The sequence below is a fragment of the Arvicola amphibius genome, chromosome 3 (assembly GCF_903992535.2).
Source record: "Arvicola amphibius chromosome 3, mArvAmp1.2, whole genome shotgun sequence".
Classification (NCBI taxonomy): Eukaryota; Metazoa; Chordata; class Mammalia; order Rodentia; family Cricetidae; genus Arvicola; species Arvicola amphibius.
Genome location: NC_052049.1, coordinates 99,999,548 through 100,071,636, shown reverse-complemented (window position 1 = coordinate 100,071,636; position 72,089 = coordinate 99,999,548). Strand labels below are relative to the sequence as shown.

At 42.6% G+C, this 72,089-nt stretch overlaps 1 protein-coding gene and 1 pseudogene across 1 annotated transcript; one reads left to right on the top strand and one right to left on the bottom strand.

The window, feature by feature from the left end:
• The first annotated feature begins 854 nt into the window (after nucleotides 1–854).
• Nucleotides 855–1,347, top strand: LOC119810515 (60S ribosomal protein L29). Its single transcript, XM_038324034.1, has one exon. It carries the CDS (start codon nucleotides 868–870, stop codon nucleotides 1,312–1,314), a length of 447 nt encoding a protein of 148 aa, XP_038179962.1. The 5' UTR covers nucleotides 855–867; the 3' UTR covers nucleotides 1,315–1,347.
• Nucleotides 1,348–36,801: 35,454 nt separating this feature from the next.
• Nucleotides 36,802–61,198, bottom strand: LOC119809306 (annotated as a pseudogene).
• Between the last annotated feature and the right edge of the window lie 10,891 nt (nucleotides 61,199–72,089).

Below are 72,089 nucleotides of genomic sequence, written 5' to 3'. Positions count from 1 at the left end.
ATAGAAATATAATAGAAAGCATTGGCTGCAACCATCCAATCAGTATGTGGGAAAATGAAATGACTGGACAGTTCTTGAAAGAAGAAATACAAATAGTGAATAGGTACATGAAAAAATGTATAATGTCTTTAGATGTTGGACAAATATGAACTAAAGCTATTGCAGCTCATTTACATTCAGAATGATTGCCAACAAGAAAACAAATGGAAGAAAATGATAAAAAGATTATTGGGAGAAAAGAGCTCTTATATACCTCTAACAGGAATGCAAATTAGTTCAGACACTGCAGAAATTAAAAACTGAAAATTGAATTACCATGCCTTCCAGCTATACCACTTCTGGAATATACCTGAAGGAATCAGAGTTTAGCATACCACAAAGTTTCTTGCATACCCATGGTTTGATATGGGATGCCCTTCTGTATGTTGAGAATATGTTTTATTGCCATTTGTTAAGAAAGAAACTCATTTGGCCAATAGCCAGGCTTGGAGGGAAATTCAAGCGGGGGATGGGAGGGAAGAAAGCCTAGTAAGAGAGACACTAGCAGCCACTGGGGAAGCAAGATGTGAGGTAACAAGCCATTAGCCTTGTGGGGAAATATAGAATAATAGAAATGGATTTATTTCAGTTGTAAGAGCTAGTTAATAATAAGCCTGAGCTAATAGGCCAAACAGTTTGTAATTAATATTTAAGCCTTAGAATGGTTACTTGGAAACTGGGGGTGGGAGAGAAACCTTCAGTTACAAATGGCTACCAATATGAGGCTCTCAAATTTTCATAGCGCCTGAGAAAGCTTTTAAAAATAGTTCTAAATGTCTTTCTCTTCCGGTCGCAGGCGCTTCGAGAGCCGCCGGTTACTGTCCAGCCATGGCCAAGTCCAAGAACCACACCACACACAACCAGTCCCGGAAATGGCACAGAAATGGCATCAAGAAACCCCGGTCACAAAGATACGAATCTCTCAAGGGGGTCGACCCCAAGTTCCTGAGGAACATGCGTTTTGCCAAGAAGCACAACAAGAAAGGCCTGAAGAAGATGCAGGCAAATAATGCAAAGGCCGCGAGTGCACGTGCGGAGGCCATCAAGGCCCTGGTGAAGCCCCAGGTGGTGAAGCCCAAGGTGCCAAAGGGCCCCAGCCGCAAACTCACCCGTCTCGCTTTCATCGCTCACCCCAAGCTTGGGAAGCGGATTAGAAGCTACATGGCCAGGGGGCGTAGGCTCCAAAAAACAAAGCCCAAGGTTCAAGCCAAGGCAGAGGCCTCAGCTGCAGCTCAGGCTCCCAAAGGTGCCCAGGCCCCTGTGAAGGCCCCATAAGAAAGGTCTCAGTCTGCCAGTGTGAAGAGATGGACTGGTATGGATATCTACACAGTGTCTGCAGATGGTCAGGACCTTGTGCTGTTTTTACAAATAAACTTCAGGCAAGTTCTGTTAAAAAAAAAAAAAAAAAGTTCTAAATATATAGAAACAGAGCTGCACCAGGCTTTCTAGTCTCATAGTCTCATGCCAGCAGCAGCGCAGAATGCATCTCCCAACAACTGCCTACAAGATGTAGCTGGCCACCAGCTGCCATGAGCTAAACAGTCTCACACAGGCCTCAATACAGAGAGGCCAATCAGTTATGTGCTGTGTAGAGGATTTAGCTTTTACTCATACAGACAAAAAAGATTTGTGGGCTCAATGTTGATGGCAGCATTGAGGGGCAAGGGTAAGTGTGATGCTCATTGCCACCTCCCCATGGTGAAAAGCTGAATGGAATGGAGCCACCAGCCAAAGCAATCACTTTGGTCCTAGCCACACCCACTTACCAGTTTAAAACAGTGGTCAAAAAAGATTACAGAGGGCTGGAGGGATGGCTCAGTGATTAAGAGCATTGCCTGCTCTTCCAAAGGTCTTGAGTTCAATTCCTGGCAACCACATGGTGGCTCACAACCATCTGTAATGAGGTCTGGTGCCCTCTTCTGGCCTGCAGGCATACGTGCAGACAGAATATTGTGTCCATAATAAGTAAATAAATAAATATTTTAAAAAAGATTACAGATACACAATAAAGACAGATTCATATAAAAATAAACCTTAATGGGTCACAGTGTGTTTAGTAAATGTGTGTAGGCTTAGGAGAGAGAAGAAAAAGAGTATAGGTAGTTATAAAAAATAGTTTTAAGTGAACATTGGGAGCATAGGTACCATTAGTCTATACGGCTTCAGTGGGGAGTATTTTGTTCATTTTTACTGCTCAATATGTTTTTTTACCTGACTTTTAAACTTTAACTAAAATATCACCAATTAGACAGCTATATGGACTCAAGAATGCCAGTTATATATGTGAGTGGCTTTGAAAGTTAAGATATAATTAATAATTTGTTTAGATTACTGTGTCCCTAAATTTATTTGGAAACATGTACAATGAATAGGGTGGCCTGAGAAAATCCTGTTTAGGAACCTAGCCAGAGCACAAAGCAGGCTGGTGGAACTCCATATTTCAGTTACAGAAATTTCTCCATCAAATATAAAGGACCTGCAAAAGTAAACAATAGGGATTTTTATTTTACTTTTAAATTCTTTATGAACTTATCCTTAGCCCAATATTATTTTGTTTGTTTTAATGCTCCTATAATAAAAGATGTTCCTATAATAAAGTATACAAGGCAAAGCAATTTATACAAACATGATTCAACTGAGTTTGGAGTCCAAGACCATGAACCCTACATTAAGAGAGTCTCAGTGCTGCATTATGACACTTCAAGGGTGTGAAATGCTGAAATAAATCCAACACACCAAAGACTCATCTTTATCTAGAAGTCATTGCCTCATAACAGCCTCATCTACTCATCGACTAGGGTTTGTATTCACTTGTCCATTCTTCAATTCAGTAGAAATGGCTCTTGTAATGAACTGTCTTTATTTATCCCCAGTAGTCTCTTTTCTTATCCATTGTCTATTAATTTTATTTCAAGGAATGATTTATTAGTATTTTTAATTATGTGTACATGAGTCTTTCCCTATGTTGGTATATACACATGAATGTAGGTGTCTGCTGATCTGGCAGGGAATTGTATGCCCTGTAACTGGAATAACTATCTGACCAACAAAGGTGCTGAGAACCAAACTGCAGTGTCTTCAAGAACAGCAAATGTTTTACTCCTCATCTTTCTCTTATTTTCTTTTTTAAAATAATTTTTTAGCTTCTTTTTTGAATGCTGTTGTTGAATGCACACGTTTTCTAATATACATACAGCCTGCTGAGTCCTGTATTATTGGGTTTGTATATGAAATTCTATATGTGTTTATATAGCTATTTCCCATATCTGTCATATACATGTGACATATATTACACATATGTTAGTCAATTATATATTATTTATATATATTATATAAATTATTTATATAATAGTATATAAATTATATATATATCTATAATTATATATATGTTAGTCTAATATATATTAGAGGCTCATTATTAGGAGAGGATAATTCTCCCTCTCAGTAGTCATTAGATGTCCATAGTTATTTCTGTATTGTTGAGAATTTGTAAGATATCTCTCTTCTTTAATGTATATATTAATATTATTTTGTGCACACAAATATACATTGCTTTAAATATCAAAAAAAGTTTTAAAAAATAAAAATAGAGTCTTTAAAGAGGCAGTAAAATAATATAAAATTATAATAAGCCACATAAAAATGGAAAATATAGAGAGTCTGGATTTTGTATGCTATTGTGTTTTCTTTGAATTTTTTGATTGTTAATGAGCTAACTGCAGAGAGGCATTTTATTGTGAGGGCTGCTAAGCTAAACCAACATAAAAGTATCTTAACTTCAACATTTGGTTCTCAGGATATGTTGCTTTGGAAAAGAGGTTCTGCTTTTGTTTACACAGAAGATGAAAAGCTGTAGATTCCTTCTAGGCTAATACAGTTTGATGGAGCAAGATCCCCTTGAGAGGTCTCCCATGGGAGCAATGGCCCAGGCAATCCAACATCTAGAACAACTTCAAGACTACGGGCTGAAATGGACCAATCACACAAAATACCCTAGTCAGAATGTAATCATAATTCTAAATTTTCTCAGGATCCCCATAAGATTACCAGTGCCCCCAATCAGCAGGAAGTGGTCTAAAAAATATACCCAAATTCCCAAAATATTTTTATAAATGTTTATTTTCATTTAAAGGGGGTTTGTTATAAATGGTTAATGGTCATAGTAGTCAATTTTGTGGTCAATCTTTTTCTAAAGATAAAGGGGAGATATGATACAGAAATGATAAAAAGGTAAATTATTAAATCTACTTTAATCCAAAAAACCAACTGTTAATCTCAAAATGCTTCACATTGGTGTGGATTTTGTTTTACTGATATAAATTTAAGGTCAATTTTGTTATACTATGTGTGTGCTTATACTCTTGTTATTATATTTATGTAGTTCATTTAAAAATATAATGGACAGTTAAGAAATATAAATTAATAGTCATCTATAATAGTCAAACTTATAGGCATATTAGTTAGATTTTCTAAAATATGCAGAGATATATTTCATTTGGATTGGTATTCTTCAAACACTTCAAAGACCTACAGAATATGACATTCCAAATGTTTTAATAACTTAGACTTTTCTAAACAGTGAGACACATCTGCTCCTGGCAGCACTAATTACTTCAAGAGGATAATAGGCCTCCAGGAAGCTCCTTTTGGAGTTTGCTTTCAATATGGAAAGACTAGCCATTTGGGAAAGAAACTGCTCTTGCCTGGATTGCCTGACTGCATGCTGTATAAATTAGACATGCAGGACCCACAGGAAAATGACTGCTAAACATTGTCAAAACAAGGTGGGATAGTCCTTCAGGGCTCCTGTTTCACAGAAGAAACTGCCAGACATTCTGCAGGACATAGAGGAAAATGACTGACAAACTGCCAATATAAATGGGATAGTCCTTCAATTTCCTGCTTCACTGAGAAGTCTGCCAGACACTCTGGTGTGCCGGCTGCCAGCGGTGGGAGGGGTTACGAAATAACCACGATAGTCCTTTTATAATTACTCAATTTTAATACAAGGGGAGAAAAGGGAACTTACAGAACCAAGGGTCCAGCGGAGCAGAAGATGAGCGCGGGGAAGCTCAAAGAACGGGGCGCCTTCCGGCGCCCCAATCCTATTTAAGGGGAATGCTACCCCGCTGGAGCAGCCACGCCCCTGAACGCAGGGATTGGGCCAGCTGCCCCAACATCTCCCCCTTTTGTCTAAATAAGACAGATTCAGAAACCAAATACAACTATATACAATGGGAACAGATCATATAAAATTACAAAAAGTAAACAATATCAGGCGAGAAGTATATAACGAAGAATTTTTCTAATCACTCTACTTTGGGAAGTCTAAATAATCTAGAAGGTAGCTACCATTATCTAATCTTCAACCCCATCAAAGATCTGAGAAGGAGAGTAAAATTACCAAAGCAACCAGGAAGCACAAACGAGAAACTTCCAAAATGTGCAACAGAAGACAGAGACAACTGACTACCTGGGCAACCACACGAAGTCTTGATAGCAATGTTGAGGCAACCAACTTTGGCTGAGGCCTGAAAAAAACCTGACATACCATTATACAATGGCAAGGAACCTTTAGTAGAACTATCCTATCCTGTCTTGGCAAGATAAGACAATTCTGTTTTATCCACTTATGGATATTTCGTACTTTAGTCAGTAATGGAGGTATGGGCTTTTCTTTGCCCCAAGGCCAGTTCTGCCAAGTAGAAGACAAACTCCCAGTGGAGCGTCTTTGGTGCTCAACGTTCTCTCGGGAGTAGAGCATTGTTGCCAGGAGTGATTGTGTCTCATAAATACAAAACTGTAGGTTAGATTAAAGGCCATGTTCTACAGCTCTTCAAAGAGGTTGAAGATTATGCTATCTATACTAAATACAACCTCTATGTGTCTAAAAAACCTGATTGTCCTAAATATAAATATGACCAACATATAATTCTCAACACTTATGTAACTGTATGACTAATAGAATAGACAACTGTGCAAAAAAATGAAGACAATGATTTCCAAATGTAAACAGGGTCCTTACATAAATAATATCTGAGGTAGAAATGTACAGTGCAATATGGTAAACAATGTCATTACATAAATAATATCAGAGGTAGAGATGTACATTGCAATATAGTAAACAATGTCAATATAACAATTGTTTCAAACAGAGGTAGTATCATACTCTCATACAATGTTCAATATATCAATATACAAGAATCAACACTCATATAGTTTTTTTTTAAAAAAAAAAAGAAAAACAATAACTCACAAAAATCAATTATTCCTTCAGATCACCAGTTAATCCCTCCTTCCCCTTTTTTTTATATAAATACATATAGATATACACATAATTTATACCCCTGAGTCCATATAAAGCCTTCCACAACCCGACCACCCTATACCAGCCACCAATTAGTGTCCCTAAATCTGAGGGTAAACTTTGTTGGGAGGGGGGGCGTCGTCATCCAAGATTGCTTCCAGCTGACATAGGGGCGACTTTTCTTCCCAGGGGTTCCTGTGAAAGCAAATGATGGTAGAATACCCAGGGTAACATTTCATCTAGGAAAAATGTGTCCAGCCTCTGAATTTTTTTTTAAAGATTTATTTATTTATTATGTATATGACATTCTGCCTTGATGTATGCCCGCGCGCCAGAGGAGGGCGCCAGATCTCAGTACAGATGGTTGTGAGCCACCATGTGGTTGCTGGGAATTGAACTCAGGACCTCTGGAAGAACAGCCAGTGCTCTTAACCTCTGAGCCATCTGTGCCGGCTGCCAGCGGTCGGAGGGGTTACGAAATAACCACGATAGTCCTTTTATAATTACTCAATTGTAATACAAGGGGAGAAAAGGGAACTTACAGAACCAAGGGTCCAGCGGAGCAGAAGGTGAGCGCGGGGAAGCGCAAAAAATGGGGCGCCTTCCGGCGCCCCAATCCTATTTAAGGGGAATGCTACCCCGCTGGAGCAGCCACGCCCCTGAACGCAGGGATTGGGCCAGCTGCCCCAACACTCTGGGCCTGTAGGCTAAGATGGATGCCCCAGCATTACAGAGTTGTTTAGAGTGACTGTCCAGGCAGCCAGATGTCTCTGTCATTTCTAGAGTTTTAGAAGTTGCTTACAAAGCACTTCCTGTTTACTTAGGTAATATTATAACCTTCTGGGTCTTTGTGATGGAGTTTAAGACTAGATAGTTATAAATTTAGTTTTCCTTAGTTGTGACAAAAGATAAATTAGATATGAAACTTTAGACTCACAATGATAGAATAGATGATAGAGTATTTTCTTTAGTTTTGTCAAATACAAATAAACTAAATATTATAGCTGTACTTCTTGCTTGGTAACTATTTTGTTATATGTAATTTACAATGTTAAAGTTAAATTCTCCCTTTTCAATTAGACAGGAAAGGGGAGATGATGTGAGATGTCCTTCTGTATTCTGTGAATATGTCTTATTACCATTGGTTAAATCAGAAGCTGATTTGGCTAGTAACCAAGCAGACTATAGCTAGGCAGGAAATCCAAGCCAGAGCATGGGTAGAGTTGGAGAGACTCCAGCAGCCACCAAGAAAGCAAGATATGAGGTAACAAACCACTAGCCTTGTGGTAAAATATAGAATAATAGAAATGGGTTAAGTTCTAAGAGCCAGTAAGCCTGAGCTAATAGGCCAAACAGTTTATAATTAATAATAAGCTTCAGAGTGGTTATTTAGGAACTGGCAGGTGGGAGTTACAATGGTTATTTCTGCACAAATCAAAATAATCCAGCTATGGGACCAGTCTAGATGCCTATCAATAGAGGAATGGAAAAAGAAAAGCATACTGCAAAATGGAATTATATTCAGGAAGAAAGAAGAATTAACTCATATAATGTAAATGAAAACAGGTAGAATTAGAAACCACCATGCTAAGTAAATATCCCAAGTCCAGGAAGGCAACTATTACACATTTCCTCTCGGATGAGGGATCTAGGTGTAAATGTTTATGTGTAGGCATGAAAGTAGAAGGGGAACTGCAAGGGGAGAGGTAGAAAAAAGATGGGAGAAGAAAGAAAGAAGATAAAGAGAAAAGATTAACTCTGATTAACTCAGAGATGATCCAGTCCCTCTCGCAGATCCACGTTTTTTGTCAACAAAACATGTTATTTAAAGTAAGATGTCATAGGAATCACCACCCTACCCCCGTGCCTTTAAAAGTTCATAATAAAAAAAATAAATCTAAAATGTTCTTATGAGAAGTCAAGTCTAAGGACTTCATTTTGGCCCACCCTAATCTAATAAGCTCATATCCCTTGGATTAGAGATGCAACATCCATGTAATGAAGCCTGCCTAAGTTCCACTACACAGTCTTGAGTGGGACAGTAGGACAGGTTAGCTTCTGTAACTCACCAGCCTTGAGGTAAGGTGGGTTTGCATCATGAGTCCATCCATTGCCCAACGCTGGTTTTCTTCTGCTCAAAACATTGGGTTCTGGAGCATTTTAGAGCTATAAGAATAGACATCAGCTCAATATAGTGCCTAAGAACATTCAACCATCAGTTCTCAGTTGTCCAGATAAGTCTGGGTTCCTGATGTTTGAGAAAATATTTATCGTGTGTGTGTGTGTGTGTGTGTGTGTGTGTGTGTGTGTGTGTGTGTGTGTGTGTGTGGAGAGAGAGAGAGAGGAGAGGGGGAGAGAGGGGAGAGAGAGAGAAGGGGGGAGAGAGGAGGGAGAGAGAGAGAGAGTTGGAGGATCCTCTCCTCAACCTCCAAGTTTCCTATCTTTGGGACTGCCGTGTCTGAGATTTGGCATGAGGCTGTGATGCCCCCACTATAGTGACTGTCATCATATTTCTGCCCTCCAGACCTAGATTTCTTCTAGTTGCTCATTTCATCGGTACTTCTGTAGGCTGACTGGTCGTTGTGTTCCTTGGGGACTCTGATCACTTTGTATTCATATGGATTCATATGATTGAAAACATAGATTACAGGTCTGCCTTGGACTGTCTGGAACCATCAACTGGGTGAACTGACAAGCACCAGCAGCCTATCTCTCATAGGTGTACAGGCTGTGTAGCCTGACCAAGGTCCTAGCAGACTGTCTGATGAAGGTTGGATTCCCCATGACACCTTCACTATGTCTTCACATGTGGAAGGAAAGACCTGCTTCTTACTTACATTTCAAAGCATAATTTTTATTTACTCTTTGGTAATTTCACACACATATATAATGTATTTTGATCTTATCCACACTCAACTCCTCCCTGCTGCTCCCAGAAATCCCTCAGTATATTCTCCAGTTACATTCAAGTCCTCCTCTTTTGTAATTCCCAGCGTCTAACTAGTGCTGCCTGCGTGTGCATGGGTGTGGAGCCATCGTTTGAGCCTGAGCAACCTCCCCACACTCATATCCTTTAAGAAAAAAAGGCTCCTTCTTCCCCAGCAGCCATCAGTTGCCAATAACTGCTCAGCTAAGGATGGACCTCGTGAGCCCCTCCCCCATCCATGCCGGAATGATTGCCTGGCTTGATTTTATGTAGCTCTTATGCACAGAAGCTCACGAATACAACATCCATGCCATGATCAGAAGACAGCTCTTCATGGCAGAACACCTCCTGGAGCCTCATGAGGATAACCATGCTCCTGAGCCTGCACCTTCATGATCTAGCCAGAGGACAAAGTCCCCAACCCTCCCTCCCTCCCCTCCCCCGCCCTCTCTGGTTGGTCAGGACAGGGTTTCTCTGTGTAATAGAGCCCTGGCTGTCCTGGAACTCACTATGTAGAACTAGTCTAGCCTCACACTCACAGAGATCTGCCTGCCCCTGCCTCTCAATGCTGGGGTTAAAGGCGTGCGCCACCACACCTGGTAAGTCCCTATCATCACTTCGGAGAATTCAACATATGGACTTCGAGACGACACAAGTTTTTACAGCACAGTACCACTCTTCCAGCAACCTATGATGACCATTTTGTGCACCCCGTCTTTGATAGCTAAGCAGTGCCACCCACAATCCTCCACCATGATTTCTGCTAAAATCAGAAAAACTCATTCCATCAAAACCAGACACCACAGTCCCCAGCCCCTGGCCTGCAGCTCCAACCCACTCTCAATAGTTCTTGCACCTTCCCGAGCAATGCTGTTTTTATATCTTACTATTCTGCGGGACTACCTTGGGACCACTGAGTTGCTCATGTAAGTTCAGTCGCACATCTTGTCTCCAGGCCTTAGGATGCTTTCTCTCTGTGATTGAGTGCAGGCTTCTGATACTGGAGTAGGATCTATCCTTTAGAATCTGTCTGAAATGCATAACATCGGGCACATGCCAGACCTACAAAACCAGAATCTGTTATAACAAGATCAACAGGTGGTTCTTCTACATTGTAAACTTTGAGAAACTCTATTATAGATTATTGTTGAGACCAGCCTTCTGTCAAATACATTTCTGGTGTCCTAGTCAATATATATTTAATCTAGGATGCCAGGTGACTGCTATAATGACAATAAATTCAGCCCAATTCCATCTCCTATCTTCCTGTATATCGCAGCTTCAAAATCTGTTATTTCAGCTATATATTCTGCTTAGAAAAAAAAAACACACAGAATAAAACTGGCAGAAAGAAGCCAGGGCACAGCCACCATAAGGTGTACAGGGTCCTGAGAAGACTTTTTTATCTGCAAAACTTCTTTTTTTATTGAGTATTTCATATATGCAAATAATGTGTTTTGATCAAATCCACCCTCTATTCCAGTTTGTTTTATGTTCTCAAACCTTCCCCTTCCTCTGCTCTATTTGTTGTTGCTGTTGTTGTTTTGTTTGTTTGATTTTAAACAACTCACGGAGGTCCAATTATGTTCCCAAGTACATGCATGCTATAAGGTTATCTACTGGAGCCACATCCCTGAATAAACCCAACACTCCCTCTCACAGCAACCCTAAATTGCCATAGCTGCTCAGCTAAGGGTGGCATTTCATAAGCCCCTCCCCCATCCGTGCTGGGATTTGGTGGCTTGATGTTCTGCAGGCCTCGTGCATGCAGTCACAGAAGCTGGAGTTCACGTAAACATGAAGCCCTGTGGAGCACAGCGGCCCAACTTTGTCCAGAAAACACTGCTTCACTGCAGGCATCTACTGACTCTATTTCCTATACTCTTTCCACCTCCTCTTCTGAGATGAGCCCTGAGCCTTGGGAGGAGAGAGTGCAAAACAGATGTCCTGTTTAAGACCAAGCACTCCACGATCTCTTCTACTCTTCATTTTGACCAGTTATGGATCACCGTGGTACTTTCCATCTCTTATAGAAAGAGGCTGCTACAGTCAGGATGGCTAAGATCCAGAGCAGCAAATGCTGGCATGCATGTGGAGAAAGGAAAATAGTTACATTCACGGCAAACTGCAGCAGGCACTGTGGAAGTCAGTGGGCTGGTTCCTTAGGAAGACAGAAACCTGATCCAGCTATACAATTCATATAAACAAAGAACTCTCTATCTTAAGATATATTTGCTTGCCCATGTTCATTGCTGCTCTGTTCACAATAACCAGGAAATGGAAGTAGCCTAGATGCCCATCAACTGATGAATGGATAATGAAAATGTGGCACTCACTATACACCATAGATTTTATTCTTTTAATTTATATTGTTAAAATAATTTGATAAGATTTTGTCTGCATAAACAATTCCACTTAAAATGCATTGCAAAATTCATAGTTGCATATGATTTGGTATAATTTCTAATACATGTAACTCTGACACCTGTTCACATGGAAACAAAACAGATTTCCTTAGCTCTGCAGATTCCATTGTCTAATGCAGTTACATCATTGCTGATGGCTTTGCTTCATCAACACGCTGCCAGTGAGTACTAGCTGCCAACGGCCCTCTCAATAGTCATTACTGCGCATCATTCATGGTGACCTAAGTACCAGGGTAAACACGGTATGGGTATTCTTATCCTGTTGAATTTACCATTCAGAATTTGATAGCTTAACCGTAAGATAGCGTTTCTTTCAGTCATGCATGGAGCTTGTTGGACCTTAAAAACTGCAGCCCTAACCGGTGCTTCTTTAGTGTTAAGTTCAACCCTGTCCTTCACACAGCATCAGCAAAAAGAGAAAGAAGTAAAAGCTTCTTGGAAGAGATGATGTCCCATTTGTACCTGGGAATGTGGCCCTAGGTGAGCCTGTCTTAAGACTGACCCACTGAGCTGAGCACACGACACATCTTTGTTGACCCCTTTCTGTCTGCCTGGTCATAGAGAGCTCCGCTTAACTCCTGGTCCCTAGCTGTACCAGCTTCTCCCCTGCATCCCCATCCTGCTGTTGCACTGTCAGTCTCAGGACCATAACGGTGATCTTTCAGGGATTTTGTTCTTTTGCGTTGTCTTAACATTTCCTTGTTTATCTTCTGAGCTCAGCTTGGTTTTTAAAATTTCACACCCATATGCTATCTAGAACCTCTAGGACTTTTCACTGGGAGAAGTGCCGTGCTCTTTCAGTGGGCCGTGTTTCCAGAAGCAGAAGGAAGGCCTCCTTGGCTTTCTGTTTTAGGTAAACCCAAAAACTGAATTCATTCCCATTTACTGAGACTCTTCAGTGTGTCCATTCATCAGTTCCTACTTGTAAGAAACACAGTGAAGTTGGAGAGATGGTCACAGTTTATTCAATTTTTCAGAGACTAGGAAAGTAATCATTGGAACATGGGCCAGGGGGTGGGGATAGAGGTGGAGAGGTGGGAGGTTTGAGGGATGGGGTAGAGATTTATAGTGCTCCGGGGGCGGGGGGATTCCTAACATTTACAGTGAAGTATGTATGTTTTTCTAAGCTTACCTTAAAATACAATTGAATTGTTTTAATAAGACAAGAATTAGCTTAAAAATGAACCCAGGGATACTGCTGAGCCAAGGAAATTCACAAGACAAAAGTAAAGGCAGGGATTCTGAACTGCAGAGGCAAATATTAAGATGGGAAACTGACCGAACTGCCTAAGAAAGAGGCAACTGTGAGCTAACCATTCATTGCTTAGGGCCATTTCCGTGTTGTGAGTGGATTCTGTGCTCCTGTCTGCTGGTAATAAGTCATTCTTGCAAAAAATTAATTAAACAAATACCAATGATTCTGTATGAAGTATACATCATACAAGCTCTAAGAACACTTGCCAAGAAAGAACAAGTTAGGAGCACAGTGAATATCCAAATGGGTGATCTTGTCATCCACACCCAGAAGGTGCCAAGGACAGGGTTAGAAGACCTGAACATCGTGTTACGTGAGCATTACCCAAGGATCGCTGGCATCTTCTAGTGTTTAAATCTGTATTAGACACTTGGGTAACTTACAAATATCTTGATGGAAGGCTACAACATTTTAGTAAAAAAGCAGAAAGCTATCTAAAATTTGAATTAATTAAAGTGACATCTATTTTAATAGCCGTATGAACACAAAGGCGAACAGACAAAATAGTTTCCTTGATTTAAAAAAGAAGAAATGAACTTAATTGAAGCAGTGTGTTCCCTAAAGGCCAACTCAGAGATGACTCTGAACACATCTTCAACCAACCAATTCAACTAATATCAAAACAACATGAAAGACACTTTTCTATATCTATAACATGGTTCCCTCCCAAAGATTAAAACCCTTCAACAATGACATTCATACTTAGTTTTATTTCGAATGGTCTTTAAATATTAGAAACTTGGAAGATGATTTTTCTTTTTAAGAAAAGTCTTAAGAAAAAGTCTGACAATGCTTCCCAAACTGGTCTCTAAACTTGTGGTCTCAAGCAGTACTCTTGCCTCTACTATCTAGAATGACAGATAACACAGGTGCCACACATCCAGTTTATGTCTGTATTTTAAAATTTTCTTTCTGTGTAATGTCCTGTGTGTTAATGTTCCATTCTAATGCTTCCTTTTACCAAATCATATTTATTGAAATATATTGTAATGGAAATATATAATTAAAATGTATAAATTTATCACAGTATTTTGGTCTACCTTTAATAGTAGTAGCAAATTGTTTATTATATCTTCTTCTTGCTCTGTGAGAAAACTCAAATTTTTAGTAGAGCCTTATTAAAGAAAAATTATTTGTTCTTTATTATTACCACCACCAATTATGATAAAGATGCACGTAAGTTAAGAGTCATGAAAATATTGAGTACCTATGAGTTTGGGAGTTTAGAGTCTGCTTTTCCACCAAGAAAGTCGGTGTCTGTCAGGAGTTTGGAATCACTACTGTGTGCTGTGATGCCAGACACAGTGATAACGGTGAAGAGAGACAAGACTAGAGAGACTTTAAAAAAGTGGTATCATCAGGATCAAATGGTTGATTAGATGGAAAGTCGAGGAAAGAAAGGGGAATCTGAAGACTCTGTACATCTGGATCTGTGGGGTTGAATAGTAAAGGCTGTGATAGGTGTGAGGTGGCGGGGAGCCTCACTGAGCGGAACTGGTTAGAACACATGCAGGGAGCTGAGTTCTTCCGGTGTCTGGGCTGGCAGAGGGGTTCGCTCTGGGGAAAGAGGGCTGAGACACACTAGCAAGCATGAGAGTTTCAATCGTGGACAAGTCAGCATTTGTTTCCAACCATCTGGGACTTGTTTAATCTCAAATGTAACAGAAGAGGTAAGTTGGAAGGAATATGGGATAATTATTTTACGGCTTTCTCGTCTTACCTTAGTCATTCTGGCAAACACGATGTGACAGCTGCCTGTGGCTTTTAGCCTCTGGAGGTACCAGAGTGACAGATTTATATTCTATAAAAGTAAAAGAGAAATGTCATTTTTAAAGAATTTTTTTAAGTGGGTATGGATGTTTTGGGCTGCGTATCTGTACACCACAGGTGTGCTTCGTGCCTGCGGACACCAGAAGAGGGCATTGGAGTCCCTGGAACTGGAGTAACAGCCGGTTGTGGGCTGCCGTGTGGGTGTCAGGAACTGCACAGGGACTTCTGCAAGAGCAGGAAGCACCCTTAACACTGAGCCATCTCTCCAACTCGGCCATTTGGTTTTACTTTAAATTTAAACCAAAATTTTCATGAGGAACAGATATTAGTTTCTATCTCTCTTCCGTTGTCTTCAACCACAGCATTTCTGTACACACAGAAGGACGTTTGTGGAAATAAATATAATCAATCAGGGAAATAATACAGCATGGGTGAGACAATTGCCAACTTTTTCATATCAATACAAAGCAGGGAAGCTCTGCAGCACAGTACCCCGTCTAACTTAATTTTTAAGAGTTGGAGATCAGAGGCCATATTCCGATGTGTGTATTACAGAGCTCAGAGTTACGAGCAAAAGCTCTAGAGTCGACTACATGAACGTTTGCATCTTGATTCTCTTGCTTCCAAGCTCTGTGACCTTAGGTGAGCTGTGTAATCCTTCTAAGCTTCAGTTTCTGCATGCAAAGAATGAATCATCCTTGATTTCTCCCATCCTCTAACCTCCTCCGGCCACACACTCAACATTCCTTGTGCTCTTAAGTCCTCTCCATCCCACTGCCAGTAGACAAAGGTATGGGCATCTCTTGCGTGTACCATTTTGACAGCCTCCCCGTATCAATCCCTTGAAATTCTGTCTTGGATCTTAGCCAGTGGAGTGGCTTCAAATTGTGAGCCAAATTATGTCATTCTGCTTCTCCAAAGGCTGTAGGATCCTCTGCAAAGCCATCAGAGCTCACTGTGGCCACTACCACCCCACAGAGGAGGGACTGGCAAGAGTCTCTAGACCTCCTCTGTCTTCTGATCTTTGTACAAGGTGAAGATATTTCCCATCTCCTCTACTCCATGCACTTTGACCATCTCTTTTCAGCTTTCGTCTCTCAGCCCGAAGGTCACTTTCTCAACAAGCAGCCCCCTCCCTGGGTGTTCTTTGTCGGTGCTCCTATGACACAGCCATCACACTTCTGTCATCAATGCACACCTCTGTCTTGGTCAAATCTGGCTGCTCCCTTGTCTGGGACTACAACTGGATACTAAGCATCTTAAGGACAGTCACCATGTTCATTCTGTTCACTGTCGCACCCTGCACGTTAACATAGCACTTAGGAGCGAGCAAGTGCTCACAAATGTGTTGCATGGACAAGGACTCGAATCAAACTTCCGCGAGCCTATGCTTTCAAACCTGGTGTGGTGTCTCAAGCAGGCTTTGCTTTCTGCTTACCATGCCTGATTCCTGCCAGGTGCTGATCATATGTAACTGAATGCTGACTTAAGGCAGATAGTGCTAAAAGATAGAATCTGCATATTTCCTATCCATGGTCCCTAGACAAAGCAATATCTCAAGCCAAATTATGCAAAAACATTGTGGTTCTGTTTATCTAAATAAGTATTTACTATAAACTCATTTATTTAATAATTATTTTATACCCATCTAGAACATATATGTGTATTTGACAGCTTTGCATGTTTAATATATTATTACATAAACATAATTATTTTATAGTTAATTAAATACTTGATGCACTTTTTCAAGGGGATAAGAGATGTTTATTGATTATGGCCTGGGAATGTAGATTCCTTATCCCACATTCCATAGTCCAACACAGTCACAGTTTCATAACCTTTTTAGTAACAGAGCAAAGGAAATCATAAATCATTACACTTTTCAGATACATTGGTGAAAACATCAGGTAGGCGGGTTACAGCAGAATGGAGAAATCTCTGCTCTGGGCCACAGATGTTATCAGAAGGCATTCTTAGCCTTTTGGTTGGTGGAAACTCATGATGTGTTTATACGTTCCAAAGAATATACCCAACCAACAGTCATGAAGATATTAGGTCACATACACATGTGGGTAATAAATGGTTATTAAAGGGTCAAGATAATTGTCAAGTAGGTTCTAGACCTGCAGCATTCCAGCCCCTCTGTAATCAAAGTTCTAATCGGTCTCTGGCCAAGCAGATGGGTCTTCTCTCCAGGAGTGTTTAGCCATAGTTCATCCTGTTAACTGAGCATCACATTTCATTTGCTGGGGGAACTGATGTGTTTCATTCTTCCACTGGGATATCTTGTTTTTTTAATGTCAGTGGCATTGGCAGCTGATTTTAATCAGTTGCTTATATGTTGTTTCTGATTTTACACTGATGCTATAATAATAATAATAATAATAATAATAATAATAATAATAATAATAATAATAATTTAATATCAGGTAGGATTTTAACAGGAAAATTAGAATCACTGTCCTCCAAGCAGAAAACCCTGCATTAATTGGAAGATATTTGAAGTCATTATTGACTCTGTTAGCCTGGGGGAATGAAGCATATAACTAGGGACCTCACCACAGAAAAGTTCACGACTCTCGAAGCTGCTGCCGCCCTCAGTTTGTAACACTGGTATAGAAAAAAACTCTCTGAATGTGGCAGACGGTGGAGGAGGACTGAGAAACCAAGGACAACAGCGATGGGCTTGGACTCTTCAGCATGGACGGGCTCACTGTGAGCCTTGTCAGCTTGGTTGCTCACCTTCCTGGACTTAGGAGGAGTTGGGAGGACCTTGGTCTTAACATAGTGAAGGGAACCCTGATGGCTCTTTGACCTGGAGAGGGAGGGAGTGGGGGTATGGGTGGAAGGGAGGGGATGGAAGGGGGAGGAGGAGGGGAGGAGATGGAAATCTTTAATAAAAAAATGAGAAAAAAATCTCAGAGAGTTCTCCTGAACCTCATTCACATCTGAGGCCTTCTGCCTGCAGCTGCCTCTGGAGAACCCTGGTCCCCACTCTTCTCCTTCCATACCAGCATGTCTGTGTGGATGGCCTCTTCTGGACACTCCCAGAGAAGGGAATTCTGTGAAATACAACCGCTGGCTTCTCCCCTGCAAACAGTGATGCCTGTCAAGTGGCGCAAGTGATGGCCATTGTGATTAAGCAGTTCAGCACACCGGCCCTGCGCTCACCAGAAAGTGGTTGCACCGATAAGAGTGGTGGACGAAATAGACTCCTTAGGCGCCCATTTCTACACAGAACTGCAGAAGCTGGCTCGGGGAGGCACCTATGGCGCAGCCTATGGGATGAGCGCTCCAGTCACGGCTGAGCTGACCTCATTACTTACTGTGACTCTTCACTGGGTGCATGAGTCACATGCTTATGTCCTGTGCACACACACATTGAAAGCAACAGGCCTCTACAGACCTGGGAAAATGAGGCAGTCTCACACTGTTAGATTCCACACCTGCCAAACATGCCATAAATCTAAACGATGTCAATGGAATCAGATTCTTCCAGGAACAACTAAACCCCATTCAAACAGTCCAAAGACCAACATCCTATTCAAAATGACCAACACACCACAATCAGCTAACAGAAAACTGTTTTCTCTCTCCACAAGATAATGTCATCAAGTTTCAGAAAGCATGGAGCTACCACTGCATTATATATATATATATATATATATATATATATATATATATATATATATATATATATGTGTGTGTGTGTGTGTGTGTGTGTGTGTGTGTATGTATACATATATATACATATATATATTTTATGTGTGAATGTTTGCCTTCATGGATGTATGTGCACTACGTATGTACCTGGTACGCAAGGGGTCGGGCTTCCTTGAACTGCTGTGTAGGTGTTGGGAGCTGAGCCTGAATCTCTGCAAGAGCAGTAAGTGCTCTTAACCGCTGGACTACCTCTTTATCCACCAAGCACAAATATCTTTCATGTTCCTCTCTTTTCAGTTTACCACAGTGAGAATACAGTGATGTTGTATTTGTCCAGGAAATCTTAGGTGGATGCATTCTGACAAGATGGCGAAAACTCAGGAAATTATAATACTGTTTTGAGAAACAAACACAGGGACACATGTTTGTTAGTGTAAGACTGCTTACAGCCAGCCTGTGTGGAAAGCGTGAAAAACGTGGCTCCTTGAGTTCTTGATTTTACTTTCTGAACTACTGTCCCACATATTACAGCCACTACCTCATACACAGACCACAATTCCCCCTTGCAAATTGCCTTTTGAGTCGGTGTGATTCAGGTGGTGGATGCTGTTTGCTTTGTGGTCCAAATGTTCATCTGTCTGCTGTCTTCTATTCTTCCGCTGTCTCTCTCTCCTCCTTCCACCTTAGTGGCTGATGCAAGTTGCCTTCTGAGCTGTCTTCATTCTGGAACCAAGTGGGAACGTCACCATACGTACTGGGGAGTCCCAGGGGGCTGTGCAATAGCAGACTGAGGCTGCCAGAGAAGAAGGGAGCAGAAAGAGCACGCCAGGGAGGAATCTATTGCCAAGGAGGCAATAGACTCCAGGTCTTGTAGGGACTTAGCACTATGCTGAGAAGCATGGCCTCGGTATCCCGGGAGTCACCAATGAGGCAGGTTTTACCAAGTATCTGGGAACTTTGGTGTTACCATCTGTGAACTGGATGTGCGGGGTAAAGTACCATGTCTGTTCCACTCACACTCTACATAGGAAATTAGGCATTGTCTGCTTGCATAAGGGAGACAGTTTAGTTTGTGTCACTCACCTGCAAAAATGGAGCTAGGTAGGGGAGGGTACTGAAAGTTTAGGCAGGAAGGAACCAAACTGTACACACTTACTTGAATTTTGATAGCTCCAGAAAAAGTGGGGGGGTGGGGGAGACACTTAGGTCTGATTAGATGTAAAGAAATACTCATGAAGAAGGCTGACTCTCAAGTGGTGTTTGAAAAATACGAGCAAGCGGCATAACTTGGCAGTTGCTCAATACAATTGTCTAAATACTTTAAGGCCCTGAAAAAATGCTGATTCTGGTTACAGGAGCTCCTCCACCCTGCCTGGGACCTCCTCCCTCCGTTGCCCATGTCTCCCTGTTGGCCTCTGGGACTTCTCTGGAACCTTTCCGACCAACTGGTAAGAATAAGCGTTCCTCCTGCCGAGAGCCTTGTCTGGGTCTGCACCTATAGCCAGGATGGAAAATTCAACCCTTTTGAAACTACCTGGGATTTGTTTCCCTCTGTTGAGTTTGTGCTAGTTAACTTCAATTACAGACATTTAAAAGCCGTGATTCTCAACCCGTGGCATACCAGATACCCTGCGTGTCAGATATTTACATTACAATTCATAACAGTAGAAAAATTAGTTATGAAGTAGCAACGAAATAATTTTATGGTTGGGGGGGGTCACACAACATAAGGATCTGTATTAAGGGTCTTGGCATTAGGAAAGTTAGAACCACTGTTTAAAAGGAAGAACCTATGTGTATATTTTATACCATTTTGCTCCCAACTGGTGCATTTAACAGTGGATTAACTGCTGAGAGAACCAGATGGCCTTGGGTATATTAAAAGTTGACCGCATTTCACATGATTTCCAGCATTATGGTTGCCTAGGCGATCTCTATAAACGTTCTACATTTAACACTGTAAATGTAAGAGTGACCAGGGAGAATGTGTTGAAGGATCTCATTGACCCATACTGAGCTCAACACTAACCTGGCTTCTCCCAACCTGAGCCAATCTCCTGCTCATCTTCATTTTCCTCCTCCTGGGATAAGGAGTATCTTCTGGGAGAGAAGATTTCCTTCCTGGACTTGGCTACACTCGGAGACCCTTCAAGAAAGAAGGATTGATCCACCTCTCCCACCCCAGGGGCTGAGTCAGACTCCTCCACTGGCTTGCAGCTAGAAGAGGAGCCAACGTGAGAGCCCCTCCCTGCACCTGGAAGATACAAACCCAGGATGCACTAAATAATTCACTCTTAGGCTGCAGGAACAAGCTGGGAGAGCTGAAAAGTAGGTAAAGCACTAGGCCCTGAGCCCCAGGCTGCAGGGGATGAATACAACAAGTCAGCAGGAAAGGACCACAGCCCTGTAGGCCAAACTCTCAGTTTACAGAAACCTAGAATTTCCAGAAAAACAGTAACTAGTTCCCTTATTCTAGAGGAAGCCTCACTGTTCGGGTTCATTTTGCTTCCTTATGTTTTTTTCTAAACACATAGGTTAATTCTCAACAATGGTGTGGAGCCTAATTCTCAACCGTGGTAATTGTTCAAGAATTCTAAAAGCCGAGAGACAACTGGCAACACTACTCAACTGCTCCATACTCAACTGTGTCGATGCCACCTCCAAAGTCCCAACAAATGGTAGAAGCAAAAAGCACATTTCGGCTAAATAAACACCACGAAGTATGTATTTTAAAGTCAAAGGCTGGCTAGCTCATAGAATAATCTAGAAGAAGGAAACTAAGCAAAAGAAAATGCTATAAAATGCAAGTAGAATAATAGATTAATTACATGAAAGGAAAGAATAAAACCCTGAATTCTGAAATCTTTGTCTTCAAAGCCCAGATATGTGTGTCATTAATAACAAATTTATTGCCTTTTCACTAGCTTGTTTGTGCTTACTTCCTTTCTAGTCAGCTGATGACACATTTCATTGATGCCCAGACTTAAAACAAGACCCCCAGCTTCTGCTTCTCACATTGGTGCCCCAAGGGCCTCTTCCATAGGAAACGTTGAGGCTCACTGTTAGAAGCACGTGACATGCTCCAAGGAAATACCCACTGGGCAGGGACCATCCAGGAGACATCCATAGCAACTTAAGAGCTGGGCGGTCTCTCCCTCCTTACACCATCAAGCAGGATAGCCCCTGGTGCTCATGGGAGCCCCTCTGAAGCTGGGTGACAGGACAGGAACCACTGTGCAGTCCTTCCAGGGATTGCAAGATGCCCAGCTAGAAGCAGACACTGCTGTGTGCTTCCTATGACTCACCTTGTGCTGTGTGTACAGAACCTTTTTCCCCCTCTTCCCTCTGAGAAGGACACCCTGCCTGCTGGAAAGTTACTCCAGGTGGGGAGTGTGGCAAGGCCGGCTCCCACCGTTTATAAGCACTCTGGAGCCTAGGCCATTCCCCGGTGATTTACAATGTTTGATTTCTCACTGGGACAGAGGAGTGCTCTGTAAATCAAACCTGTCTTGGTTTGTCAACCTGTGTCAGTGTTCACTGAGTCCTCCAGTCAAAGGCAAGTCGGAACAGCGTGGAGACCTTGGCATAGGACTCGTCCCCCCCTCTCCAGCTTCCCATTTTGATGAAACGATTCTAGGGTGAGGTTGGCCCTAGGAGTTATTTCTCTGACTCATATTCCTCTTTGCTCTTTTCACACACTCCGAATGCAGCTACTTTGAGTCCCTCATAGCCCTGGGCAGAGAAAGAGGCCAGAGCTGGGACAAAGCCCTGCTAGGGTCCACTCCCAAGGCTGAGAAGACAAACAGGAAGGTGTCTCTCCCAAGCTGATTTCTTTCATCACCTCAAGCCATTTGGGGACACCATTGCCACACACTTCGTGAAGAGGCCTCAAACTGGTTCTAGCACTCAAAGATGTGAACAAGCCTACATACAAAGCCGACAGAGAATTAAGTCAAGCAAAGAGGGAAGCAGCTGGTTTGGGATCTGTTCTTTTGGGTGAGATGAGGGATTCAGGGGACCCAACATCTTCAGAGACTTGGGTTAATGTGAGAAACAGATCTTACCTCAGGAAAACATTTATACGGCCACCTCATTTCATACTTTGTTTTTGGTTGAAAGTGCTTGGAGACATAGGACTCACCTTCCAGAATCTCACAACTTGGAAGGGAACAAACACCAATAGCTTCAATACATCTGCAGGTGCAAACACAGAGCTCTGCATAAGTCACCATCTTCCCTTTTCTTAGGATGCAGACAACTGGCATACACACGTGCTTACTTGGAAGACAGGCTCTGTATCATTAGCTCTCTCTGTGCATGGCTGGGATCACAGCAGTATTTGAAGTGGAGAAAGGAGAACTCAACTAACTGAGAGTAGAGACGTTTGTGCAAGGGCTCCCGTGCCCTGGCACTCTTGAGGGGGGCTTTCATACTTCAAATTTTGCAAGTCCTGATTCATTCAACATGTAACAAAAAAATAAGTGAGTATTGAAAAGTTTTAGAAAGACACAGCACCTGACCTCCATAAGAGCTGGTCTGGGTCACACTTTCTGAGAACAGAGAAAACGTCAATTATCCACATCTCAGGATTCCCAAGTTCTCCATCCGGTCCTATAATTTTGAACAAGCCTCTGACTTTGCATGCCTCAGAAATTAATTGAATAAGATAAAGAAATTGGACTGACTGAAAAGTGAATTTAGGTATCATTAGGATGCTTCATCTGAGCAGCATCCATTCACTAATATATTCATTCATTCTGAATACATTTCATCACTATATTTGGATGTTGCTTTCTTTGGTTTGGATCTGGAATGTCCCCAAAAGGCTCATGAGTTAAAGACTTGGTCCCTGGCCTGTGACACTATTGGGAAGTGGTAGGAACTTTAAGAGGTGAGACCTGCTGGTGAGCCTAAGGTGACGGAATCCCTTTAAGTGGAGCTGTGGGAGCCTGACTTCTTACTCTTTCTCCTTAGTGTCGCAGCCAAGAGGAAAAAGCTGTGTTCTGACTTAGAACGCCATCATTATGTGCTATCTAGCCACAGGAACAAAGGCACTGAGGCCCATAACCTCCAAAGCCAGCAAGTTATAGCTGCCAGGTGTTTGCTACAGTAGCAGAAAGCTGGTCAACCCAGTGCCCACTTTAATAAGCGGATGCAAAAATTGTATATATGCAAAAGACAAAGATGAAATGCACCCAACCTGAGGAATCTGCCTTACGTATAAGAGACCCAAGTTACCCCGTTAACAAAAGTTTATGGAAGATTGATGCTAATATTCCAGTAAAGTATATCAGGATTTTAAATTTTGATTCTCCACCTGGAGGACTTGGAAGTGGTCCCCCTATCTTAGCAACAAGCAGAAAGAAAAACAAAGAAGGAAGGAAGGAGAAAAGATTGACTCTTTTAAAATATGTAAGAGAAGTGAGTTACTACACCAAACAAACAAACAATGTCCCCCAGTGCAGAGAATCACAAATCACCAGAGCAAAAGCCACACTGGCAGCCAGCATCTGTCCACCAATCACATAAGCCGTAACTGTGAGTAGCTGGAGGCTCAGCAGAGAGTACCGAGCCTCAGTCATGTAGAGTCAGGAAGGATGGGAAAGAATCATTCTGAACACTCGGTACTCAACAAGAAACAAATTAGTAAGCCTGCAGAGATGTCACCAGAGTCCGCCTGGCCAGTGAGGAAACAAAGCACACAATCCCAGTATGTTCTGACCCCCTCTACTACCTAAGCAGAAAGCAATGGACAGACATTGTGAAATCCCAGCACAGGGCACAGAACCATTAAACTAATGCGTGAGAGAAAGAAAACAGCTCAGGGGAAACTAAAAACCTTTTCAACTATGTGAAAATGAAAATACAACTTAGCAGAGCTTCTGGGGTGGGTGAAACTGATACTTAGAAGGAAGCTGACAGCAATTAGAAAATGAGAAGGCTCTAAGGGCTTTTCTATTTTGTTTTCTAAATATCAAATTCTACCCTTAGGAACTAGAAAAAACAGGAATAGATTAAATCCTCAACAAGTAGATGACAAGACCCCCCCCCCAAAAAAATATAGCATTTTAAATTAAAATGGTAGAAAATTACAAAACAATAAGGAAAATGTGATTCTTAGAAAAGACCAATAGAGCCAGGAGGAGGTAGAGCATGCTTTTGAGTCCAGCACTAGGGAAACAGGCAGGAGGATCTCTATGAGTTTGAGGCCAGCATGAGCTACAGAGCAAGTTTCAGGACAGACACAGCTACACAGAGAAACTCTGTCTTGGGGAAAAAAAAGAAAAGAAAAGGAAAAGGAAGGAAGGAAGGAAGGAAGGAAGAAAGGAAGGAAGGAAAGAAGGATTAATAGAACCTTGGAGTATCTGAGGAAAAAGAGAGGACATAAATTATTTATTTGTAAATAAAAGGAGTGAGATAACAAAGGATTTTTACAAACTACTATGCCTGCGAACTTGATTACCTAAATGAAATGAACGAATCCATAAAAAGACACAAACTGTCCAAACTCAGAGTAAGAAACCACCAGAGCAGGCCCAGCTGGTAGGACAAGTGCAGTGGATAACATATAGCCTCTAAAACAGAGAGCACCACTCCAGGTGAACTCACTGCTGAATTCTACAGAACACATACAGAACAGGTATACCACATTCTGTAACCACTTTCAGAACATGGAAGTGAAGGAATCCTCCCTAATCCATACTATGAGGCCAGCATCATCCTCATGCCCATATCAGATAAAGATTATGATAAGAACAATACAGGCTAATCCCTCTTGTTAACAAAGACACAAAATTCTCAACAAAGTTTTAGCAAGTTGAATTGAGCAATATATAACAATATGCATATCTAATGTAGAAGAGGGCTTTACCTGAAGCATAAAGGTCTGGTTCAACAGAAATTACATGACCACAGCAATGGAATCCAGAAAAATGTTGAAAAGAATTCTATACTCATTCATAATAACAGATCTCTGTAAACTAGGAACAGAAAAGAATGCTTCAACTTAAGGACTATATATACACACATACACACATATACAAAATTCCACAGCTAATCCATGTGACATTAAGAAACCAGAAGGTTTCATAAGAAGACAAGGAGCAAAGCAAAGAGGTCTCATTTCACTGTTCTTTTTCAACACTGCACTGAATGTCCTAACTAATGCAATAAGAAAAGTAAATTTTGAACATATTATTAAGAAAGAAATAAAACTATCTTTTCTCAAAACCAATGATTTATTACATAGAAATCCCAAGGAACTTATATATATATAATCCACACATATAACATATAATGTGTTATATATGGATGGATGTGTGCAATGGTCTGTCCTGTCCCTTTAAGAGACAAGCCCTGCCCACTCCCTCCCTGTCCACTGAGGCAAGCAGATCTTCCTTCTTCTTCCCTGAATTCCTTCCTTTCTGTCTCTCTTCCTTCTCCCCACTTATCCCCTTCCCACCCCGTTTCTCTCTCTCTCTCTCTCTCTCTCTCTCTCTCTCTCTCTGCCTCTCTCTCTGCTCTTCTCCCTTTTTCCCTTCCCTACTTTCCCTTCCCCTCCATAACCCACTAAATAAATACCCACTTTCCCTGCATGACATGCCTAATAGATCTCTGTCTCTCACCTGCAGCACTGCTCCCTGCCTGAGACATGCTGCCTTCGTGGTGGCCTGCCTGCCTTCATGGCCCACCATAGTCTCATACCTGCTTCCCACTGTCACCACTGGGGGACCTGCTGCATCTTATCATAACAATGTGTATAATATATTTACAAATTATATGCAAATTAAAACACACTGCTCACATTACCATACATGATAGTGAAGCACTTTGGCATATGTTTGACAAACTTGTGCTACATGAAGAAAACTATAAAATCTGGATCAAATAAATAAAAAGAATTAACTAAATGGACATACAATCATATTCACAGATGATAGGGCTCCATGTTGTCAAGACATCATTTCTTTCCAAGTTGACCCACTGAGTCAATGTAATCAAGATAAAAATCCCATCAAGTTCTGGTGGGTATCAACAAATGAACTCTAAAGTTTATATTGATCAAGAGAAGACCTATAAAAATCAACAATTTTTGAGTAAAAACCATAAAGGCGAAGGACTGACACTATCTGGTTTAAAGATCATAAAGCTATTATAATCAAGATAGTGGTATGAGCAGAAGTTGAGACAAAGAAACCAGAGGAACGAAATACAGAGTTCAGAAACAGACCAACATAAAGGCCATCAACTGATCTTCAACAAGGGAAGAAACACAACACAGTGGAGAAAAGATAAACTTCAATAAATGATATTGGAATAATTGGACATCCATGTATAAAAACAATCTGAACATAAAATTAATACTCCACAAAATCAATGCAAAAATATCAAAGATAAAGTATGAAATATTAAACTTTAAGATTCTTAGAAGATAGGACAAAAACCTAGGTGACCTTGAGTTTGGATAAAATGTGTTAGTTATAAGCCAATGACACACTCACTGGGGATTCATTAAAGTTAATTTTTTATACACTATAAAACAACTATTAAAAATGAAAAAAACAGTGGGATCAAATAGAGGAACAATTCGATTTATATATCTAATAAAGGACTACTACTGAAAATGTCACCTTAAAACTCAACAATGAGGAAACCAACAAGCCAATTTAAAAGTGGAACAGTGGTGACAGGCACATCACCAAAGAAAATATACAACGGTAAATAGCATATGAAAAGATGTCCCTAATCATATGTCATTAGGGAACTGAAAACTAAAACAACAATGAGGTAAAACTACACCCTTTAGGACAGCCCAAATCCAGAACTAACAACAGCAAACGCTGACAAAGGGGTAAACAATGGGGTTCTCATCCGCTTCTGGTGAGACACAGCCACTCAGCCCTTTGGAAGACAGTTTTGTTGTTTCCCACTAAACTAAACACACTCAGACTGTACAATTCAGCAATTATGCTCTCTAAGAAGGACTGAAAAACTTATGTCCACACAGATCCTTTAGGCACAGATATCGGTAGTGCCTTTGTTATAATTGCCACAACTTGAAAGAAGTCAAGATGTTCTTCAGTGAGTGAACAGTTAAATAAATTTATGTCAAGATATTTAGAACCCTCAGATGGAAAAAGGGCTGAAGTCAAACTCATACACCACCTGAAGAAGCACATCTGAGAGCCAAACAAAGGCAAGAAGTAGACATAGGACCTTGAATACTGGTGTTGATGGTAAGAATTGTGATCTATGGATATTCAAACAGATTAAAAAAATAAGCAAGGGGATGAGAGACACAGTTGCAACAGGAGTCATTTGGGTAACAGTAAAAGAAATTTAATATGAACCCAAGATTTAAAATTCCAGGAGCTGATTCACTAGGCATAACAAAAACAGCCGTGATTGCTTAAGAAGCTGACCAATCATGCAGCCTGTGTCCTAACATTTGCATTTCTTGTCACAGAACCAAAAGAAACAAAGTGGCATTGATAATGTTTACAGTCACAGAGCAAACACTTGGAGCAGGGACTCGGAAGCAAGCCAAGTGCCCATTGGCAGGAGGGCGGAGAAATGAGATAAACTGTGGTAGAGTCACAGAGTGACACAAAAGAACGCCATAGTGCAGGCAAGACAAGCCTGTTACAGTGCCAGACAGCAGCTTCAATCGTGACATCTCTGTGACTAGAACACAGAAGTACACCCAAGAGGCTAATTTCACCATTTTCACACTGAGACCAAGTGTCACAAAGTTTAAAAATTACAGCTAAACAAGGTACCTTCTAGGAATTTTAGGAACATCAGCATTCTTTAAAGTGATAAAAAAAACCAAATTCAAAGTATCTATCATGGAATAGAAGGATAGAAGGATATGACTTGATAGGAGATATGTTACTAGTGAGAGGACAAGCACAAGAGGACTATGTATAAATAAATGACAAAAGCATATTTATGTAATTAGTCTTCTGTTATTTATTATGACAAAATGTGTAAAAAGTAATTAACTTATAAAAAAAAGTTTTCTCTTGGCTTACAACTTCAGAGACTCTTTTCCCCGCTGAAATTCCTTTTACACAAGCAGGTTGCTTCTGAACAGACAGCTGAGCTTCAGCAGTATGTCTTACGACTACTGCACAAGCCGTGCAACAACAACCACAGCCTGCTTATGATACCTATGCCTGTGTTATTGTTACAGATTGCAATATATCACCAGCAGCCATTTTAAAGACATCACTGTCTCAAGAGGCAGACCCCATTCATCAAGGAGACATGCCACTCTGTAGCATGTTGAGAAAAATGACCAGCCTGAGTGTCATCCCTCCACCAAGGATGCTCCCAACTCAGTTTAACCCTTATTGTACATCCTATTATCCATTGCAAAGAGTATGTATCCACTATACAGCAAGGGTGCATAAGGAGGGCAGGGTTATGTCCTCTAGCTCCCCATAGATTGTCACTACCGCAAACTGCTAACTAACTCCATGCTGAGAAACAGCCTATCCAATGGGGGATACCCCAGGCAGGACCAGTCAGGCATGAGAGAAAATCCAAAGGGCTATAAAAAGTCAGACTCAGAGCCCCACCACACCCCCATGGGCACCCACCTCTAGGGGGCCTCCCCGATCCCTTGGAAGGAGCCATTTGTCTGTCCTGATGAAGTCTGTAGTTTTGGGTTTTGCTCTCTCTGCGGCTAGTGCTTCTCAGTTCCCTGTCAATCTGTGACTTACTTTACCCCAGCTGTGACTGTCACTTTCTTTCCAAGACCTTCACCATCTTAATTCTCCTCTCAGGCAGCCTGTAACTTATTTTCTGTCAGTGACCCTGACTATCCCTTCTTACACTCTGAGGCAGTGATGCTACCCTTGATGATGGTGCCTCACCCAAGACCGTGAGACAGATGCACACCATCCCATACCACATATGGAAAGGTAAACATATCAGGATTGCCCCTTGAACTCTCCACCCCCAGACACATCATCTTCAATTGCATGTCTCATCTCCTTTTTCAAGGACAGTGAACTGTCTCCTCCCCAGCTCAGTTTTGAGCCTCTTTGTCCCTGGTATCTTTCTCTGCTTTCTGGGTAAAACCATGCTGGGTTTATATTATTTTCTTCCTGGTAGTTATAAGGACTCATATCAAAGACTACTTGAGCCTGGGGTCATGTTTTGACATTCTGGATTTCACAGTCCTCAGCTATGAAAACAGGGAGGTTGCATCAAAGACCCTGTAAAGCCATTCTCCATCAACTTCATGTGTGTTAAAAAAAACAAACACACAAACCACCTTAAGAGTGTACTCAGTTCTGCTAGTATGTGCGCGGGTATAGGAAAATGTGCTGGATCACGGGCACTTTATCAGAGGCCCTAAAGAACCTGATCCTCCCTCCTCCAGCAGCCATCAATTGCCAATAGCTCATGTGCTAGGGGTGGAACTGCACAAGCCCCTCCCACCCAAGCTGGAATTTTGCCTGACTTGATCTTGTGCAAGTCTTGTACATGCTGTGGTCATGGAAGAAGAATTTGAAAGATCCAAAGAGCTAGAGGTGGTGCCTGTTTACGAAGAGTACTGACTACACAAGACAAGGCTGTCACGGAGCTCACAGCAACAGAGCCTGCACACACAAGGACTGCAGTTCTTTATAAGACAGCTTTCAACTATAAATTCAATTTTTCAAACAGTTATGGAATCATTCAGATTTTCTATTTCTCCTTGCATCCATTCTGGCAATCAGTTTCTTTTGAGGAATTTGTTTATTTCATCCAAGTTAGGAAACTAACTCTGGTAAACTATTCATATTTACCTCTTTATTACCTCTGATAATAAAATATTTTTCATGATAGTGTTTAACTGACATCTTTTCTTGATCAGTCTAGGTAGAAGTTTTCAATCTTATTAATCTTTTTAAAAACCACTTTCAATTTTTTTATTTTTATTTTTTATTAACTTCCATTTTGATATTTTCTACTTACTTTAATTTCCTTTTTTAAGTTTTATAAAAGTAATGTAGATAACTCTCACCTTTCTCATCTGAAAGCATCATCTGAAGCTTCATGTACTGCTTTACAGGTCTTCACAAACTTTTTTTTCCATTTTGTTTTCATCTCAGAATTTTCCTAATTTCCTTGAGATGTTTCTGTTTGATATGTAGTTATTTGGAAGTATAGTAACACATCACTATATGTAATGGTCTGTCTTGTCCCTTTAAGAGATAAGCCCCACCTGCTCCCTCCCCTGTCCACCGTTGAGGCAGGGAGATCTTCCTTCTTATTTGTAGCCCTAGCCCTTCCCTTTCCATTTCTCTCCCAAAGAGGTAGCTGCTGTTGTGGCTCCTCTCCTCTCTCCCTCTCTCCCTTTCTCCCTCTCTCCCTCCCTCCCTCCCTCCCTCCCTCCCTCCCTCCCTCCCTTCCTCCCTCCCTCTCTCTGTCTCTCTCTCTCTCTCTCTCTGTCTCTCTGTCACTCTCTCCTCTTCCCCCATCTCCCCTTCTCCCCTTTTTCCTTACCCCTCCATAACCCACTAAATAAATGCCCACTTCCTCTGCATGGCATGCCTACCCATCTTGCTCTCTCACCAAATATGTGGCTCCTGCCTAAGACCTGCTGGGCCTCATGGTCCGTGGGCAGCTCTGGGGCTTCCAGCCTGGGACCCGCTGCCCACAGCCTGCCATAACCCAGGGATCTGCAGCATTGTACTTAAACCATACCACTATGGGTAAGGATGTGCTCTAAGATTTCATCATTATGGAGACATCATACAGTATGCCAAAAAAAAGATAGCCATGACCTTACTAGGCAAGGTAGTTTTAGTATCATCATGGTATATATGCTCCAACACTGACAGAAACATGTGGTATATAATTACATGCTGTTTAGTCTTCACCACTGGAGAAAGTTCCCCAACCCCCATATATATGTGAATATTCACAAATTGAGTGTGAGCTCATGCATATGCCATGACACATATTTGGAGGTCAGACAGCCTTGTTTGACACAGTTTCTGTGTTCTCTGCTGCATAGGCAGGCTCTCCTCTCTCCATCTCCCTTCTCACTAGAAGAGAACTGGAATTACAGATGTGTGTTCTCATGTCTGACTTTACATTGGTTCTGGAGATCTGAATTCAGCACCTCACATTAACAAGATTTTACCCACTAAACCATTTACTAAGTCCCAAAATATTATTATTGAATTATAAATTTAATTACCCAAAAGTTGGAGAACACAATTTCCGTTTAAAAAACATATTAGCAGTTGTTTAATTGTTGAATATATCATCTATCTTGATTACTATTGTTATTCCTTAACATAATAAAAGGTATATATGATAAACTGATATCCAACAATGGAGAAAAACATGATACAATCACCCTGAAATCAGGTCTAAGTTAGGGCTGTCCAATATTCCCACTCCTTTTCACTATTGTACTTAAAGCACAAGTTGGAACAAGGAAGAGGAAATCAATAAGACCTGGAAATCAAAAGAATACAAAGTAGAGAGGAAGAAGCCAGTTCTCCCTATGTTGTAGCCACACATTTGATGTGACATCAGTAGAAGGGTTCCTATGCTCCAGGGTAGAGGTGTGATTTAGAAATTTTAGGCAGAATAAATGGAGATACAAAAGAAATACAGAGGCGTAGGATAGTACCTGGAGGGCAACTCAGTGAATCCTGAATCTGCCCCAAATTTATTTCTTTTAATCTTTAAATATCCCAATCCAAAAAAGGGGAAGAAGGCAAAAGACTTTTTTATCTTGATACAAGGAACAAACAAAGTGATTACCATCTTAAAACCCAAACACCAAGTAACCACACCCTAGGTCAAGATAGCTTTGTTAGTAGCCACACCTTAAGTCAAATCTCCTGTCAATAATCTGAAGAAGCAAGAATAGGCTTAAACTCTCTAGTCTTCAGTCAAGGTGAAATGGATCCACTTCTGTGGGCCCCTATAACCCTGTTTACAGATGATATTTTGCATAAAAAAATCACAGAGATTCTACTAGGAAACTTATAAAAACAATAAATATTCATCAAAGTGACAGAAGAAAAAATCAAATTACAAAAACCAACAGCTTCTCTGTAAACCAACAGTAAACACCAGAAAAGGAGATTATAGGCAAGCTCTTATTCACAGTAGGCTCAAAGAAAAAAAACTGTCTAAGAATAAACCAACCAAGGAAGCAAATGACCTTTATAATGAAGACTTTAAACTTCTGAAGAAAAAAAAAAGACATTAGAAGATAGAAAGGCATCTGATGCTCATGGGTTGATAGAATATTGCAAAAATCACCATTGTACCCAAAATCATTTACAAATGCCATACAATCCCAACCAAAGCTCACATATCCCATTCTTCACAAAAATAGAAAATAAAACTAACCTAAAATTTATATGTAATCACAAGAAACTTTTAAGAGCCAAAAAAATCATGAATAGAACTAGCAATGCTGCAGAATTGTCATTCCTAACCTTAAGATACATTATAAAGTCATAGTAATAGAAACGGTATGACATTGTCACAAAAACAGGCATGTAGACCAATGGAACAAAATAGAAGACCCAAACATGAGTATGTGTAGCTATATCCATCTAATATTTGACAGAGATGTCAAAAACATAGACAGCAGAAAATACAGGCAAGGGTGTGAGGAAATTTGAATATCTATATGCAGAAGAATGAAAGCAGATCCATACCTATCACTCTATAAAGATAAACAAACTCCAGATGAACCAAAGACCTAAATGTGAAACCTGAAACACTGAAATTGCTAGAAGAAAACATGTGCAGTACCCTACAGGATACAGATGTAGGAAAGGACTCTCTGAATAAGATCCCATTGCCCAAGGATTAAGGTCAACAATTGACAAGTGGGACTTAAAAAACCAAAATGCTTCTTCAGAACTTTAGAAATAATCAAGTGAGGACTAAGCCCACAATGGGAAAGACTCTTTGCCAGCTATATAACTAAACTAGAAAGAGAATTGTTGTAAGAGAAGGTCCCTTTGTTTCATCCCAGCACCTGGCTAGCTTACACCTGAAATAATCACACAGAAATTGTATTAATTGAATTTCTCCTTGGCCCATAAGCTCTAGCCTCTTATTGGCTAACTTTCACATCTTGATTCAACTCATTTCTAATAATCTGTATGTCACCACGAGGTCGTGGTTTACCGGGAAAAATTCAGCATGTCTGACCTGGCAGCTTCATGGCAGCTCTCTCTGACCCTTCTTCCCAGCATCCAGTTCTGTCTACTCTGCCTACCTAATTGCTGCCCTATCAAAAGGCCAAGGCAGTTTCTTTATTCAACCAATGAAAGCAACACACAGACGGACCTCCTACACCAAAGAATTCTCAAAAGAAGGAAAAAATGGCTAAGGAATGTCTCAAAAATGCTCATCATCAGTCAGGCAGTGGTGGCACACATCTTTAATCCCAGCACTAGAAGGAAGACAGAAGCTGATCTCTGTGAGTTCGAGGCCAGCCTGGTCTATAAGAGCTAGTTCCAGGACAGGCTCCAAAGCTACAGGGAAACTCTGTCTTGAAAAACCATAAATAGATAGATAGATAGATAGATAGATAGATAGATAGATAGATAGATAGATAGATAAATAGATGATAAATAAAAAATCTTCATCCCTAGCAATTAGGGAAATATAAATCAAACAGTGTTGAGATTTTATCTTACCCCAATCAGAATGGCAAACATCAACAAAGCAACCAACAACAAAGGCTGGATAGGTTGTGAGGCAAAGGGAACTCTCATTCACTGCTGGTAGGATTGCAAACCAATCAAGTCACTTCGGAAAACAGTATAGAGATTCCTCAATAGGCTACAAATAAATACCATATGACCCAGCTATACTGCTTCTTTGATGTATGTCCAACAGAATTGACATCCTATTCCACAGATACTTGCTCAGCCACATCCATTGCCCTATTTACAATAACTAGAAAATAGAAAGAATATAAATGTCCTTCAACTGACAAATGGGTAATAGAAACATGGTCTATGTACACAATGGAATACTATTCAGCTGTAAAGAAAAATGAAATTTTCAAGCAAATGGATGGAACTGGAAAAGATCATACTGAGTGAGGTGATCCAGGCCCAGAAAAACACCACATGTTCTTTCTCATCTGTGACTCTGAACTCCAAACCTTCATGTTACCCGGAGTAACTGCAGAATCCAGGAAAGTCTAAAGGGACCAAGTAGAGGGGGAAATAGAGAGAACAGCAAAGTGAATGTAGTTTGTTGGGAAAATTGGGCACAAATTAGGAAAGGGAAGGGAGGTCAATTTAAGAAAGGGGGAGGAGAAAATACAATAATAAGATTCTTTGAAAAAATCATAATGATCTATTATTTATCTAAAATTACATAAATATATATGTTTATGTAAATAAACTAGAAAAAAACCAAAACCAGGCATGAGAAAGTCCCCTATGAGGTGCTGGTCAGGGGAATCCAAGAGACTTCCTGAACTTCATAGGCCATTACTATTGACCTTGGTTGCCTCTCAGAGGTTGGAGGTAAGTCTCTTTTTATGAAGACACCATGCATTTCTGACAGGACTCAAAGGAGCTAAACTGAGTCTGACTGAAAGCTTCCTCTCTGAGGACTAGTTTTCTTGGTTCCAGAAGGTGCTATGAAAGCTCCCAAGGGAGGGAAGCAAGCAACAGTCCTATCTAGCTATGAAGCCTATGGACTACAACAATGACCAGCACAGCATGAACCCTACAGGCACAATAGTAGCACACATACCATGGTAGGTAACCAACAGCTCTCCAATTGGACTTAGGGCCCACTCATCAAAAAAGAAATAATGTCTGGTACAGGAAACCTAGCCAAACACCTGGAGCTAATGAAGCCATGAATCTTGGAGGGAAACCTCTAATTATTACTTTACTAAGCATAGTTTCTAACTGCATTTTAAATATTTAGTCTTATAGCCACAGGTAAGTGTACTTTTCACTCCTCAGCAAAGAAACTTCCCTTTGCAAAGGATAGGGACCATTACATTAAAAGGCAGAGAACAAGTGATCATATGGTGCGTAGCCCCAACTCACTGATTTATAGCACATTCCTGTATCATGGAAGAAGGGTCAGACAAACTGTAAGAACCAGAGGTGTGAGGTTGTGTCTCCTAGAAATGTTAGGGAAGCTATTTCCATAAAGTGTTAACAACATAGCTGCCTACACAGGACCTAAACAAGGATGACACCAACAGGCATGTTAACATGGAAGAAAGAAATTTCATGGGACATCAACCCTAGACAAAGAACTACAGGCAACTAAGAAATGCTGAAAGCAAGAGAAATAGTCTTCCCCAGGAAAGAGTCCCCCATGATTGTGCAATGCCAAGTGACCAGGCTTGAAATCATACACATGCAGTATATTGACTGATGTGTGTGTTTGTGTGTGTGTGTGTTTGTGTGTGTGTGTGTGTTTAACAGTTAAAGAAAGAGAGGTTAGAGGCTATGAATCTGAAAGATAGCAGGGTGAGAGGGACATGGGATGGGTTGGAAGGAGGAAAGGGAATGGGAAATGATGTAATTATATTTTAGTTTTAAAAATAAAAAATTATTCATTCAAAATAACTCTCTTTATACCAGCTTATGATACAAGGTTTTGTTGGTGTATGTTTGCTGTTTCTAGCCACCTCATAGGATAGTCCTCTTAATTAATATATTCAAGACTTATTTTTAGAGAGTACAGGTTTGACTTACCAGTTTAGTAGCATCTCCGGCCCTTAAAAGGGTAGGAGAGGCCAGTAGTTGAGAGTTGAAGGCCAGTAGAGTCTGGACAGCCTGGACAACATGAGACCCTGTCTCAAGCCCCATCTCTCCCAAATGAAAAGGAAATAAGAAAAAATCAGTAACCTTTCATCCTAGACACACATGGACTGCATGGACATAAATAATAAAAACATTATTGTGACTTTGGCTCATGTTAAGCAAGCACTCAACAACAACTTTCAGCTCATGTTATTATTTTAACCAACAAGCATGGCTGGCACTTCCAGGTTCCAGGGCCATGCATGCGCGGATAAGCCCTCAGGCAAGCCACCCCGGGGACTTAAAAGGCCCTGTGTGACCCACATGTGGCACGGTTACATCACCTAAGTAAGACGCAGGTATGTAAGCCCTTGTGGGCAGTGTTTCTGCTGACCTGTCAAATACTAAACAGCTCAGACTTCCTAAGGTAGCCCAGCTTTGTGAGTTCTTTGTCATCATCTGCCACTTTTGGAGTGAAGTTTGTGTTTTTCCATCATCCTAGGAAACATTGATCTAAAAATAATAGCTAAGCATTTGAAAAGTTCTATTTACACAGATATAAATCTTTCTTCTTAATTAAAACTTAATTAAGGTCATACTACATGAATGTTAAGCATAATGTGTTCCACGGCAACTTCATTGGCCTGTCAGGTCCACGTTTGGGTGATTACCCAGCCCACGATCTGAGGAAGCCCTTTCCACAGTGGGTATTTATCCTGAATTGAGTATTTAGGATGATGGCCCATATGAACAGTTTCACAAAGAGGACATTTTTATGAAAGGCTTCTAATCTTTGAGAGAGAAAAAAAGATCTAAATGTTTTCTTTAATCCTTTCAGGATTAAACTTTTGGAAATTACAGACATCCCAACTTGAGCTGCCATCTCCCTGTACTTTCTCCCAAGTGGGTTTAGAAGTATATCCTTTAGCAAAGATGGAGAAGATACATTCACCCGTGTTTGGTTCTTACAGGTCCCCAGAGGGCTGTCTGCAAAAACAAGTGTCATGCTGTTGGCAAGATTTCAAGTGACACTCAATTTGGTTAGTAATTGGTTTTCACTGGAGCTCTGATTTATTCAAGATAAGGTCCAGGTGCCTGTAGTTAAACTTGGACACTCCAAGTGATTTCACCAAGCTAGCATCTTTGCAACCTTCTAGTGCCTCGTAAGTAGTGCACAGATGTGACTTGTGATATAATCATTTGTCACTTTCATCTCTAAGATAAAATTCCTCCTGGCTTAAAGGCCATGGGCAGCTCAGTAATGGAAAGAGCTCATATCTAACCTAGTTTGAGGGCCCCCAACATCCTCTGCCGGGATGGGCAGACCATCTCTGTCATATGATTTGTAGCTCACATTTTTCTACAGTAGAAAATCTTTCCTCTTCACCTTTCCTTCTGCTGTCTTCTCTCATGTCCTCACTGATTTCACGCTCATTGTGGTAAAGGTCATCATCCCATCAATGTGTCAATATCCTGTATCAATGACTATTTTATTGATACAAGGTCTCCATAGGAATAGGTTTAAGATCTGAGTAGACGCCAAGCCCAATGACTAAAATGCTGTTTCTGTCACTTAGAAGTATGTGGGGGGTTCTCATCACTGAGCTTCATCTTGGAGAAGGAATCTGAAGCTTCTACTTTCTAGAAGTGATTCTGGCAAAGTCCTTCTGATGCCGCTGAAGGCAAGTCATCCTTAGTGTTTCTCTTCCAGAAGACAAAGCCACCAGGTTTCAGGCAATTGAAACATTGCCTACAAGGCTACTTTATATTTTTGGTTGTATGCCTAGCCTTTAACAGTTGAACCATCTCTCCAGCCCAACACGGCTACTTTAAAAGGATATGATGTTTCAGCGAGTATGGTCCTGCATTCCGCCAGCAAGCTCAGACGGGCATTACAGTTGAAGAAGGGGCATTTCACTCGGGCTTTCTAGTGTCCGTATCTCACAAGGAGCAAAATGTCTCTGGGTCTCACGTAGCACCCAGTGGTCTCCAGGATCTCCAAGATCAGTGAGACGAATCTCAGATGATGCCAGACATTCATTGTTTTTATCCTGAGGCTTTTTCTTCGAGTTTTCAAGGGTGTCGACCTGATATGCGCCGATACCTGGATCTTCTTTTCTGGCATCCCCTGAACCTTGGTAGTCCTGGAGAACATCAGTGGTTGTACAAGTGACTAGATGTTAGCCTAGTATTCTCAAGGTTTAGAAAGATGTGGCCTCTATTTGCCTCTGGGCACCCAAACGGTTTTTGACGTTCCAGCTCTTGTGGTCCTCAGCTATGAAAATTGGAAGGTTATGCAAAGGCTTTCCAAGGCCTCTTCCAGCATTGATGTCTTCTGTAATGTCCATTCTTCTTATCGTTATGAGAAACACTGGGGGACATTATCTATACAGGTCCTGAGAGCCAACTATGGAAGGTGCTAGAGAGCCACTCTAGGGGACCATCTGCTGCATTGTAACCCCATCCCCTCTCCCATGACGCTGGCTCAATGGCATTCGTGACAGCAGACCCTCAGTAGGTCAGTCTGAAGTAGATGCTAGTGCATCACTAGGGATTGGATGGGCTGGGCTTTGAACCTCTTCATCTTTCCTTTACATTTTGCCCTTGCCTTACGACAACAGTGGGCACCATTGTTGAAAGCAGCCATAGAAAAGCAAATTCTGACTCTTGGAGGATACGACTAAGGCCCTCATGAAGATGGCACATTACCCAAGAAATTCTAGAGCTGAATTCTCCAGTATGGCAGCCACTTGTCACTCGACCCTGAATTGTGGCTAGCTTTAACTGATATATGATATAAGCTATAAGGCATAGTGTGAAACATAAATAAAAATGCATTAATAATGGAATAATTGTTGATATGATCATTTTAATGCACTGGGTTAAAGTACAGATTTAAATTCACTTTTGACTCTTGTAGTTCTTCAGTTAGGCTATTAGACAATGTAAATTCTGGATACGGTTCACTTTGTGCTTCTGTTCTCTAGAGTCATATAATTTTATAGGTTTTGGTGATGGCGGTAAACCCACTCATGGAGGAATTCGCCGTGGTTACATATTCATCACCCTTCATGTAGCATTAGACAGCGATAGAGTTTTTAGACAGCTTAAGGCAAAGCTAGTATTTTATGGGGTTTGGGGGCTTTTCTTCTTCTTTCTTTTTCTCTTCTCTTTGCAAATCACCGGGAATCTTTAGGGAAAGTGATGACAGGATACAGTAGGTTAGAGAGTCATCTTCAGGTGCTAACTTGGCTTGTTTGTTTTCCCTGAAAAGGAAACTCGGCCATGAGTCAGTTGTTTGTCAGGACAATGAATTGCAAAACACCTGTTCACAGTTATACGTTCCCACCTTTGTTGAAATTAAACACACACACACACACACACACACACACACACACACACAGGGAGGGAGGGAGGGAGGGAGGGAGGGAGGGAGGGAGGGAGGGAGGGAGGGAGGGAAGGAGGGAAGGAGAGAGAGAGGGAGGGAGGGAGGGAGGGAGGGAGGGAGGGAGGGAGGGAGGGAGGTCTAACTGTCTGGTATGTCTCGGTGTTGGGCCATCTTCCTTCTGGCTGTATTTCTGTATTCTTTATTATCATCATCAGCATCACAGTTACTGCTCCCCCTTCACTTTCTGTCTCTTGCAAGCTCTGTGAACCAGACTCTTGCTTCCCTCACCCAGCAACTGTCTCATAAATAACAGGAAAAGAACGTGTAAGCTGGATTGGCCTCGTGACGTCTTAAAACGCTAAGTGTGCAGGTGATGGGGTGAGGGGGATTACTGAGGGCTTTTGAGTAGGAAGAACAACTTCTAATTCTCTGGAGGGAAGGATGGTGCTTGTGTTTAGAAAAGAATTGCTGCAATCAGAAATGTCATCTCTTTCTCATTTTGTCCAGGCACTGATTTGGGGGTTTTGTTTCATCCCAGTAGCCAGGAATGGCAATCGTGCATACTTAGCTTACCTCATTCCCTCCTCAGTACCCTGTGAGATCCCACCCACTTCTCCACCACACTCCATAGATAGCAAGTGTGGGCTCCTAAGTCTGGAAGGAGGAAAAGAACAGGTTTCTACCTAATACCACTGAGAATCCTTTCAGGGATTTCCACAGAAACTATGCTGGGGGTGGAAGAAATGGCTGCTCATTGGTATGAATCCAGTTTTAACACTTATTTCCTGAGAACCACATCCAGGGACTCCTGTTGCCTCCCTGCCTCTGGGTTGACTGCCTTTTACAGTACACACAGAATGATCTTCCAAAATGTCAATATGGGCCGGGCGATGGTGGCGCACACCTTTAATCCCAGCACTCGGGAGGCAGAGGCAGGCGGATCTCTGTAAGTTCGAGACCAGCCTGGTCTACAAGAGCTAGTTCCAGGACAGGCTCCAAAGCCACAGAGAAACCCTGTATCGAAAAACAAAAAATTAATAAAAAACCCCAAAATGTCAATATGACCACAGATTTGAAACTGTTCAGGAGACCTCCCATGATTAAAAACCCTTGGCATGTCCTGCAAAGCCTTCCACACCCAATTCTTTTCTATTTTTCTATCATCATCTTTTACCCTAACACTTGCGACCCCCATAAGACACCTGGATCTTTTGCTTTGGCTTTTACTGGTGTGGTGTCTCTAATATGTTCACTGTAGTGTCCCACAGACGCTCATGTGTCACAGTTCTGTGACTACCGTATGAAGAAGACAGACACTCTGAGCTCAAAGACTCAACTCCCAGAATGTTTGTTCCTGCTCACTATGCCTGATTAACAACTTAGTGTGCATACACACACACATGCATGAGCACACACATGCATGCACTCATTCATGCATGCACTTGTGTGGAGGCCAGAGAACAAGATGTGTAAATTGGTTTTCCGCTTCCACCATGTGGGTTGCAAGAACTGAACTTAAGTAGTCAGGCTTGGCAGCAAGCACCTTGCCCACTAAACCATCTTGTCAGCCCTATATGGGTGATTTTAAAATATGTAATTTCTTTATTGGTTTCCTACACATAACTTCTCGTTAAGTTTTAAAAATGCCCAATTTACAGCACTATACATTCAAAATTCTTCATCTCCTTCACTTCTCTTTATTTCTTCCTTGGGCCTGAGGAGCAGTGCCAATCTGCAAACTCTTTTGGGCTAGCATCATCAAGTACACTGGCTACCCCAAATGGCATTTAAAAAAAAAACAAAAGTCCTGTTTTGAAAGAGACAGTATTGCCTGAATTGGGGTCAAGTTCCTTGTTCTGTACTGTAGTCATGGTATAGGGAATCGTTTTATCTTAGCAAGCCCAGAAAAGCCTTTCAGCTGCTGGGACAATTTGACTGAGGCTTCAAAGATGACTAGCTGTTCGCCAGACACAGGGAGAGGAACAAACACTCCAAGAACCATGAGTTCTTAAGTTCAGGAGCTTTTGTCTTCATCTTGGCAGCCACAGAACAGCATGTAGCACGTCGTAAGTGTCTGGAGGACTGACGTGAATGTGTTGAAGACGTCTCATCAGAATCTGGTTGAGCTGCAGGTGTCAGGGTGAAAAGACAACATTGGAAGAACAGAAAAAGAACCAAGTGAGGAAGGCTTTGCAGGACACACCAAGGGTTTCTGAGTTCCATCCTAAAATTACGGTGCGGGGGAGTGACTCAAGCAGTTTTGCGTATATGGTCATAGGCGCACACACATATGTACACACATATACCCAAATAAATAATTGTAAATTTAAAAATGTTTTAATCCATCTGTAGAAGAAAATGGAAAATTATAGAAAGGGAACATGGAGGTGGGCTAAGAAAAATCAAACAGTAGCACCACAGACTTAATCTTAATCTTAAGCAGACCAGTTAGCACACTGAGTGTGAAGTCGACTAGACAACCCGGCTAGAAGCAGATACCATCTGACTGGGTGACAAATGAGGACGCGATGCTGGGCTGCTCAGGAGAATCCACTTTAAACATAAAGACACAAATAACTCCATGTAAAACCAGGCCTGGTGCCTACAACCCCAGTGCTCGGGAGGCTAAAGCAGAGGGTCACCATGGGTTTGGAGGCAGCCTGTGCTGCAAGAGAAATCCTCGCCTAAGCAATTGATCAATACATAAGACTCGCTAACATTACTCCAAATGGACTTGAAGCTGTATCATTATCAGACAATGGAGGTTTTAAACCAAGAAACATCATTAGGGATAAAAATGGTCACCGCACATGGGTAAAGGGCTTTGTTCATAAGAATAGCATAAACCTTTTGCCCTGACTACAAAGATTCAGAGAAAGTGCCAGAGAAATAAATGAACGTATCACTGAACTTGGAGATCTCAATGCCTCTCAGTAATTGTAAGGTCAAGCACACAGACCATTGATATGGAGGATATAGAAGATTTGGATAACTCTATCTACTAAATTGAGCTACACAGCATTTTCAAATGCACATTCCTTTAAACAACATTTGCCATGACTTTCTTGGCCATTAACACACTTAAATTTTTAAAGTTATAAAAGTAGGTTCTCAAACCGGGCAGTGGTGGCACACACGAGACGCAGAGACAGGAGGATTTCTGTGAGGTAGAGGCCAGCCTGTTCTATAGAGTGAGCTCCAGGTCAGGCACCAAAGCTAGACAGAGAAACCCTGTCTTGAAAAACCAAAATAAGAAAGAAAAAAAAAAAAAGAAGATTCACAGACCTAAATGAGATGTCATCATCAAAACTCTCCTTCCTGTGCTCAGAGAACCCTGTGGAGAGGAGGTGGAAAGAGTGTGAGAGCCAGTGGCAACGGCAGACACAATGGAACTGATGCAGCATGCACAGGGCCTGCAGAGGTCTAAGCTGTATGGGGTCCCTGCGCTGAGAGGGGACGTGGACATGCCCGTGGACATACCCCTACCCCTAACTCAGAAGCTATCTCCAATGGCAACTTCTCACAAAGGAGAAATTAGCTTTCTCCGGTGGAGTCTCATCAAGTACACAAACCACACTTAAGGGCAGGCCCATGCCCAGCAGTAGATATCCAACACAAAATGAACTCAATGGCATTTGGGAGGCATTTTGTCTCATAAGTCTTTGTCTGGGCATTATTTTTAAACTTAAGGTCTTTGGCGTATACATTGTGGTTTCCAATTTTGTGTTTTTAATGTGTGCAAATGTTTGTGTCTCTGCATCTGTGTGTGTTTCTTGTGCTTTTTTCTTTTTAAACTCTGTGTATATGTGTGTATGTACATGCATGTGTGTGTGTGTGTGTGTGTGTGTGTGTGTGTGTTGTACTATTGTACTATTTGGGTTTGATTTTGCTTTATCTTATTTTACTTAGATGCCTGTGTTTTCTAATGAGAGAGAGAAAGAAAGGATATGAATTTGGGTGTGTGGGGAGGTGGAGAGGATCTGAGATGAGTTGGAAGAAGAAAAATTATAATCAGAATATATTGTATAAAAAACCTATTTCAATAAAACAAAGATATACAAAAAGAAAAGTAAGTTCTTTGGCCAGAATGAAATTAATTATAAATTCATAGTAGAAAAAATTACATGAAATTCTCCCCAAATATCTGAAAGTTGAACAATGAACTTCCAAGTAACCATGGCCTAAGACAGATCACAGAGGAATAGAGATTATTTTGAATACAATGGAGATAAAACACCAACATATTTAAAGACTAGAAAAATCTGGGAAGTGAATCAGAAAGAAAAATATGGTCAATGACTTCAGTTATTACCTTACCACACCTGAAGAGGGAGAGGAAAGGAAACCTGAAATAAGCAGAAGAAAGAAATAATAAACATCAGGGCAAAGATTAATGAAGTGAAGCACAGAATGAAGGGCCCAGTGAAACAAGAACTTGGCTCTTTGAGAAGATGGGTGAGATCAATACACTTCAAACTTAATGGATCAGGAAGAAAATCACAAATCAACAACATTAGCAATAAGAGAAGGACTGGGCTATGTATTCTTTAGATTCAAAAATATGGAAATGATACTGTTTGCTAATCAATTTGCAATTTTGCAATTTTAACAACTTAGGCAAATTTCTTAAAATAAAGAAATTATCCATATGCACTCAAGAAAAAATAGACAGCATGGACAGAAGGCACACATGCACTGAAGAAACTTGATTATTTATTTGTTTTTGTTTTCAAGACAGGGCTTCTCTGTATAGCCCTGACTGTCTTGGAACTCTCTCTGTAGATGAGGCTGCCTTAGAACTCATGGAGATCCACCTGTCTCTGCCTCCTCTGTGCTGGTATTAAAGACGTGTGCCACTACCGCCGGTCAAAGGAACTGGATTTTTTAAATATATTTTTAATTTACACATAGCAATTGTACATATTTATGGCCTTAGTGCGGCATTCCAATGCATATACATAGGTACGATAATTAGATGAGAGTGATTGGAAAATCTGTTACTCCAGACATACTTCAGCTCTTCATCGGAAGCGTTCAAATCCTTTCTACTAGCTTTTTGAAACATTCAGTTAATTGTTGTCCAGCACAGTTATCCGTCCTAATGTATAGATATATACATCACAGAGAAGAGGGTATGGAGTGGATGGCGGCTCCTTGGATAAAGTACTCACTGGACGAGCATGAGGACCCGAGTTCAGATTTCAGCACAGCTGTTCCTGTAACAGCAGCACTGAGGGTGGAGACAGCAGGGTCTTGGGGCTCAGTGCTCAGTCAGGCTAGCGTAAGCGGTGAACTGCAGGTTCAGTGGGAAACCTTACCTCAAAAACCAACATGGAGAACAGTAGAGGAGTACAAGTGTTGTTGACTTCTAGTAGTTTCTATACATGTATACAAGGGTGCACGCACCCATACACATTCCGGATGCGTAGAACACACACACACACACACACACACACACACACACACACACACACACACATCCTAAAATCAAAGAAGGAAGTGGTCATTCCTAGAAGAACAATGCTAGAGCTGTCACAATGCCTGATCTTAAGTCATACTACAGAGCTGTGGAGTCACACACAGCGTGGTACTGATGCCAAGTAGACACGCATAACCGTGAAGCAGAATAGAAGTTAGAAACACATCTACTGAAGAAAAAATAAAGTATAAATAATATATTTTCCACTGGTGTGCAGTAATTGTACATATTTATAGGGTATGGTGTGGCATGCCAACGCATGTATGCAGGTGGCAATGATCAAAGGTGCACAACCGGCAGGGCGTTATTTCAGGTTCAGTGAGAGGCACTATCTCAAAAGCGTTAGGGGCTGGAGAGATGGCGCGGTGATTAAGAGCTCTGGCTGCTCTTGCAGAAGGCTCGGGTTTGGTTCCCAGCACCCACTGCACATGTGTGGTGCACAGACAAAAATGCTCACAAAACACTCCCACACATAAAAACAAAACGAAATGAAAAAGGCGTGTTTCCCCAGTATAACTGTCTGTTTTACAAAGATGTCAAACACACACAGGAGAAAGGTGACCGCTTGACCAAACGGTGATGGAGAGGCTGGATCGCTGGGCCAAGTCAGCAAAGCAACGGAACAAGCTATAGGATGGGGGAAGCCTTTGCCAACTATACATTGGACAAACTGTTGCTATCTAAAATAAATAAATATTCAACGGATAGTGTGCACCTTCGATTCTATCGCTCAAGAGACAGAGGCAGACAGATCTCTGTGAGTTTGTGGCCAGCCTGGTCCACATTGAGACCCCGTCTCAGAAAATGAATATAATCTATGAAGAACTCAAAACTAAATACCAAAAACACCAAACAATCCAGGCAATAAATGCGTTAGTAAAATGAAGAGACAGTTCTCAAAGATGACATTAAGATAAACAATAATTGCACTTAAAAATGTTCAGCATTTTTGGAAATCGGGGAAATGTAAATTGAGACTGTATTAGGGTTCCATGATGCCATAATCAGAACAGCAACCATTAAGCAAATAACAATAAACGCTGGTGAGGATGTAAGGATCCTTATACACTGCTCGTAGGAATGCAAATTGATCCAACCACTATGCTCACCAATACGGAGGTTGCTCTAGAAATTACAAGTATAACTTCCACATGATCCAGCTATACTACCCCTGACCGTATGCCTGAAGGACTGTAAGTCAACATACACATAGATAGATGCACATCCGTGCTTACTGCAGCTCTGTTCACAGCAGCCAACTTACAGTAGACGAATGGACAAAGGAAACCGGAAATACATACACAGCGGTGTTTCAGTCAGTCGTAAAGAAGAAAGACATTGTATCATTTGCTGGAGAAATGAACATACCAGGAAATTGTATTAAGTGAAAGGAGTCAGACAGAATAACAATAAATCATGTTTTCTCAATTTGGGTCCTAAAATTCTTTATTGAATTCACAAAAAATGGATGAAACTGAGACTGGAGATACGGCTCAGAGGCTAAGAGGCTTGCAGAGGACTAGGATTTATATCCCAGCACCCATATAGCAACTCCAGTTCCAGGGGATCTGTTGCCCTCTTCTGGCCTCCATGGGTACTACACATACACAAATAATTTGTTTAAACAGAGAGAGAGAGAGAGAGAGAGAGAGAGAGAGAGAGAGAGAGAGAGAGAGAGAGAGAGATGGTGAAAAGATGAACTTGAATAAATTGTTTCTTTGAAGCACAATACTATGTAACAATGAATGCACAATTCATGCAACAATAGAAATATTCAGGAAAAGTTGTCAGTGCTCCTATCCCATTGAGTCTTCTTCTGGCATCTAAGGGCACTGCACCTAAGTCACACACAGACAGGTAAGCAGGCAAAATATTTATACACATAAAGTAAAGCAAAATAAAGAAAAGAAACAATAAAGCATAGTCTCTAATAGATGAAAGAATAGCTTCCAACTGATGGGTGATAAATGAGACAGACTCTCCAAACCTTTGTAATTGTCTGGGTAGTACAGGCACTACTGAAGAGTCGTTTGTTCTAATATGTGGTCTATGACTCTGGTTCCTGACATGGAGCCCCGAATCCTTTGGGTTGTTCTGAGCTATAGGACTATCGTTTATTCTGATGAGGTGACTTTTGATGGGTTCCTTGGTGGAAGCTGATCATCACAAAGGCCAACCCATGATTAGAAGTTTGGGGTTGTCAGCTGTACCTCATCTTCTATGAGTGAGTCAGCAATTGGTCATTCCAGCATGATTAAAACCTCCACCCATCCTTGGAGCCCCATATTCATAGTTTCTAAGCTGGCAAAAAATCCCACATGCTAGGGTGCTGCTGTCATCTTCTACACCTGTGTTCTTCTACTCCCTCCCTCTCCCTCTCCCCCCCCCCCCCCCCCCCCCTCCCCCCCCCCCTCCCCCCCCCCCCCCTCTCTCCCCCCCCCCCCCCCCCCCCCCCCCCCTCTCTGGCTAGCTGTTCACATGTATCCCTTATCGTCTCTTTAACTAAGTAACAAAGAGGGATTTTTGTAACCTGAGTTCCGTGAGCATTTCAGCAAACTGTAGGAACCTGAGAAGGGGCTTATGGGAACCCCAATTTACAGCTAGTTACTCAGAAATACAGGCAGCGTCCTGGGACTGGTAGTTGCTGCCTGAAGTTGAGGTAGCATTGTATCCCTACAGCATTGTACCCTTAATCTCTGTGATCCACATTAGCACTGGTTAGTGTTGGAACAGGACACCTGGTGCCGTTGGAGAACTCCCTGGTGTGGGGAGAAACACACACTCATTCTGAGCCCCGAGCTGTTGTGTGTTCAACTAGGGAAAGCAGGTGTGCATGAGACACCGCCGTCGAAACGTTGAGTAGACAGCAACACAACACAAGTCCCGTCGGAGTCCAGAAGGGATGCAATAACACAACAACAGGGATGAGATCACCAAAGAAGTCTGAGGCCCTGGGCAGCCGACACTTAGGAGCCGGAGAGACAAGAGCTTTCTTCCTTCAGAAAAACTGGCCCTTTGTGTCTGTCAGGATTTTACAAGCTCTGTAAACACTTTAAACACCGCGGCTCACTCAGTGCCGAGCCAGCATATGGATTACAAAGTTAAGGGATGCACTAAGTATAAAAAAAAAATTGTCAGAACAAAAATAAATAATACCAATGGGAAGGCAATAGAGTCAAAACTGCTAGGGGCTGGAGAGACGCTTGGTTAGCTTGTTCTTGCAGAGGATTTAAGTTCAGTTTCCAGTATCTATGCCACAAAACTTGAAGGTAAAGACCCTACTGCTGAAAGACACCATACACTTGGGACACAGAACTTGGAGGAACTGAGCTGGAACTGACCAGAAGTCTCCTTCCTGAGCTCTGCCAAACCAGTAGGTTATCCTCTAGGGTCTATGATCTCTCCAGTCATGGGTAGTTGGGTAGGTTTACAGTAAGTACTAGGCATAATACCCACCTACTGAGGAGGCCTAAGGGCCAATTCGACAGCTGCTGGTTCCCGCACAGATAAAAGTACCACTGTTGCTCTGTCTGGGATACCCTGTCAGGACTAGCATTGGTAGGGTTTGTAGACGTTATGGCTGGATTGGACTATTGACTACTTTTCTCCCTTGGCAGCCTGCACAGCACCTTAAGGTTTTGTGAGAGCTAGGAGTTGGAAGGATTTGAGCAACTTATGTAAATACAATACTCAGGTATGTAATCCTCAACATTTAAATTAAAACAAGAATTCTGGGGCTGGAACCCAGATGAGCAGATCAGAAAAATCTGGGGCTTAATATATAGCTTCAAGTTCCGCGAGGCAACGGAGGACATTGGAGGTTATTGGACCTCCATAACCAACAGCTCATGAAGCTGCTCTCCCTGGCTGGCACTAAGGTTTCTATTAGATGGTTTATGGCCCTTGGAGGGAACATTACCACCCCATAAGGTATAACTACATCTAAACTATGTGTTGTAGGTATATGTGTGTGTGTGTGTGTGTGCATGTGCGTGTGTGTATGTGTATATATGCGTGTAAATGATGTTTCCTATAGCTTTTTCAAACATGCCTAGTGGTATTTTTTAATTTATATTCATTTTCTTAAAAGGGATATTGCTGTCATAAGCCTAAAAGAGTCAGTGGCATCACTCCGAAAGTGGGCAGACAAGCAAAAGTGAAATTAAATGAGATTAATAAATAGCCAGATACTATCGCCTGCTTTCCAAAGGACAAGGCTGCAACCCACTTTCCCTTTCGTAACAGAGATGAGACAGCGTTAGGTCATACGCATGCTCCCCCAACCCTTTCACGAATCAGCTCTGGTAATAAACAGTGTACCATGTGATCTGATTTAAAAGAAAATTTAGAAGCTCAGTCAGTCCTCTCATTGCCTTTGATCTCTGACTTAACTGATACAGACTGAAAAGTTGTGTCCCTTTACAACCTAAAACCTGAAACCTTCACACCCAAGGCGACAGTGGTTGGAGGTGAATTTGTTTGTGAGAGCAAAGCCCTCACAAATGGGATAGTGCCCCCATAAGAGGCTCTGGGGGCATTCAAAATCTCCCTTGACCTTCCCATGTGACACTGAGTGAGAAGACCAGGAATCGGGCTACACAGAACCTGCCAGAGCTTGGCTCTAGGGCTTCCAGGCTCCAGACTTGTGAAGGGCAAATTCTCATTGCTTGTTAGCCACCCAGAATGCCATAGCTGTTATCACTGCTCAAACATCAGGTGGGGGAGAGCAGGTGGAAGGTTAGGCGGTAAACACAGCAAGCAGGAAACCATCTTTAATGAAGTCATAAAGAGAACAATTCTGTTCTCCCTAAGAGAGAGATGGAGAGACACAGTGGAGAAAAAAAGAAGAATGTGTGGACCAGTTCTCTGGGCCTTCTGTAAGAAGTTCCCACAAACTTGGTGCCTTTGAACAGCAGAAACGGGTTCTCTCTCAGACCCAAAGGTCAGAAGTCCAAAGTCAAAATGTTGTCAGGCTAATGCCCACCCCATCTCCAAGGCCTGTGGGATGATGTTTCCATGGCTCCTTCCAGTTGCAGGTGCCACATGTAGGTGCCTTCCAGCTAGCTTGTGGCACATGTGTGTAGCCTTCTGCTTCTCCCACATGCCCCTCCTCTGCGGTCATATGTTTCTTCCTGGATCCGAGCGCCACTCTAACTCTAGAGGGTTCATCTGAAGATTTCTGACTTCATTATGTCTAAAAAGACCCTTATTCCTGGTAAGGAGCATTCATAGTCTCTACAGGGGCTGGAATCTGCTCACATCTTTCAAGGGTTCATGCTTAACCCACTATAAGACAAGAGGGCAGGAGAGCAATTAGCATAGCAACTTATTAGGATGAAATCAGTGGCTAATCAGTGAACTTATTAAATGCATGTACGTCAAATATGCCCTTTGAAATTATTTAGATTTCTGCAGTAGAAAATCTTGGATTTCCCCCTTAGGTCAGGTTATTGCGAACGCACACCTATATAGACTATTTCTTACTCGTGGTTGGTGTGGTTGTAGTACAAAGGCATACCACATAGACTATTCCTTGGTTGTAATGAGGTGGTGTGGTTGTTAACTTGGTGGGAGTAAGAGATATTTTATTTTGGGGGGAGGGGAGGGCATGCATGGGCAGCCCATATATGGCAGTCCTGTTGAACTTGTCCATATTGGGTTTCATGGTCTAAGTTGATGAGGATGACTGACCAGGTCTCTTCCTCAAGAGGACACCAGATCTCATTACAGATGGTTGCGAGCCACCATGTGCTTGCTGAGAACTGAACTCAGGATCTTTGGAAGAACAGGCAGTGCTCTTAACCACTGAGCCATCTCTCTAGCTCAGGGATAGTCAAATGCACCTGTGTACTTGGGTGTTCTTGGGGTGTGTGGAGGGAGTGTTCCAGAGAAAGCTGACATGTGACTAGTAAGAAAGATCTCCCCTAAGTGTGGTAGCACCCTCCCATGGCGGGCTGTCTGAACAAGAAGCCCAAGGGAAAAGTCAGTGTGCATCCCCACAAGCCTTTCTTCTTTCTGAGTGTATCTGTTCTGGTGCTAGCATCAGACTCCAGGTTTTTCAGCCTTGTGATGTGGGCTCAACACCAGTAACTGCTTGTAGATGACCCAGCACCTCTCATGTGCATGTGGATGCACACACACACACACACACACACACACGCACGCGCATGCACAATGCAACTTCTTCCTGTTCATGCACACATATGCATGCATGTATGTCCATTTTCCAAGTGTCTAGCTCAAAGTAGATAGTCTTCTTCCTTTCAAGAAGTGTTCTCTGCAAGACCCCTATTTGTCTTACTTCATTTTTCCCATTCAACATTTTTAATACTAACAACATTATTCTATTTTATTTCTTCAAAATGCTAGTCAATATCGCATTGTGTGCATATGTAATATAGTTTGCTGCTCACCACTGCATGTCCTAAGACAAACTCCTAAGACACGTGCATCTCTTCGACACTACAATCAGTGTGGTAAATATTTATGATGCCTTCTTGTTTGCTATGTGGACTTTTTCTGCTTTGGAATTGCCTGATTATGAGGTAGTTATAAAGAAATTACAATAAGACTAGCTTTCAAAACTGGCTGCATCAATGCATACTTCTAGTCCAAGGAGGCAGGGGGCAGGTTCTCATTTTCCCCCGTCTTTGTTCTTAATTAGTTTAATAATGTGACTTTTCCTAATCTTTATCAATCAGACAGGTTTTACTCTTTTTTTGACTTTTCTGATAATTGATCGTATTAAGTACATTCCCACACACCTATTGACTACTCATATTTCCGTCTCTGTGTCTTGCTGCTTTTCCTAATTTTCAATTGGCATTTGTATATTTCTTGCTTATATGCTAGATATGCTTAGATTAAAGCTCTGCTTTTCTTCCCTGTTATAATATGCTCTTTTTCTCAGCTTTCTGTCACTGTTTCATAGCATGAAATATTAGACAGAGATATTTCACTTTAATATATTCAGATAAACCATCTTTCCCATTTATATGTTGTTCATGGAGTTCTTAATACACTTGTGCCAAAAATGTCTTCTTATTGGCTTTATATTTTTATTTCCATATATAGATGTTTATCCCACATAAATTCTTTACTTTCTAAAATGAACTAAAATAAGAATTCAAATCAATCCTTCTAAAGAAACTATGTTCCTTTTAGTAAAACGAATATTTACTAATAAGTGGCTAAAAGGAGAAAAAGATATCCCTAAATTGGCCAAAGACACAAGTAACAATCCCACCAAAGGAATTCCAAACACAAAGGAACATGGACAAACTCACTAATAAACCAGAAACAAAACTGAAACAAAAAACCATTTTAATTTCTCAAATTAGCAAAGATTGAAAGGTTGAAACGTTTGCTGTTGGCAGGCAGCTGGGAGAAGAGGTCTTCATAAGCTACTGATGTTTACTAAGCTGGTGAAATCGTTAGAAACTTGCCAGTATCTAATGCATTTGAGTTCTGACTACATCCTTGACTTACTCTTCTGTATGAATTTAGCTTATATAAATAACCGTGGCAAGTCCGCATAATCAGAACAATGACTGATGAAGGGAGAGGCTGCTGAACTTTGGCTCTTAAGGAAATCCCTATCAGGCACAGGCTGACGGCAGAGATCATGGAACAATGATCACACACAGGAAGTACAGACTTTGCCACTACTAGGAAAATCCATTATCCAAGCGTGCAGTCTAAAGGGGCAATCAGAGTTATCACACTGTCGTATGCAAATTGAAGTCTCAAGAAAATGTGTGGATTAATTTTTTTACTGTGGAATTGCCTAGTCATGTATAAAACATGCCAAGAAGGGGAAAAATATGGACCACCCACAGAAAACAATAATTTGATAGAACCTGTCTTTAAGGAAATCCAGACAGCAGATTTAATAATCAAAGATGTTAAACCAAGTGTTCTAAGTGTGTTTGAGGAAGTAAAGAGAACCATAAGCAGGAAACTAAGGGATAGCAGGCCAACAATGTATAAACAGATAAGTAGCAAAGCACTATAAATTATCAAAAGACATCTAGAGTTCTAAAGCTGGTAATTATAATAAGTGAAATAAATCTCATGACAGAAATTCAGCAGCAGATTTGAGCAAGGCGGAAGAAGCAGCAACTGGGAATTAAGGCATCAAAAGTACCAAATCTGGGAAGCCAAAAATGAAGTTATTTTTAAAAACTAGACACCAAGAGGTCTGTGGAAGACCATAATCACATCAATATGTCTGTGAAAGTTATAGAAGGAGAAGAGAGAAAGGCAAAGTGTATTAGAAGAAATAATGCTTGATGACTCTTGAAGTCTATCTATCTACCTACCTATTTACCTACCTATCTCTGTCTCTATCATCTCTATTTCTCTCCCTCCTCCTCACTCACTCCTTCTCCTTCTCTCTTCCTCTCTCTCCCTTCGTCCCTCCCTCCTTCCCTCTGTCTTTCTTTCTCTCTCTCTTTCCCTCCCATCTCTCTCTCTTCCTCCCTCCCTCCCTCACCCTGCTCGCTTGCTGCTGTGGTGTATAAGATATTCTACTGTGACATGCCCTCCCCAACATGACAGACTGAGCTCTCTGATGCCATGAATTAAGCATAAATAACTCCTCTCTTAAGTCGTCTGATGGGTATTGTGTCAAAGCAGTAAGATGTCTGATTAATGTAGCCGGTGTTCTCAGAATGGAATGTTCGTTCTGCCCAAAATGATGCAGAGTTAATGTGATTCCTATCCTGATGTCACGCTTGCAGAAATAGAAAATTGCAGGTGTGGTGATTTGTCTCTGAAACCATAGCACCAGAAAGGTTACAGGGGAAGTCACAAGTTTGAGGTTCTCCTGGACTATCCTGAGCTACCTAGCAAGCACATGTCTCAAAAACAAACATGTAACTTGACATATAATCTCAACAGAGCCCTAATCCCCAAAGCCATCTGGGGAAAAAAGGCAAAAAGAATACGATGCTGGCATAAAGCTAGAATGAAGAACAACAGAGAACCAGAGAACCAGAAACAATGATTTTCAACAGAAAAGACCATTCAATGCAGAAAAGGGATTTTTTTAAACAAATGTTTCTAGGTAAATTGGACATCTTAAAAACAAAGAAATCAGAACTTTGCCTGCCAACATATACAAATGAATTCAAAATGGAGAGGTCTCGCTATACAAGCCAAAACTAGAAAACTCTTAGGAGGAAAACTCCACAACACTGGGCTTTGCAAACTGTGTTGGGTATGATACTAAAAGCATAAACAACAAAAGAAAAAATAGACTCCCTCAAAATGAAAACCTTTTTGTGCATCAAAGGGCAATAATAAATGAAATGATGACCACTTCACTACAAACTCTGTTGTAAATTCTATGTGATAAGGAATTAATACCCATAATATATAAAGAACTACTACAACTCAATAACAAAACCTCGCGCATGTGAAAATGACTTGAACAAACACGTCTCCAAATAAGATACACGAGGAAAAGATGCTCAACATCATTAGTCATTAGGACGTAACTGAAACCACAATGAGTTTCCCGTCACACCTGCTAGAATGACTCTACTTTAAAAAAAAAAAAACAGAAAAGAAGATATGTTGTCAAGGATGGAAAACAGAACTTGGGCATGGTTGCTGGGACAGTGGTACAGCCTCTGCAGAAATCAGAATGCCAGTTCCCTCGAAGTTAAGCATAGATTACTATATGAATTGGCAATTCCACTCTTGGGCTCAAAATAACTGGAAAAAGAAGAAAACCAGGGATCCAAACAAACAGGGTTTTTTGTTTTGGTTTGGTTTGGTTTCTAAATTATTCCTCTATTATATGTTGCATCCCAGTTGCAACTTCCCCTCACTCCTCTCCTCCCAGTGCCCCCCACCTAAGATCCATTCCTCTTCCTTCTCTTCAGAAAGGGCGGGCCTCCCAGGGATGTCAACCAAACATGGCACATCAAGTTATAACAAAACTAGGCACACCCTCTCATATAAGGGCGGAATAAGGCAACCCAGTTGCTAGAGATAGAGACAGCCCGTGCTCCCACTGTTAGGAGTCCCACAGGAACACAAAGTTACACAACCATAACACATATGCAGAGCACGTAGGTCAGACCTATACAAGCTCCTTGCCAAACACATGGTTTTATGCCAATGTTCATAGTAACATCATTTACAATACTCAAAACCTTGAAATAATCTAAGTGTTCACCAAGTGAACTGGGTAAATAAAATATGGTATATACGAACTAGAAAATATTAGTCAGCCATGAAGGGAATGCAGCTCTGACATGTGCTACAACATGAACGACTGGAAATGAGTAAAATAAGCCAGACACAGAGGAACAGTACTGTATGGACCATGGGGACAGAGACGGAAAACAGATTCGAGGAACCAGGGGCTGGGGAGAGGGGGGATTACTGCCTACTGAGTAGAGAGAGTTCCTGTGGAGTGCTGAAAGCTTTGGGGGTAGAGAGTCATGCAATGTGATGATCATCTCTGCCCAGACTGTACACTTAACATTCTAAACACAGAGTTTAATGTTGGTATATGCAAAATCACAGTAACATGTTTTTAAAATAATTTTTTTAAAGTGGGTAAATCCCCCAAACATGATGCCGACTGAATAACAGAAAAAAAGGATGTGCAGAGAAGAATGCAGTTATTACAGAAAAAAAAAGATACTTCTGGAAGATGTTGGGGTGAGAGAGAACTGAATGCAAGAGACCAACAAGGAACTCCTCTTCGGCATAGAAATCGTCAAGTCTTACTCTGGTGGTGACTGCAGCCCTTGGCAGGAGCTCACTGTCTAACTGTGTCCGCTACGCCTGATTGTGTGACTCCTGCTCTTCGTATTTGTCAAAATTCATTAATTAACACTTAAAAAAGGAATGATTTTTATTTTGTGTAACTTTTAATAAAATAAAAAGAAAAGCCCTTGCAGAAATCTCAGCTTATGCTGCAGGAACTCTGGCTCCAGCAGTCTGGATAGAGGCATGGCATGGGGACATTTCCAGCCCCAGATCCCTGCCTAATGAGGACGCACTCTGGCTGAAGGAGGAGTGGAGATCAGTTTGGGCAATGCACCAAACTGAAGGAAGCAGTGACCAGCCCATGCTGGATAAGATAGAGCACAGCCCCTGCGTGCCCTGTTCTCTCTTCTCCACTGTCCTGGGTCCCTGGGAAAAGGGCCAGCCGCTCCTCTCTCCTTCAGGACACACCAGAATGAATAGATTGTGGCACTCACTGGCATTGCTTTCATAGTGGAATTGCCCATCCTGACACCTTCAAATAAATGGGTTCAATTCTGGAGCTGCAGGCTTTCTTTTTCCATGGACATCCTAATGCTGCACCCACAACCTTCCTTGCCACCGTGCAAAAAGCACTGCCTGCTGAATCTTGCTTCCCTCCCACAAGGGACCAGTCCAGGCCTGTCACTTGTTCCCTCTCCCAATCCTAATCCTGCCAGCTCAGAAGGGGTGCTAGGGGCAGGCTTTGGGCTCCTGCTGCCATGGGAAATTGCACTGCCCCTGGTCCCAGCCAGGAGAATTAATTTCCTCGGAAAGAGTTGCTCTCAGCTCTTTGGGGGAGTGGCCATCTCTCCCAGTGACAATGGCTCCCACTTCCAGATGCACATAGGGACCAGTTTCACCTATGGAACACACTAGAAAGGGGCAGGGGATGAGACGAAGCCATCAGAAACTCACCAGCAAGCACAACTAATGACTTGTCTCCTTTTAAAACTCATCCAGCACACAAAAGGTGTTTAAAATCTAAACCCCTCCCCAGAACCCCAGTTACATGAAGGGATGTAGAATTCTACCACATTCAAGATTAGCTTCTCTCTGTCCCACGGGCTAAATCATGGTGACCTAGCCATACAACTTGGAACGCCTCCCTCTCATTCCCATTGAAACTGAATTTGGCGACTCAGTCACAATGATCAAAAAACTATTAGCAGGCCAGGATTCGTGGTGGTCTCCAGGATTAAAGTCGTGTGGGTTGTTTTGTCGGGAACACTCAAATTCCAGTCAGCTCACTGCCACTTGACATTTTGTGTGGTTATCTGATTGACAGCCAGCAGGAAGGGCAGAGAGTTACACTTACAGAATCCCACACTTGGTTTTTGAGTCCATTACCCCTCTTCATCCTCCTGACAACGCTATATCCAGGCGTTGTCTCCTTTGACTGTTTTCAGAAATGGAAGCCCAGAGAAGGCAAGCGACTGGCTGGCCTATGGTCGCATACTCATCTGGAACAAAAGCAAAGACTCAAATTCACATGATACCAGGGTTCATTCTGCAAGGCAGTCAACAAACATTTATTATAAGAATGAAGATCCCCGGGGAACCTACTAAAACTGAGAAGCTTCTGTAAAGCAAAGGACATCATCAACAAAACAAAATGGCAGCCTACAGAATGGGAAAAGATTGTCACCAACCCCACATCTGACAGAAGACTGATCTCCAAAATATACAAAGAACTCAAGAAACTTGACAACAAAAGAACAAATAATCCAGTTTAAAAAAATGAGGTACAGGCCTAAACAGAGAACTCTCAATAAATGAATCTGAAATGGCTGAAAGACACTTAAGGAAACGCTCAGCTTCCTTAGCTATCAGAGAAATGTAAATCAAAACAATTCTGAGATACCATCTTATACCTGCCAAAAGAGCCAAGATCAAAAACACTTTTTTTGATGACAACTTATGCTGGAGAGGATGTGGAATAAAGGGAACATTCCTCAATTTCTGGTAGGAGTGCAAACTTTGTACAGCCTCTTTGGAAGTCATTATGGCGATTTCTCAGAAAATTAGGAATCAATTTACATCAAGACCCAGCAATACCACTCTTAGGCATATACTCAAAATACGCTCAATCACACCACAAGGACTTTTGTTCAACTATGTTCATAGCAGCCTTATTCATAATAGCCAGAACCTGAAAGCAACCTAGATGCCCCTCAGCTGAAGAATGAATACAGGAAATGTGGTACATTTACACAATGGAGTAATACTCAGTGATTAAAAAAATAATGACATCTTGAAATTTGCATGCAAATGGGTGGAACTAGAAAAAAACATACTGGGTGAGGTAATCCAGACTCAGAAAGACAAATATAATATGTACTCACTCACAAGTGGCTTTTAGACATAAAGCAAAGAATAGTCAGAGAGCCTAGACAACAAAGGAGACCCTAAGAGTCTACATGGATCTAAACAAGAAGGAGAAAAAGATGTCCTGAGTAATTTGGGAGCATGTGGGGTAAGGTGGGAGGGAAGAGAGGAGGAAGAAAGGGGAGTGGGAGAAAATATATAGTTCAATTAAAAACAATAACCTATAAAATAATGAATACCTGGAGGCAAAATAGACAAGATGCACCAATAACATGCATGTTTTTTAATAGTGTGAAGGGTGAAATAAAGATCACAGTGGAGAGAAAACATCCATTTTACAACACACAATGCACATGTGCTGAGGGTAGAAGACGTTAAGAATGGGCAAGTGGGAGGGAAAGAGGAAAGGCTTGGGCACAGCCGTACTCCCCAGCTGTTCTACTTGCCTCTTCGTGGTCCCCCACTCTTCTGCTTGCCTCTGCACTAAGCACTGTGGCTCTGAGTGGTTTTGGTGTATTTTCTCCTTATAGGTTCATAGCAACCCTTGAGGCATGTGAGCTTCTCCACTACACAGATGAGAGAATTAAGGTTCTCTGAGGCTGAATTCCTTGCCAAGACCACATACCTAAGGCAATGAAAAATCTGGGGCCCTGTTCAAACTCCTAAGGACTTTCTCACAAGCCCAGGGTTCTCACTTGCTCTTAAATAAAGAGAACCACTGCCTCGCTGCAAAAATAAGTAGCAGCATTCAGATGCGCAGAGACATGGTGGGGCTGGATTAGAACTAACTCTTCACTGCTGTCAGCTTCTGGAGATTAATGTCCTAGACCCTGTAGGAGGGTTTGAGCACCTCTACCCGCCCCGCCTGACTGACCACACCTTGTCTGTCCGCACTAAAGGTTTCTGCAGGGCAGCAGCTGTGGAACCCGGTATCTCAGATCCCTATAGCAGCTTCCTTTCCCTCGCCCTGCTTAGGGAGTTCTAGAAACATCTTGCTATTCCAGGAGCAGGCATATCACAGCTCAGAAAGGAACAGTGTGTTCCTGGCATTGCCCTTAGCTGAGGAAGACAGAGCTGGGCTGTCTAGTCTGAGGGGTTACCAGCCCATCCCCCCACAACAATACTAAGCAACACTCTTGCAGTTTGCAAACCATAGCCTGGGAAGCCGTTTAAAATATGCCCTCCCATTACCAAGTCTAAAGAAAGAACGGATGAAGACATATGCGCATCCCAGCGATACAGGCTGACTCGCATGGAGGGAAGCCTGGGTTTCCTTCCCCCGGGGACCTTTCTATCTTTAGATCTCAGTCTTTACCTCTTCCCCTACCCCAGGAATGGCCTGGTGCATCTTCCACTGCCTGCTCGGTCTTACAGTCACAGACTCCTGTGATCTGGTGCTTCCTTCCTTCAGGATGCCCGAGTGGGAACAGCCATAGATGAGATAAAGTACACTGAACAAGGAGACCGAAGACATGGCACCGAGTGCTGCTGACTTCAGCCAAGACTCGCGGCCCCTCATGAGTAACGTGGAAATTAACTGGGGGGCGATTCCCTTACTGTCATTGGAGCAGACATGCAGAACACACATATAGAAGCGCTTTGTGGCCACGCATTAGCCAGGAAAGGTGAGCCGCTGTAGGTAAATCCCCAAGAGCCCTTAGAGAGTTGGCACAGCCTGGCCTGAACAGTGAGTAGATACAAATAGCAAATATTAGTAGTAAATATAGTAGAAATAGAGAAAAAGAAAAAAGCCCCCCCCCCCACGACAACCCTTGGGAAGAGATGGGGCCTCAGAGCAGAGTCGCCCAGGGCCCGACCAGGTTGGCTCAGCAATTTCTGGGCTTAGGACAGAGTGGATGCTCCATCAAGAGGACACATGCCTGCTTAGAATGCTCCCTACTCACTTCTGTCTGAAGAGTGCCCAGGCTCCTCTACACTCAGGGTCAGCCTTGGCCTGCAGGACAGTCTTGGGCTGCTCAAGACCCCAAGACAACCCATGTACTGGGAAGTGCAGGCCCAGACTTCTGTCTATCAGGCCCCCTGTGGGTAAAGGGATTGCTGCAGGACAGTTGAGTTTGGAACTGGGATGTAGTCCTTGTGGGAAAAATTGAACTTGGACTTGGAAGGACACGAAGTCTCATTAATGTCATTCCCCTGGGAAGATGCATCAGATTCCAGCCTCTGGGTTATTTGCTAGATATCACAGAAGCTCTCCCAGCTGTTACCATAGTTACAGAAGTTCACTTTCCAAGACCGTCTCCTTAAAGAATTCCAAGGACACCTTGGTCTTCTGGTGTCGTGGGGTCTGTGATTCTGTGAAGTGTCAGAATGCTGTACCCGGAGCCCAGTTCTCCCAGCCTCTCTGCACCAGTCCTTCTCTACCTCAGGAGACTCAGGCATGGCCAACAATAGGGGCCCCTTGCCTGACTAGCCTGCAGGCGCTTTCCTCTGCTGGCTGGGTGTACAAGGCTGTCAATGGGCCTGGCTCAGATCTCTGCAGGTGTGCAGAGCCGTGCCAGCTCCTGCCCCTGCCTGCACCCTCCCACACCTCTCCTGCTGTCTGCCATCCAGGCTCCCACCACACCCTCTTGAGTCCTGGTTTACTCCTTCCCCAGGGAATAAGCAGAGTACGGGGCACAGGGCTACTGTGGTGTCCCTCCATGCTTAAAAGAGGCCAGACTTAGACTGAAGAGCCAACAGGAAGAAAGTAGTGGCTGAACAAATGAATGAGTCTCCAGCCCCATTGAAGGGCCGGGGATTGAATAAAATGTCATCTTTTTCCATGTGGGGTTCAAAGTCAGGTTGATGGGATATAGTCATTATTAGACAGTGCACTCTGCTTGTAGAGATGCTGTCACTGGAGCCTGTGATAAAATAGCGTGATTATGTCTTCACTGGTCAGGGAATGTTCCTCCAGGAGATGGTTTTCAGGGTCTCCAGGCAGAGTGTCCCACATATGAAAAGACACAAAATGTCCACACTGGGACAGAACAAAGTTGATTCCATAAGGGGCAGGGGCCACCAGTGTTGACACAGCTGGAGCTAGTGTAGGAGCAGGCAAGGAGAGAATGGGTGGACAGGCCATCAACCATGGTCAGACTCTGAATGATGGCTGTGGATGGATGAGCTTTCAGCGGAGTGCATGACTCTGAAAGAATTTCTTTGGCAGTGTCATGGAGAAAGGATTTAGAAAGAGGGGTCTTCAGCAGTTAGATATGGTAATTTCCCACCTGCCTAGGTGGAAGTCCTTGTGCAGCAGTTAGATATGGTAATTTCCCACCTGCCTGGGTGGAATTCCTTGGGCAGGAGTGGGGTATATAAAATTTTCCCCAAGGCTAAATAAACGGCATTCGGCTGATCTCCTTTCGAATGAAAAAAAAAAAAAAAAAGAGGGGTCTTGGAGGCAGGATGTAAGCAAAGTTCAAGTGAGGGACAAAGAGGACCTCAGGAGGGCCCCCGCATTGGATCTAGAGTACAGACAGTAGATTCAAAAGGCACTATGGAGAAAGGAGTTGGTACCTATTGGGGAATGGGGAGATTATCTTTCTACCATCACCTCTTCTGTAAGCCTCACGCCCTCAGAGGACAAAGTCTTACCGCAGGACACAGGCCACACATCTCAGCAGCTCCTTCTGAAAGAAAGATATCTGTAGAGCCCAACATGGACTGGGTGAGCACATCTGAAATGGGATAGAGGAGTAGGGGCCATGAACACTGGGCCAGTGTATTGGAGAGTGAGCGAACGAGTGAGAACATGAACAACTTCCTTAGTGCTTATCCTAGGATGGATTCTGGCAGACAGGTCCAGAGGGGCGCCCCTCACATGCTTTCTCCCCTGCTTGAGCCCACATGCGTGCCCAGGCTTTGCTAGCTACTGGGGCTCCCCGGCAAGCCTGGGACAGAGGTGGAATGGAAGAACTTGAGAGACAGAACGGTAAAATCCTGTAGATTTCTCACCAGCTTGTTGATTACCTTGGAAGAGACTGGAAAGTCATTAAGGGCTTGCTAAGTGACATCACTCCCTTCCCTGGAGATGATGGACATGACCTCCAAGCAAAAGCAGATAGCAGCCCAGAGCTGACATTACTGAAGAGATTAATTCCTCCACACAAAGCAAATTTTCCTCCGTTTTTTTTTCTTTTGCACAGGCAGCAATTCAATAAATAATTAATGCTTGTTAATCTTTTAGCTATTTCTCCCACTGTAAAAAAAAATTAATTGGTCTTCCATCATCTATTGCATTGTAGCCCCGAGGCATCTGGCCTCAGTCCACCGCCCTGCCATAACACGCCCCTCCTGGTACTCTCTGGTGTATGTCAGTGACACTTGGCAATCAAGCGCAGCCTCCAGGTTCAGGGCATGAATAGGAGCATACAACTGTGGGCAAGGCTCCTCTGCAGAGCTTCACAGAAACATTGCCTCTTCCTTCAGGTCACCCAGGGAGTTCGTGAGCACTCGCTCTCACACACCTCCCACTGGCCTGAAACTCTGACGCTGTAAAAATAAGACAGGACCAGATGAAGGATGCCGGGGGCAGCATTTCTCTTCAGGTCTTCAACTGGAAAAGGGCAGAGGTCTCAAAGTGTCTTTCTGACTTTTGCATTGTTTAGTGGGAAGAAGAATACCAGATTCCTAGGAACTGAAATGGGGATGGTCAGAGTAAGACGGAAGGCGCCTTCCAGTGCCATCTTTCCCCCAGGACAGCCACTGTGTCTTCATTTGAAATCACAGACCAATTATACCACACTCTACAAGAAGGTCTCCTGGATTAAACCTAATACTCCACTCGCCCTTCGGCCTCAGCAATGAAGTTCCATCAATGACTAGTCTGTCCTCACGGTTTTCTCAAAGCCGTGAGAGAATAGTCATACTTGTCCCACCCAGGAAATCTGGGCAGCTTTCCTGCAGATCCAAAGGTCAAGTGCAACAACGGCTCTTGTCTGAGTGGCCCCCATCGTCAGCTTTTCTTGCTTCTAAGTGTTGGGTCACTTACCTCTCTCCAGCCTCGGGGTTGTCTCTGTGAAGATGCTTCTGTGCCCAGGCTGCTGAAAGGATCACATTTGCGGCTGAGTGGTAGGCAGTTAAGGCCAACCAGTGCTGTCAGTTCTACGGCCAGTGTGGTCCTCTTGCTCTGGAGCCAGCCACAGATGGACGCAGTCTGAATTCTAATTCCCGTCTCTGGCTCCTTCAGGAAGCCCGATGATAGAATACCACAAGATAGAGTGAGGCTGGCGCCCTAAACATGCAGCCATCTTCCTCTACTGATGGGAAAACAGGTTCACACACCAACGCAAATGGCTGGGGCTTTTCTCTTTATGAGGGGCAGTCAACACCAGACTCCTAACTCCACCTTGACATGGGATTCCTTGGCAGTAGCATTTCTGTGGACATTCCTTGTGCCAGCCATTCATTTAAACTTCACACCAGACCTGGGGTGGGGGTGGGGGTGAGCATAGCTACTGTCTACATTGGACAAGCAAAGATAAGCTAAGCACTGAGAGAACACAGAATTAAAGGTGGCAATGGCAGCCGGGCGGTGGTGGCGCACGCCTTTAATCCCAGCACTAGGGAGGCAGAGGCAGGCAGATCTCTGTGAGTTCGAGGCCAGCCTGGTCTACAAGAGCTAGTTCCAGGAAAGGCTCTAGAAACTACAGGGAAACCCTGTCTCGAAAAACCAAAAAAAAAAAAGTTGGCAATGGCAGACTAATGTAAATCCACAATCTGTTCTTTATTGACTAAATGTGATGCCCCAATCCTCTATCCTCTCAAAGGCAAATTCTCTCTAATGAAAAAAAAATGGTTTGAAAAATAGCCCACCAGCCGTGGATTCACTGAAGGAAGAGGCTCAGTCCCTGTCTTCGGAAGTGTGTTCATTCTCTTCCCCTTCATACCTCTCTTCCTCTTGTCCTCCAAAACAACTAAGTCCTACATGCATTAGTGGACCTGAACGAGACAGGCTCCCATATCTATGTGGGGTGATGCCCAGAATGAACTTTCAGAACTCAAGCAAGGTGAAGTTATCCATGCAAGAGAAGTCACAGGAGTGTTACAGCCTAAGATAGTCTGGAGGTATCCCTGTGGGAACTTCCATGCCCCCCAAATATGAGCTACACAAAGACAGCATCCACACAAAGGCAGGACCAGCATAGAAGAGGGCTTTGACACAGGTGAGGAGGACACCTCAGTGTGGGAGGTGCTGACAGCAATGATGGGAGGAATGTGGAAGATTAACCAAAAGCAGAACTGTATGAAACACAGCAGGACCCAAAGCTTTTTCTTATGGCGAGGCAAAAAACATATAGAAAATATATATATACACCATTCCACTCTCAGCGTCTGTGAGATCAGCTCTCTTAGGTTCCACATGAATGTGATCAAACAGTATTGTCTGACTTCCTTTGCTTGATAATAATCCCCAGTTCCACCCAAGTTGTCAATGATAAGATGTAATGTTTTTATGGCTGTTCAAGCTAGGGCTTCTATTGCTGTGAAGAGACACCATGACCACAGTAATTCTTATAAAGGAAAAGCATCTGATTCCACTGGCTTACGTTTTCAGAGGTTTAGTCCATTATCATCACGGTGCATGGTGCTTGCAGGCAGACGTGGTGCTGGAGAAGGAACAGAGAGTCCTTCATCTTGACCCGCGGGCAACAGGAAGTGATCTGAGACACTAGGCATGGCTTGAGCATAGACCTCAAAGTCCATCCCCACAGTGACACACTTCTCCATCAAGGCCCCATCTCCTAATAATGCCACTCCCTATGAGTTTATGGGGACCAATTACATTCAAGCTACCACAATGGCTAAATAGAATTTTACTGTGTGTATACACCACCTTGTCTTTGTCCATTCATTGTTTGATGGACATCTTGCCTGATGGCATATCTTGGTGACCATCACATGTCTCTTTGCTTTGCATATATACCCAGCAGGAGGCTTTCTGATAGCCCACTTTTAATTCCCTTAGTAAGGTCCCAGTTTTTCATGGTGGCTATATTATTAATGTGCAATGCTGTAAACAATATGAAGGGTTCCTTTTTGTCTCCCCCTTCCCAGTAACACATGTTCCTTTTATCTTTTAGACAGTAGCCATTCTGGCTGGAGGGGATGGGGCTGTACTGTGGTTTGACTGTGTGGTCATTTCCTGGGGTCCAGGAGAGTAGGAAAGAGAAGAGACAGGGAGGTTTGTTAGAGTTTGTTAGAGTAAGAAACACTACACAGTACTTAGATCTTGATAAGCAATGAACCATATGCCCTAAAAGACTGGATTTGTATGTACTAGAAAATCAAATGATATCTTATTAGTAGGTATAAATTTTATGTCTTATATGTCTGTTAAAAATAAAACCTTCAAAAAAATATTGTCGCTGTAAGCTAAAATGGGTCTTTAAAAATGGAGACTAGTATATAAAATCTAACAAAGAGGTTTTGCCCTTTTGCCTACCCCTCACCCTTACAGTGCTGTTGATGTTGACTTTTTTTTTTCAGTTTTTCGAGACAGGGTTTCCCTGTAGTTTCTAAAGTCTGTCCTGGAACTAGCTATTGTAGACCAGGCTGGCCTCAAACTCAGAGATCCGCCTGCCTCTGCCTCCCGAGTGCTGGGATTAAAGGCGTGCGCCACCACTGCCTGGCTGTTGATGCTGACTTTAATGTTGGCTCTATGTCCCATCTGTTGGTTCTCCCATACTCCTTATCAGGCATGATTAACATGACTCACTCCATTTAGTAATAAATGGGTGCATGTTCTGCTGTTAACTTTTAATGTCTTCTTCAAATGGGGAAGGGGGGAATGTTAGAATGAGCCTGGTAGTGTTGGCTGCTGTTGGAGGCTGCTCTCTGAGTTCATGGATTCAACACTCAGCACTATTGCCTAAGGTAACTTGGCTCTCCAGGAGAGCTGTGTTTCTTCAGGGCGTCTGGTGTGTTCAAGGATATGGAAATCTAAGCACCAGAAAACTTGACGTGAAAAGAAATGAAATGAAAGTCGTGGCAGTTCTTGCTTGCTCCTTATTGATGATTGCTGTGGAGCAATCTTTGTATAGTGTTAATATGTGTCACTCTCCTTGGTTAATAAAGGGCTGACTGACCTATAACTGAGCAGGAAGAGATTGGGCGGGAGAGCTAGACTAGAAGGATGCTGGGAAGAAGGGTGGAGCCTGCGAAATCACTAGTGAAGCACAGATGAAACAGGAGATGAACACGCTGTGCTGACAGAAGGTACCATCACATGACAGAGGGTAGATAAAAAATGTGGGTTAATTTGAGCTGTAAGAGCTAGTTAGTAACAAGCATGAGCTATCAACCAAGCTTTTATAATTAATGACGGTCTTTGTGTGGTTACTTGGGGAACAGTTGGCGGGACAGAGAAAGTCCGCCTGCAGATGATGACAGATGGAGGGATGAAGCAACACTAGCATCTCCTCTTGTTGCCACCCTTCAGAGAGCACCATCCTTGTAGGGCACCATCCTTGTAGGGCACCACCCTAAAAAAGTTCCCAGGCCTTCCCCACAGGCAGGCCTGTCATTCCCCCAGCCTGGGTAAACATTTGAATCATCGCAATTCTGGTGTCACCCCAAAGCCAACAGGATCTCCAAAAACTGTGTTTGTAATGTGCTTTTTCCTGGGATTAGATGGGAAGCCACTAGATTGGAAAATGCTGCTGATGCTTCATAACATTTATGCTGCTGAAGAAACACGGTGAAGAAAAAAAAACTAAGCTCAACATGTGCATGGCCTGCCCCTTTTAGGCCTCACTGATAGTAACCTGTCTAAATTCCATTTCCACCAACCTCAGGACCTCAGTGTGCAAAGGTAATCCAAGCATCAAGATGGATGCAGGCTTTAGCATAGTGTTATGGGGTTCAGGTGCAGAGAAAGTGGAGATATTTCAAACCTCCACACAACCCTTGTAGGTGGCATACAGTCATTCCATACTATCAGCAGACTCCAGCTCTGTCTACAACCTAAAACATTCACCTGCTCCCAAGAAAGTCACCAACATCCTAAGGCTACTGAAGTCTAATTGATTGCTCCTAAATGGATGGAACCTTTTCCGACAGATGCCACAAAATCTTCTATTAGTAATCTGTAGTCACTGCTACATAAAAAGTTCTTGGCTAGCCAAATATTCAATTTTAAGGTGGCCCTTTGCATCTTACAGAACACTCTCATTATACCCAAGTGAAGGATAAATGTGTGACCAAGAAGGCAAGAAAGGTCTCCAACAGAGCCAAAGAATTGAACTTGGGAGGGTGTATCCATTCCATCTGATAAGTAACACATGTTGACCAAAGATCAGGGTATGACACAGGAATTGTGTCTGTACCTCTGAGAGAGGTGGGAGTAGTACAGGGTCAGGAAGCTGAGAGTCATGTCGATGTATATGCCTCTGGGATATTCTTCTACAGAATCATGGCGTAAAAATCGGGATGTTACAATGGACCAAAAACTCGTGAACTTCACAATTTTATAATCTCCATTTTGCTTTTGAGGGACAATCTGCTGGAAATGAAGCTTCAACCTGAGAGAATGAGGCCACCAAGGCAGGGTTGTGGGGTGCAGAAGACCAAACAAGCCGGTCTGTTAGAGCCTAGAGGTACCATCATGTTCCCCACGCCCTTGGCAATCCCACCAACCATGGGAGCAAGAGCTGACCCACCCTGGCTCGGTCCCTGTTTACTGTGAGGCTTTGGAAGACCATTTAACTTCTGTGAACCTTGAATTCCGCTTCTGTGAACTGGAGATCAGAGCATCCGCCCTACTTAGCTCAGAGGCTTCTGTGGATGAGGCAATGCGTGGAGCGCTTTGTCAAGGAGAAAACACTAGTGCAGCACAATGGGCTGTTGTTTCCCCTCTAGGTAAGCAAACATAGGCCTCCTCTGTCTCCGGCCTCCTTGCCTTCTGCAGGTTGGCTACCTCTCCTGTTCATGGGCTCTCAATGGTCTCTCTCTCTCCTCTGCAGTGCAGGCTCATTCCCAGCTGGTGTGAGTCAACCATTGGGAGACATCTCTGATTCTCATCCAGGTCCCCCGGCCCTGAGCACAAGTCTCAGCCTTTAGGCTTCCACAGGTCACACAGGGACAGACAGAAGACCCCCTTGGTCAGTCTTCCACATCTTCCTCTTGTGTCAAGTCTCAGAGCCAACCAACTGTAAGAGGAGCAAAGTCATGATTGGAAATGTCGTTCTATTATAGAGTCTATACTGCTACTGTTTGCCTAGCCTATTGAAGCTCTGTTTTCTGAAACGTACTTTCTTTGTGTCTTATCCAGAACTAACTTGCCCAGAGTCCAGGACCGCTGGAGTCATCAGGGCCAAGCCACAGACCTCCCGGATCCAGGGAGAAGCAATGCTCCATCACACATTCTGCAAAGAGAACAGAGCGTCCGTTCTCACCCATCTCCCCTTGCAGGCCCTGTGCCTGAGTTTCCCTCTTTCTCCAGAGAAGAGATCTCAGGTTGTGAAATACCATGATGGAAAAACAGCCACAGGGCACCAGCTTAGCAGGATTGTATCCAAAACCATTATGTCATGAAAAGTTTCTTTCCCCAAGTACATGCAGGCTGGTTTCCAGCAATTATCCCAGCTCACTTTTTATAGAGAGATGAGGCCGAGGAGGAGGGGAGAGGGGGGTTTACAGCTCAGAAATGCACAATCCCCCATTCATGTCTCCTGGCTACAGATTATCTCATATTAGTAAAGGGGTTCTTCCCCAGCCTGAGGCTCTGGGCTCTCCCCAATCTGTCCCCCTCACCAACACCCTTTTACTCATCAGGAGGGATTTTGACATGCAATTTGCTAAATTGGTATTTATCATATTTTGCAGAGCCTTGCTGGGAGTAAGCTCCCTCAAGGCGAGAACGAAAACAATTTATTTCTAGGTAAGATAAGCAATTGCCCTGGGTACCCTCATGTGGAGCAATTCAACTGGGAGATGTTGGTGTGATGGAGAGAGACAGACACTAGTCTGAGTTCCATCATAAAATAGCAGTTTGTGTAGACTCTAAGGCATGGTGCTGACATGCCACTTAACAGACCCAGTTGGCCTCCAAAAGGACTGAGCTGTCTCTGTGTCTGTCTGATTCAGCCGAACGTGGTGCCTTAGAGACAGGGATGAAGCTAAAACATGTTGGAGTCATAATTCTATTGCTGTAGAACAGAACTAAGTGAGGTGGCATGGAGGGGCAGAGGCAAAGGTGGCAAGAGGCAGGCGCAGAGGATGATGGGAGATGGGAATCCTCTGCAGTGGATTTGCAAGAAAACCAGCACAATAATTGGCTAACCACTATAGGGGCCAGTTCCCATGGCCTGGAATTAACCAGCTAGAAACTCAAAGAAAGAAAGCCACATAAATGAGGTCACCCCCTTCTCTCCTGTGGCAGAGAGGCTCAGCGGCAGCATGCTCTTTCAGAAATCTGTGTGGGTCAAGAGTGGCCATTATACATACAGCTAAACATGACATGGCAGAAACAGCACCTGGACTGCCCTCCATGTCAAGGATTCTATAACTTGCTACCACAACAGCATTTTTATTCTGATTGTTTTTATAACGTGAAGCCAGTAGTCTGTTTTAAGACCCTTGTACAGTGTCAAGGCGAGGGTAGGGGGGGGTATAGACCTGTCATTTTCAGCAATATAGATAAAACTTGGGGGGGAATGTCAGCCAAAACCAACTAGATAGAGAGAGACAAGTGTCACCCAGTGGGTCCTTTCACATCCTTGAAAACTACAACGGAAAAATAAAATGTAAAAGTTGAACAAAGAAGAGGGATTGCTTAGGACTGGGAGGGGATGTGAAGAGAGTACAGCAAAGACAGAAGGATGGAGAGAGGTGATCAGTTTATGTAAACATCAGTGATCTGTGCAATAACAGCAACAAAAAGGCAGAAGCTCTGGGTAATTTCAAGAGCCAGGGGAAAGCACTGCTCCCCTACCTGGAGAGTGTTGTGTTACAGCCGGTAACAGCTTTCTTTTAAAAGTTCTGGAAGAACTTTTAAAGGCAGCACACATACAACTTGACCATGCAAAGTGTGAGAGGCAAGGTCTGGCCATGACTATTTTCCTATGTACAATATTGCTTCAGAAGCCATATCCTTCTGGGGACAGCGCCTACGGCAGGGGGAATTCCCATACTGTTCTAACCCTCCTCACCAGACATTAATATTAATGCTTGCATTGATATGGTATAGATATCATGAGTAAGTTTCCTGGTTTCAACACTGCAGCAAAAACAGGGAAAGTCCCAGGCACAGAACAAAGTTCATCTGCGTTACTTCCCTCTCGTATTGTTCTCAATTCTTTCTTGGCATCAACATCAAGAGAACCGAGGTCTTCTGCAGAGGCCCTCAGAGAACCTTCCATGCTGAGTGGAAGGACAGGGTTCAAGAGCCCTTAAGACTAATATCAAAGGGGACTGATGCAAATATGTCATTACTTCAGTTCCAAGATCAGTACAAATACCTGAGCATAAGTCTTTACGCACAAGGACATTCTTTGACATAACAATATAGCATAAAATCCAAGAAGTTAATGTGCCTACCTTCCTGTCACCTAATTCCTCGTAGCCATTGAGGGTGTGCTGACCATTTCAATAATGCTAGAGCCCACCTGTGGTGGCTGTGTTCCTTAAAACCTTTCTAAAATGTTTAGATGTGTTGGTGTTGTGCCTGCATGTTTGTGCACCATGTGCAGTCCTGTTGCCTGCAGAGGCCAAAGGAGGATCCCCTGAAACTGGAGTTACAATGGTTGTGAGCTACCACATAGGAGCTAGGAACCAAACCAGGGTCTTCTGCAAGAGCAGTCAGGGCTCTTACCTGCCAAGCCATCTCTGCAGCCCCTCCCTGGTTTTCTCCATCCATTCTTGACCCTCCTGACTGAGATGTGGTTGAGACCGTGTGAGTTATTCTGTAGACAGCTCCTTGTGACTGGTTCAGGTGACGCTTTGGAGACAAGAGTGTCACACACTTGCTCTCCTTGCATTCTCTTTGATAACTGTCATTATAGTTGACTTTATGTCCGCTTCTGTGATCTTGTATCACCTAAATGAGATGCTTCTCCAAGTTCTCCACTAAAAAGTTGCTCTTTTTCTCTTTGCAGAGACTAAGACACTCCTGAGCCACCTTAACATCCTCGACACGGCTTCCTGGGTGAATTAACTACCACAATGGCTGCTGACTGGTAATTTTTCCAATTTTACCCTTCCTTCCAAGTGCTTTGGTTGGAAGGAGACTTTCTTTCTTCATTTGTATTTCTATCTGTCTGACTCGTGGATTCCATTTTATCCAATTGTATAGAATCCATTACTAACACTTGTTTTTATGACACATAACGGCATGCTTGGTCATTGGGAGTCCCTTCAAGCTGGCTCCTTTGTGCTTTCTCGATGTTGCAATCCTTCTTTAAATATATCCTGGTTTTCTAATGCAACCAAACATCGCAGCTGCCTTCTGGACTTTTTCAACCACAATCTTGGAGCTGGCCATTTCTCAAAGAAATCCTGTCTCCTCTTAGTGAAGAGGGGATTCTGAAGCTAAATTCCACAACTCAGAAATAAACATTAAATCTTCTTATCGCTATTTGGGTATTCTTGCCCCCCCCATCCTCTCTGTTGTGCACACACACACACACACACAACACACACACACACACACACACACACAATCTACTATAACAAAAAAGTAGATTTATAGCTCCTGAAAGTACATAAACAAAATTTAGCAAAGTTACATTCTAAATATGCAAATACGCACTCTAAATACACAAATCAAACCCCAATAAAGCTGTAAAGGAAGATGGAAGCATTTGTGCCTGGGGAGAATGAAGAGCTGTGGAAGGGTGCAGAGAGGAAAAGTCACACAACATGAAGTTAATGTGTGCTAAGAGAGACATACATGGATCTAATGCACATGGGAAGTAGAAAAAGACAAGATCTTCTCAGTAAGCCGGGAGCATGGGGACCATGGGAGAGGGTAGAAG

Bases quoted from the DNA above. Each gene is read 5' to 3' on its own strand.
- LOC119810515 (XM_038324034.1), top strand. From the start codon at position 868: ATGGCCAAGTCCAAGAACCACACCACACACAACCAGTCCCGGAAATGG.